Genomic DNA, 54,811 nt, shown 5'->3' with positions numbered 1-54,811 from the left:
CAAGTATAATATTTTTGTCTCATTTGTTTAACTGGGCTCTCTTAATTTACTTTTAGGACTTGTGTGAAAATCTGATGATGTTTTAGGTCATATTTATGCAGAAATATAGAAAATTCTAAAGGGTTCACAAACTCTCAAGCACCACTACATCATGCATCTCATCATGTGATGAGCTTTCAGTTGTCTGGTCAACAACACTACTTCTTTGGAAGTAAATAGTGGTCAAACCTTCAGAAGAGCCCCTCAACTAACTTTAAAGCTATACTGCCTTTCAGATTTTTCAAATGTAGGTCATAAAAATAATTTTCCCCAACACCCAATTATTTTTGTTTAGTGGACTGAAAGCTACTGAATTCCAATCACAGACTTCCAATTTTATTTTTTTTCTAATAGAACAATTAATGAATTTAGAGCCATGTGGCCCTAAATTCTCTGCTATTTTTTCCTGCTTCACCATGACCCAGTTCAAGATACTACGTCATGCATCACATCACGTGGTGAGCTTTGCTCGTTCGCGCAAGGCATTGTGGGATACAAATTTGAAACAGGAGAGAAAAATGGAGGACATGAGTGTGCGAATGAAACCTGAAAGACCAACTACAGTAATGGAAAGTGAGAAGAAAAGACGTTATGTTGCGAAGGAAAGGAAACGCAGGACCAAATTAATAACTATCGGTGGTCAGCGAGCACCTCGGTGTGATCAGCTGTTCGTTTAGCGACAGAATGATGGAACTGTCAGTGCACGGTCAAGTAAATCTGTAGATGGCAGTAATGCAACACTGGATGCCAGCTGCCGTAAAACCCAAAAGAAGAAGAAGAAGGTAAAGCATGCGCATGCACACATGCCCTCTGTCCAAAATCGCTCACTCGTTCACTACTCCCTACTCCCTATATAGGGAATTATTATATAGTAAACTCATTGGTAAAGTGAAAAAACGCTTTCGGACACTACTCCGTCGCACTGGTATTTACGTCATTACTGTCGCACAATTAAAACGTGCCGGATCAGTCGGCTGGTGGGTTTTCAAAATAATAAATACCTGCATGTATTTTTGTGATAAATACATATTATGCTGAGCGCATTTCCCACCTTAATAAATACAAAGTACCTGCATCTTTCAGTTTTTTTTTTAAATCAAGGCTGAATACTTTCTTCTTTGCCATTGCCTTTGATTAAATCAAATTTCAGACTTTTAATTTGATTTCTTTCAGCATGACTGCAGTGCATGATGGGATATATTGCTTGGTTAGTGACCATCAGTTGTACACTACTTTTTATGATGCATTGTAGTATACTTTGAGTGCTCTATATAGGGTGTAATAATCCTCACTATTGTTTCGGACAGCACTACAAAATGGCCTGCTCACTATATAGTGCCCTATATAGTGAGTAGGGAGCAATTTTGGACACAGGGATGGACTTTGTCTGTTTGACTACGTGAAGCGAGCGATTTCATGCACATTATTTGCTCAGGAATCCCCTCAAATTAAATAACTTCCCAGCCACAGAATGGCCTGATATTTTGTGAGATATTACAGAAATAAACATATATCACAATGACCAAATTTCAGAGGGAACTAAATTTCACCAATTTTATGAAATCGAAAGGCCGTCTAGCTTTAACTTTTTTTTTTTTTGCTAGGAGGACGAGGGGGAGAAGGGCAGCATGCATGTAGCCCAGAAACCACATAATCAGTAGAAAGAAAAATACAAGTTCATAATATAAAATTTTTATATTCCAACTTGCATTTTCTGATTTTTCCTTTATAAACTGAAAACTGCAAGTTACAGAGGATAAAGTGATTCAAATGAAGGAGATGGGCTTGGCTTGTTCATTCCAGCAGATACAGTACAACACTTCCATACACGCTAAAACTGCTGGTTTAAAAATAACCCAGTTTGGGTTAAATTGGAAAAACCCAGTTCAAGGTTCAATATGGACCAACCCACAGGGGTTGGGTTAGGATGCTGACCCAGCACACTGGGTTGATTTTTACCCCAACTTGTGGGTAAAAAAATTGGCAAAATGTTTCATATCAGTACAAAAGACATCTCAAGCAGTGCTTTCCCTCCGCAGTGTCACCGCTCCTTCTAAGCACTGTCTTTGTTCAACTGTGTTGAAGATAATATCAATATCCAGGATTGACAGATTTCAACAATATTTGCAGCCCACCCAGTGACATATTAAAAATCACAAAAATCAAGTCAAGTCAAGTCAATTTTATTGTCAAATATGCTATACATGCTCGACATACAGCACAGATGAAATTACAGTCCTCTCTAACCCACGGTGCAAACAGGCAATGCAATAAATAAAAAATAAAAAATAGAATAATTGAAATAAACAATACAAACAGTATAAACACTCTAGATAAGAACTGGACATAGACTAAACACTCATAAATAAAAAATAGAATAATTGAAATAAACAAACACAAACAGTATAAACACTCGATAAGAACTAGACATAGACTAAACACTCAGATAAAAATAGAATAATTGAAATAAGCAATACAAACAGTATAAATACTAGATAAGAACTAGACAGACTAACACTCAAATAAAAATAGAATAATTGAAATAAACAGCACAAACAGTATAAACACTCTAGATAAGAACTAGACATAGACTAAACACTCATATGTACACACACACACACACACACACACACACACACACACACACACACACACACACACATAAATTGAAGCAAATAAACAGTCAAGGGCACTTGAGGTATAGCAGGTAAACATGAGATAAGCAGAATAAACAACAAACTAATAGCTGTTAAGGTGAGGTAGTGCGGAATAGTGCAAATGAGCAAGGTAAAGTGAAATGTGCAGTCCCTGAGTTCAGTGTGTTAATGGACGTTGAGAGTATGTATGTGTGTGCGTGTGTGTGTGTGTGTGTGTGTTGGGGGGTGGGAACTGTGAGGGTGACATGTCAGATGCTGAAGGGGGGGGCGGGGCAGGGGGGTGTGCGGGCAGAATCTGTGGCAGGGGGCGGAGGGGGGGGGAGGGGCAGAACAGGGAGGGAGTTGAGCCTCCTGACCGCCTGGTGAAAGAAACTGTCCTTGAGCCTGCTGGTTTTGGCCCGGAGACTCCGCAGTCTCCTCCCCGATGGCAGCAGGCTGAAGAGGCTGTGAGATGGGTGGGGTCACCTGCAATCCTGATGGCTTTGTGGGTGAGGCGGGAGGTATATATATCCATTAGAGTAGGGAGAGAGACACCAATGATCCTCTCAGCTGCTCTCACGATGCGCTACAGAGTCTTGCAGCAGGACACGGTGCAGGCGCCATACCACACGGTGATGCAGCTGGTCAGGATGTTCTCTATGGTGCCTCTGTAGAATGTGTGCATGATGGGGGCCGGGACTCTTGCTCTCCTCAGTTTGCGGAGGAAGTACAGACGCTGTTGGGCTTTTTTGGCCAGTGATGCGGTGTTGTTGTTCCAGGTCAGGTCTTCAGAGATGTGCACACCCAGGAACTTGGTGCTGCTCACCCTCTCCATTGCAGCACCGTTGATAGATAGTGGAGCATGCTGGGTGTGCACTCTCCTGAAGTCCACAACAATCTCAAAAGACCTGAATGGAAACATTTATTAGATCCAATTCCATTGATCTGCTAAAAAAAAACAAGATCTTGTCAGCCATGGAGTATTTACAACTAGTTCAGTTTGGTAACTCTATCATTAACTGTCTTGCCTGTCTTTCCTCCTCCACTGTAAAGCAAGCAAGGGGCAGCATGATTCCTGCCCCAATTGGCCTCTATTAGCATTTACTGTAATTCCCCATTTCTGACCACTAGGATAATAACACAATGAAAGTTAAAATGTGGAAAATCTCAAGAAACAGCCAAATTAACAGAAACTCACCTTATATCCATCAAAAGCACTTTATTAAATCGTTGGCCCCTCAGAAAAGATCTCATCTCATTATCTCTAGCCGCTTTATCCTGTTCTACAGGGTCGCAGGCAAGCTGGAGCCTATCCCAGCTGACTATGGGCGAAAGGCGGGGTACACCCTGGACAAGTTGCCAGGTCACCACAGGGCTGACACATAGACACAGACAACCATTCACACCTATGGTCAATTTAGAGTCACCAGTTAACCTAACCTGCATGTCTTTGGACTGTGGGGGAAACCGGAGCACCCGGAGGAAACCCACACGGACACGGGGAGAACATGCAAACTCCGCACAGAAAGGCCCTCGCTGGCCACGGGGCTCGAACCCGGACCTTCTTACTGTGAGGCAACAGCGCTAACCACTACACCACTGTGCCGCCCCTCAGAAAAGATCATTAGTTTAAAATGTATGGAGTTTTGAATGAGGACTTTATGAAATTAATATTTGCTAAATGGCTGATATAAAATACCTATGAGCCCTTATAGACCCTACAAGCCATCACTGGCAACAGGTTATGTGGACACCTGTCCATTACACCCATATGTGGTTCTTCCCCAAACTGTGGCCACAAAGTTGAAAGTACACAATTCTCTAGAATTGTATGCTTCAGCATTGAAATTTCCCTTCACTGGACCAAAAAGGCCCAAATCCGTTCTAGCGTAACCATGCTCCTGTGCACAGTGTGAGCCCCATGAAGACATGGTTCATCAAGGTTGGAGTGGAAGAACTCGAGTGTCCTGCACAGAGCCGTGACCTCAACCCCACTGGACAACTATAGGTACGATAAAGTGTGCTGCATAACACAGCAACAACAAAATCAACAAAATAATCAAACAACAAAAATATATGCTCCCATACTTATCTAAGCATTGAGTGGCGTGTGTGCGCGCGTGTTTAGTTATCTTAACTTTTGTGAGCCTAGAGTAGTATGATCCGCTCAGATGCCTTTCCAGGCAACAAACAAACAATATTTTTACATGCTACAAATTGTATTAATGGAAAAAAGAGCACTGCTGGCATCTTCTGGCCACAGATAGCTAATACGTTTGAGCATGCAAAAAAAAAAAAAATGTGTGTGCGCACCAGTTCTACCCAATGTGCCCAATTCTACCAGGGAAAGGAAGAGGCCAGCAGAGAAGAGTTTCACAATGAGCAAGACTGTTCCTAAAAAGCCAAAGTTAGAACCAGAAATGCAGTCCAGGAGTGTGAAGCCATTGAGTCAAACCCTGATAATCATAATATTCAAGGTGATCACACACATATTGTAAAATATTATTGATATCCCTTGGCTGACCTGTTCGATGTCTGGTTGTTAGTACATCAGTGATTTCTTTCTTTTTCAGTACATCCCCAAATGTTGTATTGGCTCTGCCCAATGCTTTTGCAATGGCTCTGAAAAAAATGTTCCCTTCTTTTATCACACAGACAGCTCTCAAATGTCTTCATATTGCCTTTTCCTTTTTAACAACAAATGTAGGGTTCACAGGTGAACCCCGTGGCTCAAACCAAGAGTAGACATCCAGAGCTATTAATTAATTGATTGTTTACTCTAACAGGGCATACCTGGGCAACAAGAACCACCCATCAGGCACATGTTCCATTATTTTTTTTATCACTTGGTTTCAAACAAAAGGTGCTGGGTTCTAAGATGTTTAACATATCAATATGTAAGAATCAGGGGAAAAAAGCTGAAATTCTGACCTATCATATCTTCTTTTGACTACAAACCCAAATGTCTTCAGTGTATGGCAAAAAAACAACTGAATTGGCTTTGCTGTTCTAATACTTTCAGCATTGCAGCTGGAACTATTGTAAGAGCTGCTGCTATAGAAAATTAATCACTACTTTCTGAGCAGCATTGTAATATAAACAGACTTCAGAGCTTAAGTAACTGAAGAATTCAGTAAAACATTCCACAAAATTTTATTGATCTGTTGTACGGAAATGTTGAAAGGGGCTGGCTTGCTCTTCCAAAAATCCAATTCATTGTATTTTTGTTTGGGTGGTATAGTGGTTAGCACTGTTGCCTCGCAGCAAGAAGGTTCTGGGTTCAAGCCCAGTGGCCAACAAGGGCCTTTCTGTGTGGAGTTTGCATGTTCTCCCCGTGTCTGCATGGGTTTCCCCCACAGTCCAAAGACATGCAGGTTAGGCTAATTGGTGGCTCTAAATTGACTGTAGATGTGAATGATTGTTTGTCTCTATGTATCAGCCCTGCAATGACCTGGTAAATTGTCCAGGGTGTACCCTGCCTCTCACCCATAGTCAGCTGGGATAGGCTCCAGCTTGCCTGCAACCCTGTACAGGATAAGCAGTTACTTGATGGATGTATTTTTATTTTGAAAGCACGTGACCACTACCTGCTCGCTCTCCTTGCAGCAAAATGTCTGCAAATTCACTGTTAGTGATCCATTCAATACCTATCTCAAAATTTTTCTCTTTCAATGTGTCACACATAGAATCTTTGGACAAAATATGCCTTTATCTTTTCTTTCTTTTATCGGTGCCTGCATGATGGCCAAGGCTGATTCGGTTTCATTACCACTGAATGCAAACAGCATTTATTTACAATCATTTTAAATTGAGCAATACTTAGTGGCATGTGAATATGTAAATAAAGCTGATATTTGTAAGGAACAAAGGAGAATTTGTTTCTGTATCAGAAAGACATATGGTAAAACACATGATAGTCTGACTGGTCATGATATCCAGTTACATCTTATTATTATGGGACATCTATGGCTGTGCAATACCTGGTAAAATAAAACAAATTAAAAACTAAACTATAATTAGTCAATGCCTCAAATAAAACTAACCCTACTTATGCACTTGTAAAACTAACTAAAATTGAACTGAAATTAAAAAACAAACTGAAAGATGAAAACACTAATGAGCATTTCCAAACTATACTGTAATAACTCTGGTTGGGATGCTGTGCAAAATGTAAATAAAAATAGAATGTGTTGATGTGCAAATCCTGGAAACCCTGTCTTTCATTGAAAACAGTACAAAGACAACATATCAAATTTTGAAATTTAGAAATTTTATTGTTTGAAAAATATATGCTCACTTGGAATTTGATGCTAGGAACACGTTTCAAAAAAGCTGGGTCAGGGGCATGTTTACCACTGTGTTGCACCAACTCTACTTTTAAAAATACTCTGTAAACATTTGGAAACTGAGGAGACCAATTGCTGTAGTTTTGAAAGTGAAATGTTGCCCCATTCTTGCCTGATATACAATTTCAGTTGCTCAACAGTTCGGGGTCTCCTTTGTCATATTTTGTGCTTCATAATGTGCCAAATGTTTTAAATGGGAGACAGGTCTGGACTGCAGGCAGGCCAGTTTAGCACCCAGACTCTTTTACTACAGAGCCATGCAGTTTTAATATGTGCAGAAAAGTGGTTTGGCATTGTCTTGCTGAAAGAAGGAAGGCCTTCCCTGAAAAAGATTTTGTCTGGATGGCAGCATATTACTCTGAAACGTGTTTATATCATTCAGCATTAATGATGCCTTTCCAAATGTACAAGCTACCCATGTCATGTGCACTAACATGTCCATGATTTCTGAAAAGAATGTCTACTTTTGATTCGTCAGACCTTGGGACAGTTTTCCACTTCGTCTCAATCCATTATAAAAGAGCTCAGGCCCAGGCAGTGTTTCTGGGCATAGGTGTAGAATTGGGTATGGATGGTATGGACATGTCCCTACCAATATCAAACGACGGCTGATATGTCCCTACCAATATTTCTGATTGAAGAAAAAAAACACGCTCCATGCGCGGTACACAGATGGTTACTGGTTTCCACTGGCTGAAACAAAATGCACAATTCGCTCTGGGGGCGTGGACGCAAAAACAGCTCCCTTTTTTCGGCTACCATGTCAATTAGCAAGTGTGGTTGCAGTGCAGTGACCGGCTGCTAGCTAGCAAACTGTCCTTGAGGAATGTAACGTTAGATTAGCTCGTAAAATTAATCAGTTAACGACAGTTCGTATTCAGTGTGTAAAAACGACAGTATACGAATATGACTGTCTTCTAAGTTTGTGTGGCATGGAAGTAACAATCCGACTTGATACCGACAACAACTGGTGTTCATTAAGGTCACAAAGACATTATTAAATCATATCAAATTGTGCTAATGTTGGCTAATATTGCACCTAGTCTTGTTTGTGAAGTGCCTGCAAACTTTAGCAGCCTGCTAACCCTTAATCTGAAGCGCTTCAGTTAAGACCTGCAGAGCCCTGACCAAGTTTATGTAACATGACACATGTAAACAACAACCCGATGGTGATGTGGACATTAAAAGGTGTCTGGGCCACGAACAATCAAATTTTCAAAACATTTTCACGTAATAAGCATAACAGCCTCTGCCTTCTTGAGCAGAAATTTTTGGTTACTCTCGCCTCTCTTTTGAAAACGTCACTAACCAAGTACATACATACGCTGAACTGATTGGTTTTCAAGGGGGTTCATTTGAAAGCGGTAAGCTAAAAATTTTTCTCTGTCGAACCCTGTCCCTCCCTCCTCTCCCTCCCCTCTCCGCTCTGGGTTCAAGAAGACAACAGAAGGGCAATAATATAACAACAACCAATCAGAATTCAAATACATTATGTTGCCAAGTAAAATTGTAACCTTTCAATGTGTCAAAAAAGTTCTAGAGACCTCGTCCTGTTTTACCGTTAGATCAATCACATATCAGCTTAAACTAGCATTCTAAAACTAGTTAAAGATCACACAGAAGATAGCCTACTCCCCTGCCAGCCTAATGTAACGCAGTGTTTAAGGCTCCATATGTGTTTTACTTCCATTTATGAGGGAAAGGAACATTACACCCAATGACAGTCAATGCGTTATTCGCTTGTAAAACTCATTTGCAAATTGGTAGAATGAGTTAATCATCACATGCAAGATTTGCAATTAATCAAATTAATTGCATATTATTATTATTATTATTATTATTATTATTATTATTATTCATGAATTACTACAGTTCTGAACTTCAAATTTTAAAAGTCTGGACTTTGGAGAGATGATGGATACTCTTTTGGTGGAACACAATGGAGCAAAATATTGTGACCCTCTAATGTTGACCTGAAGTTGGTGCCACTGGGGGTTGGCATTGGGCTTATGTCCCCACCAATGTTAATACCAAACCTACACCCTTATTTCTGGATATTGTTTATATGTGGTTTTATCTTGCATTTGTGGATGGAGTAATTAATTGTTTTCACAGACGATGGTTTTCTGAAGTGTTCCTGAGCCCATACAGTGATTTCCACTACAGACACGTGTCTGCTTTTAATGCAGTGTCGCCTGAGGGCTTGAAGATCACAGGCATTCAATGTCAGTTTTCAGCCTTGTCTCTTGCATACAGAGATTCCTCCAGATTCTCGGAACCTTTTAATGATATTACATACCATAAAGCACAGTTTCTCAACCACTGGGCTGCAGCCCATTAGTGGGCCGTGAAGCACCATCTAGTGGGCTGCAAATTTTTTTTCAAGTTGATGCTAATTTTTAGTAGGGTACAATTGCTGGGTTGCATCCAATGTCACATCCACCTCATTAGATATGCAAGACATGAAGTGGTGGTCAGCTGAGCTCACTGTTCATAAAGTGTTACTATCGCTGGGGCACCTTGTTAGTTGCTAAAATACCCTACGCTTGCGTTGTTTTGGGCTGTTTGAATCAAACAAACCATGGAACTGAAGTTTTTTCCAGGTTCCCTGTTAAGTGATAAAAATGGGTGAAAGAGCAAAGGATTTTACCAAAAGACTATTAGAAAGGTGGCTCTTGAACCTCAAAGGGAGCGGAGTCGAAAAACATTCGAGTTTGCAGTGATCACGTCGTGAAAGGTTTGTAAATTCTTCTGATTTATTCCGATTGAATTCGCAAATCACTTTTCTCGCCATTTTCCGTTATTTTGTGATGTTTTGAAGTTCAGGAGATGCTTAGGTCATCAGATGTGTTTTTGTTTACTGTTTGATTGTGGTTGCCCTATTGAAACTAACGCGTATATAATATGTGCAATACCCAGGTCTTTAAAGGTGTTTCTGTGGATCTTTGTGAATTATTTACCTGGAAGAGAAGAGCAGGGAGGATTGAGAATTGAGTGGATGTGGTTTGTTTACACCCGATACTAAAACTTGTAGTGTCTGAGCAATCATTGCAAAAATTTGTACAAAAAGCCCAGAAATACCTATTTGCCCAGGCATAACCAATACAAGATTTATATTGTACTGTCTTGATCCCCAGATCTTTAACCCATCCACATATAAAAAGTTGTACGCCTCCATATGTTTCCAGGTTTTCATCTGTTTGTCCGTGTAGAACGATGTCTGCAGCACCAGGTAGTTTAAGATGTCGGGGAACTCAACGGATGGATAATTTTCCAACTCATGGGAAAAGTCCTTTTTTGTTAACATGTAAGGATCTATCACATTGAATGGTTTCTGTATCCAGTTCTTTTGAGTGTACTGTTAGTTTTAATAACTTGCTTCTTTGCTGTACACAAACATGGCAATAAGTTCTTGCATTAAATGACCAGACTCCACTTTTGAATCAGTAATCCCTTTTGACTGAGAACGCCCTGCATGCATGGTTTTATGTTGGCTTCTGGCACATCCATACAGTTTTAAATACAATACCTACAATTAAAAACAGTTTGCTTGTATTTATTTAATTACTGGGCTCCCATCTGTAACAGGGAGTGATGTTGCATTCCATTAATATACATTACAACAAATTATTAGATTCTAATAGAATAGATGAGCCAAAATAATTGGGGATCTTTTTAACGGACCCCGACTCATTACAAGTATGAATAGGTGGGCCTAAAAGTAGGAAAGGTTGAGAATCCCTGCCATAGATGATGTGATCCCCAAATTCTTTACAATTTTACACTGAGGAACTTTATTCTTAAATTGTTGCACTGTTTGCCCACACAGTCTTTCACAGAGCGGTGAACCCCTCCCCATCTTTACTTGAGACTCAGCCTCTCTGGGATACTCTTTGTATGCCCAGTCATGTTACTGACCTGTTGCCAATTAACCAAATTAGTTTTTTTTATGATGATGATGGCTTATAGTTCATGAAAATCAGAAATCCAGTATCTCAAATTATTATATTATTTCATTTCGAGTTTGAGTAAAACAATATAAATACCGTGTATCTTTCAGTGTAGTTCAGTACACACAACCACAATCATGGGGAAGACTGCTGACAGTTGTCTGGAAGGTGATCATCACAGAAGGTCATTGCTGAAAAGCCTGGCTGGAAAAGGTGCACAAGCAACAGTATTAACCGCAGTCTTGAGAGAATTGTCAAGAAAAGTCATCTCAAGAACTTGGGAGAGCTTTACAAGGACTGAGGCTGGTGTCAGTGCATCAAGAGCCACCACGCACAGATGTCTTCAGGAAAGGGGATAGAACTGTTGCATTCCTAATAACAAGCCAAAACCAGAGAGAACGTCAGAAGCGTCTTACCCTGGGCTAAGGAGAGAAAGAACTGGACTGTTGGTCAGTGGTCCAAAGTCTTCTTTACAGATGAAAGTAAATTTTGCATTTCACTTGAAACATTTTGCATTTCATTTGAAACTTCACACTGGACTTCAAATACCTTGGATTCTGTGCCTCTCCACTCTTCCTCCAGACCTTGATTTCCAAATGAAATGCAAAATTTACTTTCATCATTTAATGTGTAATGAATATAGAATATATGAAAGTTTACCTTTTTTAATTAAATTATGAAAAAAACATGAACTTTTTCACGATATTTTAATTTTTTGAGATGCACTAATATATAATGAAATCCATATTGGGTACTCTCCAATCATGACATTGTCAAAAACAAACAAATCTCCAGATTCTTGCAAGAATATAAAAAATAGATCTCTGTATTCTTATGGTTTTGGCACAGTCCAAATTCAGCACAATTCACTTTACATCTCAATCACAGTGCCATATTTATCTTGCATCTATATAATTTCTGTATATTATAGAGTCATGTAGCATACATCGACTTACATACTCACATCTCATTGCACTAATGCACAACACAATGGCTATTCCTGCTACTACAAGGTGTACACCCATGCACCTGCTGTTTTATGCAATTCTCTAATCAGCCAATCCCTTGACAGCAGCACAATGCATCAAATCATGCAGATACAAATCAAGAGCTGCAGTTAATGTTTACTTCAAACATCAGAATGGGAAACATTGTGATCTCAAAGTGTGACTTTCACTGTGGCATGGGTGTTGGTGCAACTGGTTTGAGTATTTCAGAAACTGCTGATCTCCTGGCATTTTCACACACAATAGTCTCTAGAGTTTACACAGAATGTTGAGAAAAACAAACAAACAAACAAACAAAAAAAAAAAAAACCACTGAGTGAGCGACAGTTCTGCAGGTGGAAATGTCTTGTTGAGAAGAGACGTCAGAGGAAAATGGCCAGATTGGTTTAAGCCGCCAGGAAGGATATAGCAACTCTTTACAACCATGGTGAGCAGAAAAGTATCTCAGCATGCAACAGCAGAAGACCACACTGGGTTCCACTCCTGCCAGCCAAGAACAGGAATCTTAGAATCAAGAACAAGTTCCTATTAAAGTGGCCAGTGAATATACAGTGGTGCTTGAAAGTTTGTGAACCCTTTAGAATTTTCTATATTTCTGCATAAATATGACCTAAAACATCATCAGATTTTCACACAAGTCCTAAAAGTAGATAAAGAGAACCCAGTTAAACAAATGAGACAAAAATATTATACTTGGTCATTTATTTATTGAGGAAAATTATCCAATATTACATATCTGTGAGTGGCAAAAGTATGTGAACCTTTACTTTCAGTATCTGGTGTGACCCCCTTGTGCAGCAATAACTGCAATTTAATGTTTCCGGTAACTGTTGATCAGTCCTGTACACTGGCTTGGAGGAATTTTAGCCCATTCCTCCATGCAGAACAGCTTCAACTCTGGGATGCTGGTGGGTTTCCTCACATGAACTGCTCACTTCAGGTCCTTCCACAACATTTCGATTGGATTAAGGTCAGGACTTTGACTTGGCCATTCCAAAACATTAACTTTATTCTTCTTTAACCATTCTTTGGTAGAACAACTTGTGTGACCCACCTTCTCTTGAGATTCAGTTCATGGACAGATGTCCTGGCATTTTCTTTTAGAATTCGCTGGTATAATTCGGAATTCATTGTTCCATCAATGATGGCAAGCCATCCTGGCCCAGATGCAGCAAAACAGGCCCAAACCATGATACTACCACCACCATGTTTCACAGATGGGATAAGGTTCTTATGCTGGAATGCAGTGTTTTCCTTTCTCCAAACACAATGTTTCTCATTTAAACCAAAAAGTTCTATTTTGGTCTCATCCATCCACAAAACATTTTTCCAATAGCCTTCTGGCTTGTCCACGTGATCTTTAGCAAACTGCAGACGAGCAGCAATGTTCTTTTTGGAGAGCAGTGGCTTCCTCCTTGCAACCCTGCCATGCACACCATTGTTGTTCAGTGTTCTCCTGATGGTGGACTCATGAACATTAGCCAATGTGAGAGAGGCCTTCAGTTACTTAGAAGTTACCTTGGGGAACTTTGTGACCTCGCCAACGATTACACACCTTGCTCTTGGAGTGATCTTTGTTGGTCGACCACTCCTGGGGAGGGTATAACAACGGTCTTGAATTTCCTCCATTTGTACACAATCTGTCTGACTGTGGATTGGTGGAGTCCAAACTCTTTAGAGATGGTTTTGTAACCTTTTCCAGCCTGATGAGCATCAACAACGCTTTTTCCGAGGTCTTCAGAGATCTCCTTTGTTCGTGCCATGATACACTTGCACAAACATGTGTTGTGAAGATCAGACTTTGATAGATCCCTGTTCTTTGAATAAAACAGGGTGCCCACTCACACCTGATCGTCATCCCATTGATTGAAAACACCTGACTCTAATTTCACCTCCAAATTAACTGTTAATCCTAGAGGTTCACATACTTTTGCCACCCACAGATATGTAATATTGGATCATTTTCCTCAATAAATAAATGACCAAGTATAATATTTTTCTCTCATTTGTTTAACTGGGTTCTCTTTATCTACTTTTAAGACTTGTGTGAAAACCTGATGATGTTTTAGGTCATATTTATGCAGAAATATAGAAAATTCTAAAGGGTTTGCGAACTTTCAAGCACCACTGTATATTACTGTATGTACTGTTATTTTATTGTTAGAAATAAGATTTGTTTGAGATTTTTTTTGTTGTTTAGACTTACCTGTTGTCTATTTATATACTGTATTTCTTTGTGTTTATATACAGTCATTGGTGTTGAGTGATGAAGCGTTTCACTACACAATGTCTCCTGCTATGTACTGTATAACTCTATATTACAAATAAAATTAGATTTTGATAAAACATACTGTACAGATGGAGCATAAGTGTAGGACATGAACTTAAACTGCTTTCTGAAGACTTTTAGCTATTATTCATGGAAAGGTTCAGGGCAGCATGTGAGGCAGAACCTGTGACAAGAATTCCAATTTTTATGAAGTGATTCAGACACTTTTATATGAAACCAACCACCCTAAACCACCCCACACAGCGATTAACAAGGTGCTAATCATGTCCTCGGTGTCAAAACATTTGAAGTAAGATCTCGTGTCAGAGATATAAGAGGAGTTAGCTAAACCGGAAATAGGCATTGCGTCTATTTATTAACCTGTAACCAGGCTAACGTGCTAAAGTCAGAGAGATGCTATGTCTATAGGAAGCTATACAGACATATTGTGGTGAGCTGTGTTGTTTTTTGGGGCTGGAACACTTGAACAGGTTGTGGGACATCGATTTGTAATCTGTTTCACGTCGTTACATTTCACTGAAGCGGCACTGTTTGTTGTTTTATGAAGCAAAGGCGGGGATCCGTTTAAACAGAGCTGCTTTTCATATGCAATAGCTAGGTGCTAATTAGCACGTGTTTTGTTGATTGGGACTCCTCAGTGTCCTTTGATTAAGGGCTGTGGCATCCGCGAGAATGAGAAGCTCCTCCATGTGGACCAAAGGGCTTTGGGGATAATTGACAAGGGAAGGGGAGAAGACTGACACATCTCACACGGGATTCAGGCTCTCTGATTGGCTGAAGTGTGTGTGTGTGCGCGGGAGAGAGTGTGTGTATTGTACAGCACAGACGAGGAAGAGAGCAGGATGCTGAGTGAATGTGCTTTTATACACACACGCACTATATATATATATATATATATATATATATATATATATATATATATATATATATATATATATATATATATATATATATATATGAGTGATTCCACGCTTATGGGTACTGAAATGGGGACATGAACTTATTTTTAAAAATTCACCTAAAACCATTTCTTTTTTTTACCATCAGGTCACAAAACATGTAATCTTTAATGAATGATATGTTAAAAGATAACTTTAATTTTCCGAGATGTAATAAAAACATATTTATATGCCAAAGTCAGAACGTAACAGAAGTGTTGTGGACATATATATTCTCAATTTTAACAATGTAGAATTACTTTTTGAAACATAGGAAGGTGATGTTTTAGCAAATATAATTAATAAACATGTGTAGTAGAATAAACATATACATTCTTTCAATAAGATTAACATGGTATATAGCTAGATTGTAATTAATTTGTAACAGACGCGAGATGGACAATCGTAACAGAAGTAATGTAACAGACATCATTTTGGAACTCATAGGCTTGACTTTGGCATATAAATATGTTTTTATTACATCTCAGAAAATTAAAGTTATCTTTTAACACATCATTCATTAAAGATTACATGTTTTGTGACCTGATGGTAAAAAAAGAAATGGTTTTAGGTGAATAAGTTCATGTCCCCATTTCAGTACCCATAAGCGTGGAATCACTCATATATATATATATATATATATATATATATATATATATATATATATATATATATAAACTAATCAGAAATACGCTCTATACATTGCTAATGTGGTAAATGACTATTCTAGCTGCAAATGTCTGGTTTTTGGTGCAATATCTCCATAGGTATATAGAGGCCCATTCCCAGCAACTCTCACTCCAGTGTTCTAATGGTACAATGTGTTTGCTCATTGCCTCAGAAGGCTAATGGATGATTAGAAAACCCTTGTACAATCATGTTAGCACAGCTGAAAACAGTTTAGCTCTTTAGAGAAGCTATAAAACTGACCTTCCTTTGAGCAGATTGAGTTTCTGGAGCATCACATTTGTGGGGTCGATTAAATGCTCAAAATGGCCAGAAAAATGCCTTGACTATATTTTCTATTCATTTTACAACTTATGGTGGTAAATAAAAGTGTGACTTTTCATGGAAAACACAAAATTGTCTGGGTGACCCCAACCTTTTGAACGGTAGTGTGTGTGTGTATATATATATATATTGTGTGTGTGTATACACACACACATACATACATACATACATACAAACAACCCTGATTCCAAAAAAGTTGGGACAAAGGACAAATTGTAAATAAAAACGGAATGCAATGATGTGGAAGTTTCAAAATTCCATATTTTATTCAGAATAGAACATAGATGACATATCAAATGTTTAAACTGAGAAAATGTATCATTTAACGAGAAAAATTAGGTGATTTTAAATTTCATGACAACAACACATCTCAAAAAAGTTGGGACAAGGCCATGTTTACCACTGTGAGACATCCCCTTTTCTCTTTACAACAGTCTGTAAACGTCTGGGGACTGAGGAGACAAGTTGCTCAAGTTTAGGGATAGGAATGTTAACCCATTCTTGTCTAATGTAGGATTCTAGTTGCTCAATTGTCTTAGGTCTTTTTCGTCGTATCTTCCGTTTTATGATGCGCCAAATGTTTTCTATGGGTGAAAGATCTGGACTGCAGGCTGGCCAATTCAGTACCCGGACCCTTCTTCTACGCAGTCATGATGTTGTAATTGATGCAGTATGTGGTTTGGCATTGTCATGTTGAAAAATGCAAGGTCTTCCCTGAAAGAGACGTCGTCTGGATGGGAGCATATGTTGCTCTAGAACCTGGATATACCTTTCAGCATTGATGGTGTCTTTCCAGATGTGTAAGCTTCCCATGCCACACGCACTAATGCAACCCCATACCATCAGAGATGCAGGCTTCTGAACTGAGCGCTGATAACAACTTGGGTCGTCCATGGACATCGTTAGGTCCATTTTAGGGGGGCTTAAGCCCCCCTAAAATGTTCCCAAGCCCCCCTATAATTTTCAGTGTTATATATTGAAAATAGTGCAGACTTGCACATAACACAAACCAGCAAGAAAACGAGTCAAACAACAATATGTCTACAAGTTCTAGCTATGACACAAATAAAATTCTCGTTATGTTTCCCAGCATAGCCAGGTAAGCAGGCATGCGCGGTTCAGGCGGGAGCTGTATGTTATTAGGCCTACTTGCTGTAACGTTACGTTCCTGAGGCCAGCAGAGTTGTTAAGAGAAGAAGAGGACTTAATTCGCAGTGAATGATACAGTGAACAAGAGATTGTAAATTGATGTCAGTCATTGTTAATTGCTTAACGTTACCTACATTTATCTAAGGGGAAGAAAATGTGATGTTGTAGGCTACTTGTCCCTTTTAACATTATGGCAGCTAAATTGAACTTTATGGAAAATGTTAGCCAATATTAGCGTGAACAGTTAAACTTGACAGCTTTCTATATTCTGTCCCATCTGTGTATTGGTATGTTCTTCAACTATTGCGAGTGAAAACTAAATGCCATTAGTAGCAATAGTTATGGCGAGAGAAGATTTAATGTGTCCTTTCAATTCATTGGCTAGATGGATATACAACGATTTTTTTAAGAGAGTGAGTGAGGAACAGGAGAGTGACAAGGGAGCTGATGCTGAAGAGGTCTGCGTGATCGAGGTCAGTGTCAACAGAGAAAACAGGGCCGAGTTCAACCAATGCACCGTTTTGAGACGGTTTAGCTACGGTTTGATCTAGGCCACTAATTGAACGAGGTAGCCTATTTGGCCGCAATGTAGTAGCCCACAACGCTTTCCTCGAGTTAAAGATGACAACGCGTTGCATAAGAATAGAAACTGTAGGAAAACGTTTCAAAACATTGTGACCGCATTGGCCTTTGTAATAGGCTTCTGAGTTTGTTTTCTTTCGTTTGGTGGGTGTCAGAAGTCACCATATCAGCACTGATGTGCAGGCTATCAAAAACCCACTGAATTAAAAAGAAAAAAAAAAACATGCACAGTAGGTTATCCACCTCCAGTTGAATGATATAAGAGTGAAAATAATCACCATATTTATATGCCTTAATCAAGCTTGGATAAAAGCAAATGGCAAGTGATGGCCCACTCAGCTGCTCCTGTCTGATCAACGCCTTTAGTGCACCTCTGCTTCTGTTGAATTAACCGTCTTGCATGGCATAAACTAGCCCCTTGTTTCATATTCAGTTCTGGCCAACTTGACTTGTATTCCCTGTCTAGGCTTAGCCTATAGTCCAAACTAGTCTCATTGGATGTTAAAGATGGGCCAGCTTACATACAGTAGGCCTACACAACAAAATATTTAATGAATTAATGATTATTTTATAATAATTTAATTTAATGAGAACAGTCATAGGCTACTGTAGGCCTCCTGTACATTGCCATGTCAGATAACAGGTTCTGATAAATGTTCTTCAAATAATGAATAATTGATGAAGCCTATGTAGGAGCAATAAAGAAAATTTCGACGCGTGCGCACATTACTGAACACACTCCTGGGGCTAAGCCCCCCCATCTCTCAATCCTAGTGACGTCCATGGGGTCGTCCTTCTCCTCTTTAGTCCGAATGACACGGCGTCCCTGATTTCCATAAAGAACTTCAAATTTTGATTCGTCTGACCACAGAACAGTTTTCCACTTTGCCACAGTCCATTTTAAATGAGCCTTGGCCCAGAGAAGACGTCTGCGCTTCTGGATCATGTTTAGATACGGCTTCTTCTTTGAACTATAGAGTTTTAGCTGGCAACGGCGGATGGCACGGTGAATTGCGTTCACAGATAATGTTCTCTGGAAATATTCCTGAGCCCATTTTGTGATTTCCAATACAGAAGCATGCCTGTATGTGATGCAGTGCCGTCTAAGGGCCCGAAGATCACGGGCACCCAGTATGGTTTTCCGGCCTTGACCCTTACGCGCAGAGATTCCTCCAGATTCTCTGAATCTTTTGATGATATTATGCACTGTAGATGATGATATGTTCAAACTCTTTGCAATTTTACACTGTCGAACTCCTTTCTGATATTGCTCCACTATTTGTCGGCGTAGAATTAGGGGGATTGGTGATCCTCTTCCCATCTTTACTTCTGAGAGCCGCTGCCACTCCAAGATGCTCTTTTTATACCCAGTCATGTTAATGACCTATTGGCAATTGACCTAATGAGTTGCAATTTGGTCCTCCAGCTGTTCCTTTTTTGTACCTTTAACTTTTCCAGCCTCTTATTGCCCCGTCCCAACTTTTTTGAGATGTGTTGCTGTCATGAAATTTCAAATGAGCCAATATTTGGCATGAAATTTCAAAATGTCTCACTTTCGACATTTGATATGTTGTCTATGTTCTATTGTGAATACAATATCAGTTTTTGAGATTTGTAAATTATTGCATTCCGTTTTTATTTACAATTTGTACTTTGTTCAAACTTTTTTGGAATCGGGGTTGTACATACATACATACATACATACATACACGCACACAATATGTATGTATGTATGTATGTATGTATATAAATTTAATATTGTTCAAAAGTCTTAGGCGCCCTATTTTGTAGTACAAACTGTTTATTTTATGACTTCTACATTATCAACTACTTAATAAACCATTTTAGATTTTCAAACATTAGTTTTCCAGCACAAAGTGATGTTACGGAAACATGTCAGTGTCACCCTATGGAGTACAACCCTTTTTTGTGAAATATGGGATATTTCCTTCCAGAAAAAAATAAAAAATAAATAAACAAACAAAATGTAATGAAGGCTGGTGCTGCAAAAAAAAAAGCAAATGTGACAAAGTGTCCAGAAGAACTGTGGCTGGTTCTGCAAGATTCTCAGTAAAACCTGCAGCTCATTTCCTTATAAAACTGCACTCATTGTACCTGAGACTACATTGTTGTTTTTTTTAAAACACACTCAGAGCTGTCACACCAAATACTGACTTTGTTTTTGAAGGGATCTTTGCTCTACAGCATTTCTTTGCACAGTACTGTATATAGCGTATACATTTCATACAAAGATGCTTAGTCCTTTAATATTGCAGGCCACTTCATTTTTAGCATGTATTTGACCTATAGTGATCCAGATTCAACTTTTTCTTCAAACCTTGAGGTTTGCATACATGCATGTACCGTATGTATGCACCAAAACTTAAAGTGTCCTATATTTAAATATAAATAAAGCACACAAACGGCAATGTTTGGTCATGTCAATAAGCTTGTGTCTGTATGTGTGTTCCATTAATTTCTTCTCAAACCGCAAGAAAAGTCATCTGCCCTTCCTTTCCTGCAAACTACCTCAGTCTGTCTGACATCTCAGAGCAAACAGAGGGGCCAATACACAAACTCAGACAGTGGCCCCTCACTGCCTCTAGGCCCTTTTCTTATGTTTGTGTGACCAAACAAGGCATGGCAAATTTGGCAATGGAATCAGATGATCACCAACCTGTGAAGAGCTCCCCAATCCACATTCACATGGCCTCCCTGGATTAGCAGTCTGTTTGGCTAATAATTTTAATCTGGGTATGTAGAAACAGGCTGGTAGTCTTGGAATAAACATCTGATTACCCCAACTTTCTTCAAGACTTATCAGATGATAATGATGATGATGATGGTTCATGATCATTAGAACTGGCTGTTAGACAAATAAGTTGAGATGCCAGACTAGGAATGTTTGACAGTGTCCATTGGAATGTACACATGAATAAGAAGAACAAGGGTGATACAGTGACACTCGTGCAACCCGGACAAGACAGCAAATCCAAAGTTCACTACGTTTGGATAAATATGTAATCAATAATCAGAGATACGGAATGGCATTTAATTGGTTTCGATGTCATGCGCTGGCTTGAGTCCTTTCTTTGACGAAGGAAAACTTTTTTTATGAGTAAATTATTGGGATATCACATCAGACGAGTGAATAGGTCTGTTCCAAAATCCCTAAGGCTTAATTTTTGACAGCATGTGGCTCAATTTATGGCTTTTCTACACAGAGGCTGATAAAGGGTTAACTAAGAGATCGTATTAGATTTAGATTTTCAGATTTGAATTCCAGGACGTTCAGTGACTGAATTTAAGTATTTTATATACATGTTTGCTTTTATGTCCCCCCCCCCCGATGTCACTCACACACACTCCTTTTTCACCTTGGTCAGCGCGTGAGCAGTTGGGGGTCGTGGGTGCATATAAAGTTCGCATCCCACTGTCAAAGCGCCAGTGTTTCATTTCCACTCTGGGTTAGAAGGACTAAGAACTTGAGGAGTTCTTCGGACCTGATCATGGCTTCTGTTCTCGCCTCCTGCTTCCTCTGTGCGCTCATTCTTCCACTGGCGCAAGCCTTTACGCACGACGACATGAAGGACGCCCTGTTAAAGAAACTAGGGCTCAGTGAGGTTCCTCAGATTCATAAACGGGACCTGGAGAACCTAGTGGTGCCGGTGCACATTAAGAACAAGTACCTGTCCATGCTGAAGCTTCACCGCGAAAGGAGGCGCCGCTCTGTTCCCAGTTTGGCTGGGATTTTACGCGGCATCCCAGGGAACGCAGGTGAGCCTATTATTATTATTATTGCACCTGTTACGGAAGCCGCGAGAGGCCCTTCATATAATCTTTTTTTATTCAACTTGTTATCCCGAGATAACGACATAATTAATTCAGGATCTCGAGGAAACAACACAACTAATCCGAGATCTCGAGCAAACAAAACCGTTATTCCGAGATAACGACATAATTAATTCAGGATCTCGAGGAAACAACACAACTAATTAGAGATCTCGAGAAAATAAAACCGTGATCTTGAGAAAACAAAGCAATTATTTCATGATCTCAGCTGGATCACCTGTATCTCCGTCGGTAGAGACGAAGCCGGGCCAGTCTTCTGCGGAGGTGCCGCGGACTAATTTTGAAATGATCCCTTATTAAAAGACTTAATGCAATCTCTCCCTGTGTCAACCCCTGATCAAAATATTGCCTTATTAGGTGATCGATTATTCCAGACATTCTAATGACCAAAGTTGCGTCTATACAGAATGAGAAATAGCCCCAAAGTCAGCATATCACAAGTCTCTTGGCGCACCTGAATGAACCATTTCTCAGCTGTTTACTCACCTCATCTCATTATCTCTAGCCGCTTTATCCTTCTACAGGGTCGCAGGCAAGCTGGAGCCTATCCCAGCTGACTACGGGCGAAAGGCGGGGTACACCCTGGACAAGTCGCCAGGTCATCACAGGGCTGACACATAGACACAGACAACCATTCACACCTACGGTCAATTTAGAGTCACCAGTTAACCTAACCTGCATGTCTTTGGGGGAAACCGGAGCACCCGGAGGAAACCCACGCGGACACGGGGAGAACATGCAAACTCCACACAGAAAGGCCATCGCCGGCCCCGGGGCTCGAACCCGGACCTTCTTGCTGTGAGGCGACAGCGCTAACCACTACACCACCGTGCCGCCCCAGCTGTTTACTCGAGATCATGAAATAATTGCTTTGTTTTCTCGAGATCTCGAATTAGTTGTGCTGTTTTCTCGAGATCCTGAATTAATTATGTCGTTATCTCGGGATAACAAGGTGAATAAAAAAAGGATGATATGAAGGGCCTCTTTCGGCTTCCGTAACCTGTAGAAAAATATGCGCGCTTTGTTTTTCCTCCCTTATATGCATCATGAAGAGGTTTAGATACTCAGGTTAATATTTGCTCTTTGTGTTAGACATCTCTGGAGAGTTTGTGTATTCTGACACGACACGGCAGCGCGTAATGTTCGAGATGAACTCGAGGATTCCGGATAACAGCGAGGTGACGATGGCCGAGCTGAAGCTGTACAAGAAAGCGCCTCAGACGCGCTCCGTGCCCGAGAGGAAGGGGCAGAAACCGGTCAACAACGCGCGGGTCAGCATTTACTGGGTGGAAATGCTCAGGAACGGCTCCAACCGCACTTCCCTCGTCGACTCCAGGTAAGGGAAGGCTGTATATATTTCCAGTGGTGCTTGAAAGTCTGTGAACCCTTTCGAATCTTCTATTTTTCTGTATAAATTCGACCGAGAGCCGGTATCTCACTGGGCTGCGACTAGTTGGAGACAGAGGCGCATCTTGTCACCAGTCAAGGCAGGCAGCTGCTTGGGGCCCCTGATCCACTAGGTGGCGAAAGAGAGTCGAGATTTGACACTTGCGTTTTGAAAAGTCATTGCGCGTATTAACCTGCAAATAGAAAATTGTGCCTGTCGTACATAAACCAGCTATTCTTCTAATTACGACGTCAAGAAGAAAATGAAGAGGAGCTATCCACCCGGGAATGTAAAAAGAAAAAAGAGGAAGAGGAGAGAAGAAAGCAAGACAGTGGTAAGTCAGTCGAAATAATAATGAATGATGTAATGCTATATAATGGTGCTAGTCTAGTTTCACTCGCGTTAGCATGGCCATACTTTTCTTTTGTTGATTTTGTACTACATGGCAATTACCTTGCACTGTCTGTTAAAATGAACAGGAACTTACAGTAACTTAAGAAATATAGAAAACGCTGCTCGCAAATTGTTTTTATGAAACATTTATGAAAATGCTGACATCTATTTGTAACTTTTTGTAACCACTTTTTGTAGCGTGTGAAATAAAAAAACATTACTGTTCACAATTTGTTGTTGATTTATTGAACTGCATGTGTTCGTAACTTCACAATTTGTAACTTGTGAAATAAAAAAACTATATTGCTTAGAATTTGTTGATGTTTTATTAAAATAAAGAGTTTGTCCTAGTGAATTTCTGTTGTGTGGGGTGGGATGGGGGTGGGTGGGATTTCAGCTTGGGGCCCCACCGGACCCTAGAATCGCCTCTGGTTGGAGACACAACAATTGCGATAAAATATGCGAATTAGTGACAATTTTCACTTGGAATCACACTGAATTGATAAACGCATATTTTACAGCAACTGTTGTGTCTCCAATTAGTCGCAGCCCAGTGAGATACTGGCTCGCACTTCCTGTCTCACGGAAACTGACTTGAGAAGGGTTTGCGACGGCTTTGCGACACCAGCGACGCATTTGCGGCTATTTTGAGAGAAATTGTGTTGCACTAATTTTTTGAACATGTTCAAAATTTCAGTGACGAAGGAGCGACACTTTGCGACTCATGCGAGGAAACTGAGAAGCCCTGCGAATGTTTCAAGACACTTTTGAAACTCTGTCGCGAATGACGGTCGCAAGCTGTCGCAGCCCAGTGAGATACTACCCATACTGGCTCGTACTTCCTCATCTCATTATCTGTAGCCGCTTTATCCTGTTCTACAGGGTCGCAGGGAAGCTGGAGCCTATCCCAGCTGACTACGGGCGAAAGGCGGGGTACACCCTGGACAAGTCGCCAGGTCATCACAGGGCTGACACATAGACACAGACAACCATTCACACTCACATTCACACCTACGGTCAATTTAGAGCCACCAGTTAACCTAACCTGCATGTCTTTGGACTGTGGGGGAAACCGGAGCACCCGGAGGAAACCCACGCAGACACGGAGAGAACATGCAAACTCCACACAGAAACTTGCCGGCCGCTGGGCTTGAAATGACGCGAATGACGGTCGCAAGCTGTCGCAGCCTAGTGAGATACTCCCCATACTGGCTCATACTTACTGTCTCACGGAAACTGACTTGAGAATGGTTCGCGACGGCTTTGCGACACCAGCGACGCATTTGTGGCTATTTTGGGAGAAATTGCGTTGCATTAATTTTTTGAACGTAGAACAGGATAAAGCGGCTAGAGATGATGAGATGAGATATGTTCAAAATTTCAGCGATGAAGGAGTGACACTGCAACTCATGCGAGGAAACTGAGAAGCCCCGCGAATGTTTCAAGACACTTTTGAAACTCTCTCGCGAATAACGTTCACAATTTGTCGCAAGCTGTCGCAGCCCAGTGAGATACTACCCTAAAACATCGTCAGATTTTCACACAAGTCCTAAAGGGAACCCAGTTAAACAAATGAAGCAAAAATAATATACTTGGTCGTTTATTTATTTATTGAGGAAAATGATCCAATATTACATATCCGTGAGTGGCAAAAGTATGTGAACCTCTGGGATTAGAAGTTTATTTGAAGGTGAAATTAGAGTCAGGTGTTTTCAAATCAATGGGATGACAATCAGGTGTGAGTGGACACCCTGTTTTATTTAAAGAACAGGGATCTATCAAAGTCTGATCTTCACAACACATGTTTGTGGAAGTGTATCATGGCACGAACAAAGGAGATTTCTGAGGACCTCAGATTAAAAAAAAAGCATCATTGATGCTCATCAGGCTGGAAAAGATTACAAAACCATCTCTAAAGAGTTTGGATTCCACCAATTCACAGTCAGACAGATTGTGTACAAATGGGCGAAATTCAAGACCATTGTTACCCTCCCCAGGAGTGGTCGACCAACAAAGATCACTCCAAGAGCAAGGCGTGTAATAGTCAGCGAGGTCACAAAGGACCCCAGGGTAACTTCTAAGCAACTGAAGGCCTCTCTCACATTAGCCAATGTTCATGAGTCCACCATCAGGAGAACACTGAATAACAATGGTGTGCATGGCAGGGTTGCAAGGAGGAAGCCACTGCTCTCCAAAAAGAACGTTGCTGCTCGTCTGCAGTTTGCTAAAGATCACGTGGACAAGCCAGAAGGCTATTGGAACAATGTTTTGTGGACGGATGAGACCAAAATAGAGCTTTTTCTTTTAAATGAGAAGCGTTATGCTTGGAGAAAGGAAAACACTGCATTCCAGCATAAGAACCTTATCCCATCTGTGAAGCATGGTGGTGGTAGTATCATGGTTTGGGCCTGTTTTGCTGCATCTGGGCCAGGACGGCTTGCCATCATTGATGGAACAGTGAATTCTGAATTATACCAGCAAATTCTAAAAGAAAATGTCAGGACATCTGTCCATGAACTGAATCTCAAGAGAAGGTGGGTCATGCAGCAAGACAATGACCCTAAGCACACAAGTCATTCTACCAAAGAATGGTTAAAGAAGAATAAAGTTAATGTTTTGGAATGGCCAAGTCAAAGTCCTGACCTTAATCCAATCGAAATGTTGTGGAAGGACCTGAAGCGAGCAGTTCATGTGAGGAAACCCACCAACATCCCAGAGTTGAAGCTGTTCTGTACGGAGGAATGGGCTAAAATTCCTCCAAGCCGGTGTGCAGCACTGATCAACAGTTACCGGAAACGTTTAGTTGCAGTTATTGCTGCACAAGGGTTCACATACTTTTGCCACTCACAGATCTGTAATATTGGATCATTTTCCTCAATAAATAAATGACCGAGTATAATATTTTTGTCTCATTCGTTTAACTGGGTTCTCTTTAACTACTTTTAGGACTTGTGTGAAAATCTGATGATGTTTTAGGTCATATTTATGCAGAAATATAGAAAATTCTCAAGGGTTCACAAACTTTCAAGCACCACTGTATGATTCAGCGTATATAAGTGACACCAGTCTGCGCGCGCCATTATTACATTTGCATGCCGCTTTTGAAGTTTGAAATAAATTATATTTAATACGATTTTTAAAAAAAATAATCACTGGTGTATTTATACTAAAACACTGATCTGCATCAGGCTCAGTGAATCATTGATAAATAACCCCGAGATGTGTCGCTTTGAACTGAAACATTTCTGAAGACTCCACTGCGCATGTTTGGTGCCACGCGCGCTGACGCTCACTACGCGCGCCTCTGTTCTCTCCAGGTTGATTCCAATCCGTGAATCGGGCTGGAAGAGCTTTGACGTCACGCAGGCTGTACATTACTGGTCCAAGAGCGAGCGGAGCGCACACATGCACCTGGAGGTGTGGATCGAGGGTGAGAGACCTGGCAGTTACGCAGCGGAAATGGCCAAGAGCGTCCGGTTTACCAGTCAGGAACCGAGCGACGTCCTGGGGAAACCCGAACTCATCCTCTACACACTTAGCCTTGAAGAGTTTGGGTGAGTATGACAACTTGTGTCTGTTTCCAGAACGTGTGGGCCTCTGAACAGCAGTGCTAAACTGTAGAGGAGAGCGGGGAGACTTGAGACAGGGGAGACTTGGTACCGTTTGTATTCCCATCATCCATCCATCGGAGGCTGTTGCGGCCATTTCCTACTCAGATTCTGGCGGACTGTTTGACGAGTGACCGATCCATTGACGGTAAACAAGGATCGAGTGGACTTCAGTGGCGACTATGATATTGAATTTACACTTTGTTGAATTAATTCAATATCATAGTCGCCACTGAAGTCCACTCGATCCTTGTTTACCGTCAATGGATCGGTCACTCGTCAAACAGTCCGCCAGAATCCGAGTAGGAAATGGCCGCAACAGCCTCCGGGGGAATGGCTGAGCGTAGCTGTCAGTCAAACACAAGTTACCCAATGGGAATGCATTCCTGGACAGCCCACCCACACGTGAAGTTTGTGCCAAAACTGCAAGCAAAAAGTCAGGGAGCGCAAACGAGAAAGCTGGAATCGCAACCAAAATAAATTACGTCAAACAAAACTGAGAAAGACGCGGAACAAAAATAAAAGGTTTCTGAAGAGTAATGGACTGATATTTTGCACGATTACACGAATAATTTGTTTGCCAGTCTAAAAGAATTTACTTTTTTTTGTTTTTTGATTTGTCATTTTTGTCTGATATTTCAAAAGTATTGTATGAACATTTTGGCACAAAATTGATTCCGTATATTTCTAGCCACAATTTTATTATGTATTTGAATGCAACGATTATGTATTACATGATTACTTATCCAAACATTTAGCCAACAGCATATTGCTTAAAGAATTTACATAGCTATATAGGCCTACAGGTTTTATCTTTCCATGTTTATATGTACATATAATTTTTTATTGCAGATAATACTCTTTTGATCAAAGTCACTTCCTTGCTTTCTCTAGTTCACACGGTGACTGTGAGCCAAACAGAAGTAAGGATCTGTGCTGCAGGGAGGAATACTTCATTAATTTCCGCGCTCTGACCTGGACGCAGTACTGGGTGATCGAGCCTGCGGGGTATCAGGCATTTCGCTGTGCAGGGGGCTGCAGGCAGCCACAGAACGGGGTTTACACTTATGGCCAAAGGAAATGTGCAGTAGTGGAAAGCGCCCCACTGCCCATGATGTACCTGGTGAAAAAGGGAGATTACACCGAAATCGAAGTAGCCGAATTTCCGAACATGATCGTAGAGAAGTGCGGCTGCGCCATGGACAACGTTTCCCTTGTATGACTCCAAAATCCCCCCCCAAAACAAAACCCACAGTACTTCAAGTGTCTTAAGCCTAGGCTTTTTACTTTTCTCTTTTTTGAACGTCGTCCTCTGACCTGACTGAATTGCCTCAAGCACTTTGTATTATTACATTTGTATGTATTTGGTATAATGAAACGTTGTGTATTTTTATTAACATTATTATTATTTTTTGATTTGGCAATGGATATGATGCTGCATTAAACAGTGGAATTTATGAGAAGTTATAAATTATGGACTGTGTTTTCACTGTCGCTGTATATGAAGTAAACTGTTTCACTGCCACTGTGCGCACGCACATGGGGTTTTGGGTATTGCAGTGTTTGTGTTTGCATGGAGCACAGACTGTTGGCACACATGTCCATCACAGCTTCGTTTACTCTGCATACATGACCCACACCACAGCACTTTATTTGACCGGGGGGTGGGGGGTCAAATGTCTTTTAAAGCTTGTACAAGTTTGGGAAATGGATTAAACTCTGGCTATGACCCAGAACAATACATTTTTCTCTACGTGTGTTAAATCTGCACATATAAACTAAATAGCTGCTGAAAATAGGGCAAAAATAGAAATAGGAAGGTTGGCGATACTGGACCTAACCTAAATCAACTGTGGTCAATAAATGTTACCAAATGAAAGATGAAATACTGAGTGTTTTCCCTGCAAAACCACTTAATCATGCTTTAAATGACCTGGCAAATTGTATGTTAGTTCATATCAACTGGGTCATATAAGATGAACTGAGGTACACTATATGGCCAGAAGTTTGTAGTTCCTCCCCAGTGTTACCACAAAACCGGAAGCACACAATTATATAGAATGTCTTTGTATACCAGCACTAAAAAGCCTAAACCTGTTCCAGCATGGCAATGCTCCTGTGCACAAAGCAAACTCCATGAAGACAGTGTTCCAAAAACTTGAGTGTCCCGTTCAGAGCCTCAACATCAATCCCACCTTTAGGAATTTGGCTGAATTATCACAAATGCCCACAGCCCTGCAAAAAAGTCTAATGGAAAGGCTTCACCACAGAGGGAGACAAAATCTGGAATGAGATGTTCAGTAAAGTCATATGGGTGTGATTATTAGGTGTCCACTCATGTTAGGTCATATAGTGTATATTGGGACAGTTTACGTCAACTGTATGTTACTAAGCCAGTGTAGTGGAACTGCTTGATTACGAGAACTTAATTCATGAGAAATCATAAATGGGTGTGGTCAATATGAAATGAAGTTGAGTCAAAAAAAATCTTGGGATCAAAAAAAAATCTGCTAATTTATATACAGTGGTGCTTGAAAGTTTGTGAACCCTTTAGAATTTTCTATATTTCTGTATAAATATGACCTAAAACATCAAATTTTCACACAAGTCCTAAAAGTAGATAAAGAGAACCCAGTTAAACAAATGAGACAAAAATATTATACTTGGTCATTTATTTATTGAGGAAAATGATCCAATATTACATATCTGTGTGTGGCAAAAGTATGTGAACCTCTAGGATTAGCAGTTAATTTGAAGGTGAAATTAGAGGCAGGTGTTTTCAATCAATGGGATGACGATCAGGTGTGAGTGGGCACCCTGTTTTATTTAAAGAACAGGGATCTATCAAAGTCTGATCTTCACAACACATACTTGTGGAAGTGTATCATGAACAAAGGAGATTTCTGAGGACCTCAGAAAAAGCGTTGTGAAAAAGGTTACAAAACCATCTCTAAAGCGTTTGGACTCCACCAATCCACAGTCAGACAGATTGTGTACAAATGGAGGAAATTCAAGACCATTGTTACCCTCCCCAGGAGTGGTCGACCAACAAATCACATCACTCCAAGAGCAAGGTGTAATAGTTGGCGAGGTCACAAAGGACCCCAGGGTAACTTCTAAGGGACTGAAGGTCTCTTTCACATTAACATTAGCCAATGTTCATGAGTCCACCATCAGGAGAACACTGAACAGCAATGGTGTGCATGGCAGGGTTGCAAAGAGAAAGCCACTGCTCTCCAAAAAGAACATTGCTGCTCGTCTGCAGTTTGCTAAAGATCATATGGGCAAGCCAGAAGGCTATTGGAAAAATGTTTTGTGGACGGATGAGACCAAAATTGAACTTTTTGGTTTAAATGAGAAGCGTTATGTTTGGAGAAAGGAAAACACTGCATTCCAGCATAAGAACCTTATCCCATCTGTGAAACATGGTGGTGGTAGTATCATGGTTTGGGCCTGTTTTGCTGCATCTGGGCCAGGACGGCTTGCCATCATTGATGGAACAATGAATTCTGAATTATACCAGTGAACTCTAAAGGAAAATGTCAGGACATCTGTCCATGAACTGAATCTCAAGAGAAGGTGGGTCATGCAGCAAGACAACGACCCTAAGCACACAAGACATTCTACCAAAGAATGGTTAAAGAAAAATAAAGTGAATGTTTTGGAATGGCCAAGTCAAAGTCCTGACCTTAATCCAATTGAAATGTTGTGGAAGGACCTGAAGCGAGCAGTTCATGTGAGGAAACCCACCAACATCCCAGAGTTGAAGCTGTTCTGTACGGAGGAATGGGCTAAAATTCCTCCAAGCCGGTATGCAGGACTGATCAACAGTTACCGGAAACGTTTAGTTGCAGTTATTGCTGCACAAGGGGGTCACACCAGATACTGAAAGCAAAGGTTCACATACTCACAGATATGTAATATTGGATCATTTTCCTCAATAAATAAATGACCAAATATAATATTTTTGTCTCATTTGTTTAACTGGGTTCTCTTTATCTACTTTTAGGACTTGTGTGAAAATGTGATGTTTTTGGCCATATTTATGCAGAAATATGGAAAATTCTAAAGGGTTCACAAACTTTCAAGCACCACTGTACATATCAAATCAGGCACATGTTTATAATTTAACAATTTTTCAAAAATGTCATATTTGGGACAGTACTTAAAATACATTAAGTGGAGAGAGCAAAAGTTAAGGAGATAACGGATGCAAGAATGGCTGCATGAAACACCCCACAATTATGGTTAAATGTTCTGGCGTGACAGGACAGTCAGTGCGTTTACATGCACATCCAAATCGAGCTACTGTCGGTAATCGAGCTAAGGGTCCCAGAGAAATCCAATCCTACATGCACACAAGGAAATCGAGCTATTGTGTGAGGTACATTGTACACCCGAGCCACAGGTGGCGCTACACGCCCCATCGTGTTGGTACACTTCCGGTTGTCATCATGAAGAAGAGGAGTGATTTCCACTTTACATTCACACCACATGTCATTGCCACCTGTTGGCTACAAACTGTCCTGCGCAGACCACTGTTTTGTAAGACAACTTATTTTGCACAATTGTATATTTTTCTAAAGTCCATTTTTTGCTTACAATTTAACTTGTCTTAATAAACACACAAAAAGTTCAATTGTTTTTTTGTTTCCTTGTTCCTCCTGACCTCTTCTGCTGCTCACTACTACTACTGTTGTCATGCCGACCGAAGCGGTGTTTCCTGCTTGTGGTCTCGTCACTTCCGGAAGGGAAGTAAGTAGCTCGACTACGTAGCTCGATAGGGTTACATGCACCAAGTAGCTCGGCTACAATCGCATAATCTAGGTCGCGTAGCTCAATTACGAGAAATCCAGTTCGTTTCGATTTCAGCCGAGCTAAGGTGTATCCATGGCATTTAGAACTTCGATTTCAGTCGAGCTATGACAGAAATTCGATTTTCTCTATGTGCATGTAAACGCAGAGTGATTAATGACATTAACAGTTTTCCTTGAAGCTATAATTAACCTGGGTTGCCAAATTCCAGCAAAAATTTCCATCCCAACCACACAACAGACTGAAACTATTCTTAAAAAAAAAAAAGCCATTGGAAAACGACATTTTTCTTAGCCTGTGTGGGACATTGACAATCAACTCCTTTTCCTTCTCCCAGTCTTTAAAGTGTATCTTTGAATAGAAATGGCTCTGTACATCATACACAGTACATTCACAATATTCCAAAATTTATTACACTTAAATTGTTAGAAAATTGCCTTTGAGTGGCTGTAGAATTTTTTTAATCTCACCCCCCAAAACACAACCCTGTAATTAAGTGTCCTGTTCTCTGCTCCTCCCCCAGTGAAGTGATTCGTGTCCCAAAAGGCCACATCACTTTAGAAATTGATAGGTTTATTTTATAATCTTGTCAAGCCTCTACTGCAAGAAATTACATGAAAGTTTTTTTCTGAATGCTGTTACAGTTGTGCCACTTTGCCCAAACTGTTTGCACTCACTGATATCAGTAAATTGGCACATTCAGGAAGTAAACATGCATGGTCAAGCCTGTCATGGGGTCCTTGCCCCTTGCCAACCTCAAGACCCTTGCCAGCATTCACCAAAGCAAACATTGAGCCCTCCATGAGCAACACACAGAGCTTTAAGGGCCTCTGCATGCTCTTGCGACAAGGCTTTCGCAGATAGCTTTTCGCAGACAGTTGTAATTTATCGTTGAGCAGGGAGTAACAGGCGTGCGCGATGTTATTCATCGCCACAACGCAAGGGGGCGCGAAGTCGTGAAATCGCTAGGAGTAGTTGGTGGGTGTGGTTAGTGGAGTGTTTATCCTCCGGTTACTTATAATGACTAGAACTGGAGTCGTATAGATGTACGTACTTCCTCACTTCCTTGATCAACTGCTCTTCGTGCTGCTCCATCTTCGCTCGTGTTTTTAAACATGGCGGTCGTGAAAACAAAACAAACCGGGAAAGTAGGGAAGCGGAAGTGCGTGTACAGCGGATGTAGAGTGGACCAATCAGAGCCCTCTTGTCTGCGAGGCTTCTGCGGTGGTCACAATTTTTGGGAGGTGCGCGCAGAGTGTCTGCGAAGGTGAGGGGGCTACGCAGATGCCATCTGCGAGGACTGCGTTGTCAGCATAAATTGGCCTTAAGAAAGCTTTGAGGCTCAACTCCAGGCATAGACAGACAATTGACAAGATCAAGACAGAGGTTGTGCTTGAGAGTTGACTCATGCCACCGGTACAGTCACAGTGGCTGTGATGTGGGTCACAGGTTCTGCAATCATGAAAATGGCGGTCCACAGTGATCCAGAAACGTTTGTGGAGTTCTGAGTGTTTAGCAGCCGCATGGGACTGTGGAGAAGCACAATGGCCATTCCCATGTTACTGCCGCCCCAACTATTAGGTGAAGGCCAGGAGTGGAAGGACTAGACCCTGATGTGGTCTTCTCCTGAAGCCCAGCCACCTCAAGCTTTGACATTATGGGCATTCTGAGATGCTTATCTGCACACCACAGTTGTAAACTGATGATTCGAGTTACTATAAGCTGAGCTGACAGGAAGCAAAGCTCAGAGCAGTCTGGTCATTCTGCTCTGATCTCAACAAGGTGTTTCAGCCTACAGCCAGGAATCCCCCCCACCATTCCCTCGTGTAAATGCCAGAGACTTGAGTGCAGAAAGAAAGAAAGAAAGAAAGAAAGAAAGAAAGAAAGAAAGAAAGAAAGAAAGAAAAAAAAAATCAACCAACCATTTCTGAAACTCAACCAGCCCATGGGGCACCAACAACCATGCCATGGTTAAAGTCCCAGATCACTTATCCCCCCCCATTGTTACATGAACATTAACCGAAGATCTTGACCTTTACCTACATGATTTTTGGGAGTTTGCTGTTGCCATATGAATAGCTGATTGGATAACTACATAAAACGACCAGGTGTACAGGTGTTCCTATTTAAGTGGATGGTGAATGTACATGACTAGCCTTCTAAATTTTCCAGCACACAATAAAATTGGCTCTCATTTTAGCCAATAACCTCAAATGACCACTATGAATAAGCCGGCTTTTTTAATTTTCAAATTTGGGTCTACTCTAACAGTGACTAAAAAAAAAACCCCAAAAGGACTATTCCTCGCACAGGCTTACCGGTCTAGTAAGAACGGTAAGCAAGCACGTCTTGATGTACAACTAATCCCCATCAGTTGTTTGAAAGGGTGCATCTCTTTCCACAGTCACATTAACTTCAAACGATACACAAGGAACAAGAGAGCATATAGTTATAGGAAAAGAGTCTGGCTGTGAGCAACACCGTTCATACACTTGTGTAGCTTATGTACAACTGGGGGATTAAAAAGCCATGGCAAAATGAAAATGCTGACCTTACGTTCAAAAGAAAGTCCAGAACACTGGTCTTCTAACCTTATGCAAACACCACAGTGAAAACGCAGGCATGGTTAAGTTACTCTGGTGCAGAAAACGATATACAGATCAGTCTGGGAATGTTCGCATTGTGTACTCTGTACATCAATGTTTTGCTGCGACAGTTTCCCTAAAATACACAATTTCTGAGAAACATTTAGAAGAAAGCCTACGAGTGGTGAAGTAAGGCACACCAGCACCAATGGAAACCGTTTCATACGTTTATTACAGTCTTAAACGCCATGGATACCCTTGCGATATCAAACTAGAACAGGTTAGCTTTAAGATAAATAGCACAATACAAAAATGTTAAGTAAATCAAAGGACACTTGATGCATCAAGCCACAATGCCCAAAACCCACTCGTAACTCCAGCACTTAACAAACATGGTTATAACCTTGCAGACTTAACTCATTACTACAGTATTTATATTTGATAAGGAAAAGACCTAATTTATGGTGGTGGTGGCAGCGTGTGAAAGATCAATTAGTATGCTCCATGGTAAAACAAACGTGAATATGGTGCAAGTTTACCACCATTTACCACCAGATACCTAGAATTGCACCACTTCAAGGCATACAGTGGTGCTTGAAAGTTTGTGAACCCTTTAGAATTTTTTATATTTTTGCATAAATATGACCTAAATCATCAGATTTTCACACAAGTCCTAAAAGTAGATAAAGAGAACCCAGTTAAACAAATGAGAAAAATATTACACTTGGTCATTTATTTATTGAGGAAAATGATCCAATATTGCATATCTGTGAGTGGCAAAAGTATGTGAACCTTTGCTTTCAGTATCTGGTGTGACCCCCTTGTGCAGCAATAACTGCAACTAAACATTTCCAGTAACTGTTGATCAGTCCTGCATACCGGCTTGGAGGAATTTTAGCCCATTCCTCCGTACAGAACAGCTTCAACTCCGGGATGTTGGTGGGTTTCCTCACATGAACTGGTCACTTCAGGTCCTGCCACAACATTGATTGGATTAAGGTCAGGACTTTGACTTGGCCATTCCAAAATATTAACTTGATTCTTCTTTAACCATTCTTTGGTAGAACGACTTGTGTGCTTAGGGTCGTTGTTTTGCTGTATGACCCACCATCTCGAGATTCAGTTCATGGACAGATGTCCTGACATTTTCCTTTAGAATTCGCTGGTATAATTCAGAATTCATTGTTCCATCAATGATGGCAAGCCGTTCTGGCCCAGATGCAGCAAAACAGGCCCAAACCATGATACTCCCACCACCATGTTTCACAGATGGGATAAGGTTCTTATGCTGGAATGCAGTGTTTTCCTTTCTCCAAACATAACGCTTCTCATTTAAACCAAAAAGTTCGATTTTGGTCTCATCCATCCACAAAGCATTTTTCCAATAGCCTTCTGGCTTGTCCACATGATCTTTAGCAAATTGAAGACGAGCAGCAATGTTCTTTTTGGAGAGCAGTGGCTTTCTCCTTGCAACCCTGCCATGCACACCATTGTTGTTCAGTGTTCTCCTGATGGTGGACTCGTGAACATTAACATTAGCCAATGTGAGAGAGGCCTTCAGTTGCTTAGAAGTTACCCTGGGGTCCTTTATGACTTCGCCAACTATTACACACCTTGCTCTTGGAGTGATTTGTTTTGTTGGTCGACCACTCCTGGGGAGGGTAACAACGGTCTTGAATTTCATTTGTACACAATCTGACTGTGGATTGGTGGAGTCCAAAAACTCTTTAGAGATGGTTTTGTAACCTTTTCCAGCCTGATGAGCATCAACAACCCTTTTTCTGAGGTCCTCAGAAATCTTTGTTCGTGCCATGATACACTTCCACAAACGTGTTGTGAAGATCAGACTTTGAGAGACCCCTGTTCTTTAAATAAAACAGGGTGCCCACTCACACCTGATTGTCATCCCATTGATTGAAAACATCTGACTAATTTCACCTTCAATTAACTGCTAATCCTAGTGGTTCACATACTTTTGCCACTCACAGATATGTAATATTGGATCATTTTCCTCAATAAATGAGGAAGTGTAATATTTTTGCCTCGTTTAATTGGGTTCTCTTTACTTGTAGGACTTGTGTAAAAATCTGATGTTTTAAGTCACATTTCTACAGAAATGTAGAAAATTCTAAAAAAAAAAAAAAAAAGGTTCACATACTGTCAAACCCCACTGTAAATACAAAACAGGGATTATAAGTAACACCAAGTACATCTTGGTACTGATGCAATTATTTGCCTTTGTTTGGTTGTTTATGGTGCATTTCTGAAACTAGTTGCAGGAAAAATAATCCATCAGTGGCTACGTACTGGTCAATTCTGCAGGTTCTACTCATTCCTGGACACTCAACAAAATAAAATGGTGTAATGGATCTGCACCTAAACCTAATTATCTGTTTTCTTGGTGCATCAATTAGAACACAATGACATAACTGATGCTTCTATAAAAAACAGGTAAAATTTTGCTTGACCAGTAAGAAAATAACATCATACAAGTAAAGCGCAATATGCTTCTTGAAGGCGCAGTTTGTGTAATGTACTAAACAGTAACCTTGCAGTAAAGTAGTACTAGCATTAACCCTTTGGTGACTGACCCCTTGAAAATGGTTCCTCCAGGAACGATGACGTTTCAGTTGTCAAGACAACGGAAAAACTAAAATACAAAAACAGAAAGATACGTCACAATGCTCTTGTGCACAAAACAAAACGCTCTTGTATTTGTATTTTAGTTTTTCTGTTGTCTTGACAACTGAAACGTCATGGTTCCTGGAGGAACCATTTTCAAGGGGTCAGTCACCAAAGGGTTAAAAGGAAAACGCATTATAACAGGGCTTAAACAGACCCAATCATTTTGGTAGGAGTTTAATGAAAAGCCAGGAGCTCCAGCATGAGTCGGATCAGTGCCTCTGTCCAAGATAAACTTGGTTATATCTGAGAATTAAGAAAATTGAACTTACTCATGTTTCATATTCTAAAGCCAAGAATAACTAGAAGTGTAATGAATTCCAGAGGCTAGCTCATTTGATGTAGAATCTGTCAATTAAAAAAAAAAAAAAAAAAAAAAAAAAACCCAATCCAAGTTGTACAAAAGCAAATAACCCATTTATTGTAAACCTATGGAGTTTAACATATTGAACTGAAAACAGAAAATGACAGGAAAAGCAATGTTAGAAGTAAAATGACTGATGATCAATGAATAGGATTTTTTTTTCCTGTGATATCACTACAACTGCCTTTAATAGCCTTTAAAATCAGATCTACAAGATCTGATTCTCAAATGCCATGATCCTTTCACAAAAACACTTTGCAAAATAATTTACATTTAGTAAAAATGACAATAAAATCCACAAGTCTGAAATTCAAAAGCATCCCATGCAGAATAATGTGGTTCTCGGTATATTATCAAAACATGAGGTCTAAAGAAGAGGGGATGGAAATTTTTTTTTTTTACAAACAGGTATGGAAAAAGGGAGCCCCTGACATCTATCGAGGATCTGATGTTGGGATGTGGAATGCATGTCCACGTGTAAATTATCTTAAAACACGTTTTAGTTGTTTTTTTTGTTTTTTTTTTAAAAAGACAGTAAAAGTAGATTGTTGGGGCTTTGTGGACACAAGAGGGAGTCCTCCACATGCCACCAGTCTTTAATACAAAAGCCCACTTAGTAATATCCTGGGTGGTACTGTTGACTCCATGGCTTCTGGTTCCAGAACTAAGGGGTTAAGAAAAGGGTCTAGTTAAATCAACTGCAAGAAAGGAGCTCAAGATGTCAGTCTGTACTTACTTAAAATATGCTCTGTTATGCTGCTCGGTCATTTTGAATCAACTTAACATTAATTCTTCACCAAGGCTCTCGTTTAGCAAAACTGTCCTCGCAAGAAGCTCTTAAATACTTACCCCCTGCTGCCAGCTCTGATTGAAAGCTTGGGCTTTATTCATGCCAAAGTTTCCATTCCTGTGGCCAAATCCACCACGATTCTGCTGATTTCCTCCACGCCCACGATATTTCTATTAATAAAAAAAATAAAAAAATCCCTTTCAAATGGGCATGCGTAATGATACTGTGGTGACAGTGGTCTACTCTCCCCCCCCACACACACAACCTAAAAGTAGCAATCTCTGCATATTCACCAGACTTACCTGGTTGAAATTGCCCCTGTTGGGTCCACCACTGTGTCCACCGCCACGGTTCATGTTTCCTCTGTGCATTGGCTTGCCACGGTTCATAGCTCCACCTCTGTTTGAGATGCTGCCCATGCCACCTCTGGCAGGAGCTCCTCTAGGCACCATGTTTCTGTTGGGGGGTCCTCCGGGTCCCCGGCCAAAGCTGCCACGGCTCGGGAAGCCGCCTCTGTAGGCAGGTGGTGGCAAAGCCCCTCGGGGCGGCCGACCGAAGCCTCCACGGGGACCAGGCACTAACAGAACACAGTTCAACTTAAATCAGTATCTTGGAAGTCTGTGGTATTCAGACATTCCTGCAGACTGTAGGTGTAAGGAGATGGTATAGGTTGCAGAACCAAGTTCTGGGGGTAGAGTTGGACCTGAGCTTAAGCCTAACAAACCCTCAAGATGATTTAGAAACAGAACAGACTTTTAGTTCACTTCCAGGTAGGAGGTGGTCAGACTCAGTCTTTGTCCCCTGGAAATTTGGTTCTGCACTGATTGACACCAACATCCAACAGCTCTGCTTCATAACTAGAATCCTAAACAAGTGTCTCATTTAAAGCCAGATAACATAATGTGTTACATTTAGAGGATTTTTTTGCAGGTCATTAACTGAATGAATAAATGCAGATTAATAACCACCCTCTGGAGACTCAGGTGATTTTTGGATATTATGCCATAGATTTAGTTTACAGTATTCTACCACCTTAAACATGTTACTTCAAGTGTTGGCTAACTTTTCAAGAGAAGCTCAGCTTTCAGAATTGAAATTTGTTAAGCAAATAGCCTTTGACTACACAAGTTGTCACAGAAGTGGTGTAATTTTAAATAAATAAATAATCCAGCAAATGGCAGTATAAAGGTCAGTGTCAAATGTTTCAATGCTCCGAATCTTTTTCATGTCAAACAAGTCACTGTCTCAAATGCTTGGCTCATGACAGTAAACATTTCTAAACCTGTTTTGTTAAGAGGGTCATGTGACAATTAGTCTGATTAATTTGGTTAAGGGACTGCATCAATAATTTACATACAACCAATTGAAGAGGATTATGATTATGTAAAAGCATAGCAGAGATGCAAAAAGAAGCACTGTTACAGCCTAAAGTTAGAGGCACATAGCAAGTAAGTCATTTTACATGATATTCAAGGGATTTCCACTGCTGCATTGTATACAGACAATCTAGATGTATGGACACGCAACTCCTACTCTTGCCTGCTGTATTTCCCCTCACAAAGTTTATTAAAAAAAAAAAAAGCATGCAAGCACTAGGACCACACGGAAAGGGCGCCTGCTCAAAAACAGGAGTGTGCAGGCACTAGGACCATGCAGAAACATCCACAGCTCCGTTTTCCATCCACTTTGCTCTCCTCTAGTCTGCTCAAAAACTGAGTAAAACAATAGTTAGCAAATGTCAGAACCCCCAAGCAGCGCACCCCAAAAAAAAAAAATTTATTTAAAGTGTGACTGTCTTCACTCTGTCAACATTGTAACAATCAGGGATGAGAGTGGGTGGTCACCAAAAAAAAAAAGGCAGAAAACAAGATGGCGCCCGAGGCCAGGGGTCTGGGAGGGATACCCCCCCAGGAAAATTTTGAAAAATAAGGCCTTACAAACCACTTTTCCTGCAATCTGAGCTGTAGTAGATAAAAAAAAAAAAATCTGTTGTCTTTTTTATATATTTACATGAAAATATGTTTCAAATCAATAGGAGTATTGTTTGAATTCAAAATAAAATCACATTCTACATTCAAGGGTATGGTTATAATTTATGATCAACAAAAATGACAAACTAAATTCACATTAAACGCAAGTTTTATTAATTATCAAAATGTTCATATATTAAATAAAATTTCTTCAGGAGAAAAGGTCAGTCACCCTATGTCCTCATTAGTTGCATATGATTTCAAAGTCTTTTGAAATATTTAAGTTTTCAAAACTGTCAGCATTAATTCATTTACACTGACCATCATATACATGTTCAATGTATTAAATCAAACGAATGCTAAGTTTATGGGATAATGTCTATGTACACTTTATACAATTATTTATAGTTCACAGTCACTTCTCATTTTCATTTAATCATTTCGACGACTTCAGCCTTTTGGCCAAAGACAAGAGCTTGTCAGTCCTCTGTTTTTTATACCAGCATCGATTTCACGTACCTTCGCTTCGTCTTGCTTGTCAATTGTATTTGGCATCGAGTAAAAAAGCCGATAGGAAAGAGAAACGTATTTTTGAAGCGCAGCGACGATGAACGTGCAAGTTTCGATACAATAGAACAGATGCGGGTACTTTTGTAAGAACTGTTATGATTGGCTTTTGTTCTCTCCCGCACTCTTGTAAGAACTGTTATGACTGGCTATCATGCTCTCGCCAGTGATGTTTTGGCCAATTACATTATAGAGAACACGTATTCTACCGCGAGACTTGGCGAAACTAAAGATGGCGAAAATATAAACATGTAACATTGTCGTACGCTTGAGTATCACGAAGGAACATACCCCAACCCCCCTCAATGGGGGGAAAAAAAAAAAAAACAACTGATTTGGCATAATATCGATTTTTGCTCAGAAAAAGCGGAAATCCGCCAAAAAGTGGAAAACTCTCATCCCTGCATAATGTTAGCCAACATTATGTTACAAATATTCAGTGAGATCATGTTCAAATACATCACTAACATGCTAGCTAGCCATAGAAAATGAATTTTTACATGTTATTTCAAATGAGCAGTCAGTCAACTACTGGACTTCACTCAACACATAAATCAAAAAAGTAGTGATAGGCAGTGGAGAGGGGCATGAAAGGTTACAGAAAAGTTATAATTAGGAAGTCAGATAAGTCAATTAGAACTAAAAATGGTTAATTTTAATCTCTAAATTACTAACTTTGTGAAGGTATTTTTATTTGGAAATAAATTTCTTGTCTGTAACTCAGCAGGGACAGCTGCCTCAGTTGATGGGCAGGGAGCACGGACGGCATGTAGAAAGTGCTGAGAGCGAATTACAAGTTACAGAATCAAGCAATAAGAGGCTGTGATACAGATGGGTGAGAAATTAAAACCACAATTAAGTGCCTTATTAGTGAGGCCACCAGGAGTCTCCAGAATATCTTCAGTGCTCCTTGCCAAGTCTGTGGAACTGTATTGGAGAGATGAACTTTCCAAGGATATTCCAGGGTATATACACCAATCTTTGAGTCAATTTACTACCATTTAATACCTTTTTTTACTACCTTCAGATTTTTTTACAACCACCACGACATCGAATTGCACCAAGTATCAATCAGAAAGATTTTGTGACATGCACATAGATTTTGTCATCCAACACTTACTTACATCATTACCATTATCCAGGAGACTCGGTTGCATATTTCGCAACAGGGCATTAGTTACAGTAACAATGTGAGGTGGGGTGGTTTGCTTCATTTAAGTGATGGAATGATACTGGATTTAAACTTACAACCTTCTTGAAGACTGACTTCCAACCATTCGGTGACAGCTACAAATACTACAAAAGAAGAGATTTGACGTACGGACTGCGGAATGACGTACGTCATTATAGAAACCCGAGAAAACCAGGCACTGTTCTTGTTTACATTTCAAATCCATCCGTTTCGGGCGCGTAAGAAAAATATCCCCGTAAACTCCGCTTTTCCGTTTAAAGAGCCGAAAACTCTAAGTCTAACAAATTGGCCAAGTGAATAAAGCGTGTGTAACTGAAAAGGCTTTCCGTTATGATGTCTGTCTCCACCTGCGTGCGTTTGCGCTGACCGCAGTTAACCGGGTGCAGCTGAAGTGTCAATCACCAAATTAACAAGGGGCAGCGCAAACGCACGCAGGTGGAGACAGACATCATAACGGAAAGCCTTTTCTGTTACACGTGCGTAGACAAAAAAAAAAAAAAAAAAATACCGTTTAGAAACATGGCGGACGGAGTAGAAAATGCCACCAAACTTCTTTATTTGAAAAATAAAACCCTTCGTTTTACCTTTATAAAAGTGTGTAACTGATATATACCATGTGTGGAAATTATTGTTGTGTTTGGTGGTTAATTATTTTTTCATACTTATAACGTTTTGTTTTCTTAAGAACAATGGTCTCTTTTTCCAGTGTGAATTATTAATATGACCTCAACCGCATACGGACCCAGATAGCAAAAGGGCGTCGATTCGACGTTGGAATCATCGTCATGTTCTCGGGCGTTAGCTTCGTTGATGGCTTGCGAGTAAAATATTTCCAATTGATTCCAATGGATTTTCGTGAATGTCACGACGTTGGTATAGCACTAGTGCTAGCTGTCGAGGTGATAGACTGTTGCTGCCCACGACCGCGCATTCCCCTGACGTGTTTCTCCGACTTCATGTGCGACCTGAGCGCATTAGCCCCCATCCAATTAATATTAATGATTTTGAGGCATACTTTACAGTATGCCTGCCTGTCGTTCCCGACGACAGGCCTTATCCAAGCTTGAAAGCTTGGATCCCGGAGCCAGGATCGGGAAAACTTACATTTCCCCATTTCTAAACTTTTTGCCACCCGCTAGAATTCGATGAAGAGATACTGGTTCACTTAGCACTGCTTTCCGTCTCCACTTGGACTTAGCTATGCGCACGCAGACGATTTCAGATTTCTATCGACCAATGAATACAATGCATTGATATGACGTCAATATCAAGTTCATATCACATTCATTTTTGAAGTAGCGGCGCAAGCAAGAAAGGATTTTTTTTATTTTGCCTATTTCATCAAAATGAAACCAGTCATTGTCCAAAAGAAAAAAATACCTATTCTTTAAAAATAATACCTTTTGACCAAATTTATCACTTTTTAAGGCCATTAAATTTTGCGTTTTTGATTTATCACTTTTTAATACTTTTTAAAACCCCGCGGACACCCTGATATTCCCTCATTTATATACAACCTTTATTTAATCAGGTAATTTAACTGAGATCAAGATTTCTTTTGCAAGAGAGACCCGAGTACAGCAGGCAGACCTCAGGTCTGCGTATCTGAAAAGCTTGAGCCCTTTTGAGGACCTGTGCCTGTACTCTGCCCCCCGGAAATTAAAGTTCTGCCTAAACAGAACACTACCTGCTCTCCTGCATCCCCTCAGCACAAGATCCACCTTGATCCAATTTGGGTCTAGCTAAGTGTTAATTAACACTACCTGCTCTCTTGCAAACCCCACACAAGTTCTATTGTAAAAATTATTCCAATTATTGTTCTAAGTGTGAAGACTTCAATGATTCCTTTAACCGTTTGTTCAGGTCCAAATGCTCTATAATAGAAGCTGCAGGGAGGGGTCCTGCAGATGACCAGCCGGTAAATTTTTTTTTTTTTTGGGGGGGGGGGGGGGGGGGGGGGGGGGAGACGAACACCAGCATGGGTTATGTCTTGCCCCAAAGTTACACTATCTTCTAGATAAATCCAGTCATCTTGACTGATCGCAGGTTTGTCCTTAACCCCCCCAGGCTACAACTACATTCAGTGAAGTGCACTAAATGCCCAGTGACAAGGCTGGGCATACTCTAGTATCTATATTTACAATATGGCTACAAAAGTTATACATCAAACTAAGTAGTACATGTTCAGTGCAAAAGTGAAGTCCTTACTTCCTCTGAAGTTGCCACGGTTCTGGAAAGCTCCTCTGCCCCCTCGTGGACCTGGACCACCTCCCCTGTTGAACTGGCCTTTGCCCCCTCGGTTGCGAGCACCACCTTTCTTGGGTGTGCCTTGGTTAGGCTTCTTCTCCGGAGGCAGCGCACTCTTGCTCTCCTCTTTATATTGGTCCAAGAGCTTGGAAGCCTCCTCCTTCTGCAGCTCCACATAGGTGACCTCTGTGAAGCAGTCACCCACTTCTGGCAAAGTGTATATGCCTGTACAGGAGAAGCATCAAATCCAGTTTCAGCTGTTAACTAGTGCTGGACACCTTCATTTTTAAATATGCCCAGATTGTTCAGAGAATGAGGGTGTTTTAGTTTGCAATCTTTGTCTCAGGAACTTTAAGTGTCAAAGTAAAATATCCTTCTCTGTATGCGGACAGGTGACTACTGGAGGTCATATAGCCACGTTAGTCAGTTCACAGACAATTATGTTGCTGTACTGTTTGAACAGAGTTATAATGAAAAGGTCAACTTGTTTGACTCAACATAATTGTTAACAATGTCACTGAAGACTTAAGGTCACAAAGTGTCAGCCTGTATAGCTGTAGATAGGAACAGCATCAGCAGAAATACATGTTTGATACCTTCATATTTATAACACCAATGAAAATCAGCACATTAGGTCACTGCCAACTGTAGAATGATAGTCTGCCAGCGTTAGACATTACATGTGTTTTACTGGGAATTATCCAAGGGCAAGTCAAAAAGTTCTAAGACAGATGTTATAATTTCAAAAGGGATTCAAAAGAACTCAAAAAAGGAATACAAACAAGGAAGTCTGATGGAAACATCACTTGCACAAGTGTTTAGACTTAAATGGAGGATATGTAGAGATAGCTTTGTTATTTTCAAAAGATTTTTTTCCATTTGTCTTACAATTTTTTGACTTACCCTCGTACATACAGGACACTTCATGTATTCTGTTCCCTTCTACCTGGTTCCATTCATTCAGTTTGATAACATGCATTTTTTTTCATGGTCCGGTTTCCATCAAATTCTGCGCTCTGATTGGCTGGTGAACGGGTCCGTATCCCATGGTACGGACCCCGGTTATAGATCTCTGGCGACTTGCTCGTTCACAACAAACATGGTACCATTTTTTGTCAACGTTTATTTTCGCATTTCAGTACAATAGCATTAATTTTACAGCATGGATGGCGATAAGTGTTCACAGCGAAAGCGAGTTTCACTACCCTGATGAAGACAAAATAAAAGAAAACATTTCAGGAGAAAACAAAACCTGTAACTGTTGCCAACGCCGAGCAAAAACATAGCTGAATCCTGAATGACTCAATTTTGTATAAATGGGGGACTACATAGGCAGCAAAACGTAGTTTGTTCCCCCCCCCCGCCATGGAAGTGCACTTGTATACTGAGGAGGAAGCCATTTGCATTACAGCTGTGAATGAGGATTCAAAATGCCGGCTTGCCTTGGCTTCATTTTCCCTTTTGGGCGCTCTCGTTTTCTGTTAGAATTTAGTAAAGAAAAAAAAAAATATTATTTACCAGCTTAAGGTCGGTCCATATGGTGAAATACTGTGACCTCAGCCGTACTTTCAAGACCTTGGTCACAGTATTTCACGATACAGACCTCCCAGCTGGTAAATAACATTAGCATATTGCTTATCCTACATGTATTATGTCACTACAACAAATATCTAAGTCACTTGTGAGGAAATCAATTTGTTTTGATAAACTAGGGTACTTCGTGAACGTGTCATTCATATATAATTAAAAAAAAATTAGCTTGAAAATATGAAGTTTCTTAATGCTCAAAAACTCATTTTTCATATAAAAAAACATCATGGATCTGATTGACATTTCCAAATATCTCACTCTGATGAGGTCACTCCCAGTCATAGGCTTAGCTAGAGAGCCGTGCAGCCATGTCGTACACGGCCAATTCTCAGAAAACACGGCCATAAATCCCCAAACACAGCCTATAAATTTTATACTAACCCATGCTAACCAAAAGTGTCAAATTTTGTTTTGTGAAGTGAAGGCCTCTGCATGCTCTTGCAACAAGGCTTTCACAGATAGCTTTTTGCAGGCAGTTGTAATTTATCGTTGAGCAGGGAGTAATAGGCGTGCGCGATGTTATTCACCGCCACAACGCAAGGGGGCGCGAAGTCGCTAGGAGTAGTTGGTGGGTGTGGTTAGTGGAGTGTTTATCCTCCGGTTACTTATAATGACTAGAACTGGAGTCGTATAGATGCCCGTACTTCCTCACTTCCTTGATCAACCGCTCTTCGTGCTGCTCCATCTTCGCCCGTGTTTTTAAAAATGGCGGTCGTGAAAACAAACCAAACCGGGAAAGTAGGGAAGCGGAAGCGCGTGTACAGCGGATGTAGCGTGGACCGATCAGAGCCCTCTTGTCTGCGAGGCTGTCTGCGGTGGTCACAATTTTTGGGAGGTGCGCGCAGAGCGTCTGGGGGGGGGCTTTGCAGACACCATCTGCAACGACTGGGTTGTCAGCATAAATTGGCCTCAACTTTGTGCATTTTTGTTGACTATTCAGTCAGCAGCTTCCTGGGGCATGCCCAGCACGCATGCTTTCCACATATGAAGTTAAATCGAGAAAATCAAGTTTACCACCAAAAATGTAGAGCTCTTATTGATCAGACTTCAAAATGAGGCTTGAATGGAAGCAAAATACTATGAGTTTTGAGAGCTTTGCCAGCAAAGCTCAGCAGGTTTAGAATGAGTAGATCATATTTGGATAAATATCTTCATGAGCATGATACGCGAGTTTATCATACAAGCATGACAAACTTTATACTTTACAATTTGTGCCCACTGCCAAATAGTTTATAAATGCCCCAAATTAGATGAAACAAAACTTGTCACCTTCCTCAGTCACATTGCATGCCAAGAACCCACTTCCACATTCATAAAAGACTGTTCGCATGATCACTTTCACTCTAGGTTTCCATTGGTTTCTCTTTCGCCAAGGTTTACGTCTTAAACAGTACTTTCATAAGCTACCATTATTGAATTTGTATTATTTACATTTCGACTAACTAGTAACTACAGGGAAATTCCCTTTCATTTGTAACTTAATTTCACTTATTTTTAACTCCTGTTTATTGCTCTTAACAGAATCAAAATTATTCCTAAGATTTTATGATGCAACATTTGCATTATGTATTTTGTAAAATCAAAATTTGTTAAAAGGTATATTATTTTCAGTTGTATATTTCATAATCTTCAGAGTAGGCTGAATCTCATTTATCTTCTTTGCTGTATATAGTAAAGATGTATTCTGTATAATACAAATTGCTACAGTCAAGTCCTATTTTGTTTGTCTTAAGTGCACTAGAAATAATTTAAGGTTTGTTTTTATTGTAGGAAGTTGCAGAATATTTTATTGATAGTGATTTGTAAAGTTCTGGTTAATGAAGAAATTAAATTTAAATAAAATGTTAGTTAATAAGATGTGTTAAATGCCTAATAAAATAATAATTCACACTTAAAATTAATGCTCTTTTCTCTCTTTTTAAGGCTCAATTACAGCTCCAGAAGTTGTCAGACTGCACCAAAAAAAGAAGAAATTTTCAAAATTTGCCCCCCAGATCGCAACCAAGTTACACTCCCTACTTTCAGAAAAACGTTCCCAATCTTCCCAATCCTAGCTAAGCCCCTGCTCCCAGTGTTTTCCTGCCAACTAGACACGTGTCGTCAAAAATGGCGAACCAGTTCATCTCATCATCTCTAGCTGCTTTCTTTTGATTAACTTGCGCATTTTTTTGTGGCCGTCTCTATATAAAGAACATATCTTCATGCCACAGTGTAATCAAGTTTACCTTCATGTTGAAAAACACATTCACCACTTGAAGATAAACATATATCTTCGCACAACCATGAAATATCCTCCATATCCTCTAGCACTGGAAAACAGCTGTATGCAGCAGTTACTGTACTGAAAATTTACAGTACTTGTATATTTGTTCATTTTGAGAAACAAAACTACCACACATTGAAATTTCATGGAAAGTGAAGACATGATTTAAAAAAAAAAAAAAAAAAAGGGGGGGGGGGGGGGGGGTTTCAAAATTTCAACTGCAGCCCCTAGAATATGATATACAGCTAAAGGAGTGCTTACCCTTCATCTTTAGCACAGCATGCTCAGGGACATCCTTGCCGTCAGTTTCAGCTTTTTTCTGAGTCCGCTCCTTGTAGGCTTCATCTGTGGGTAAGACCACAACAGCTTTGCGCTGGAAGCCAGCAAACAAGCACATCTTCCTCCTCTGGGCAGCAGCAGAAACATTTGTCTTGTGGGAAGAAAGGCATGGAGCAGGTGAGCAAACTCAATCCTAAACATGTGTTACATCCTATCCATATGGACGCAAAATTGCCAAGGAGCTCTTACCTGATCCAAAATGTAGTTCCTCTTCTTGCGAGCAGCGATTTCGATGAACTTGCCAAGGAAGAGGGGTGCACTCTGGGAGATGGCAGTGAGTTTTGCTGTGTCTTTGTTCTGTCGCTTCAAACTGTTAATCTATAGACAGAGAGCGATGTTTATCTCATGCTTTACAGTTGGTCGAAAAAGATTAAACAAGTTGTAGACATGGACTTGGCAACAGATGAGAATGCTTACCATCATCTTTTCCACAATGGTGTTAGTTCCCAGTATTGTGTATTTTCCGGGATTCTCTTCAACATGCTTCATCACCCATGTAGTCTTCCCTGATCCAGGGAGACCAACCATGACAATGACCTAGATCAAATTGAGGGGGGAGGGGGAAAAAAAAAAAACCCGAAAGGTTTATTTAATACATCTCTCTTGCAGACGCTCACTGACTGTGCTGTGAAAATTGTGCATGCAGACGCTCATCCAAGTTTATAAACTTGTCATTGCTTAACCCTTGAATATTTTCTATCATGAATACTACTCTATAATATATACATACACTTCAATTTATTAATTACAAATGTCAGCATAGATTTGTCCTTTAAAAAAAAAAAAACAACTTTGGCGTGTTACCTCACAGTCTTTCTTGGTCTCGGGCCCTTTCGGTCCACGCGCACGTTCATCCACAGGAATTTGCTGCAGGAAGGTGAAGTCTCCTGGCTGAGGAAAATATGGTGTCTCCTTCTGCCCAAAGTTGAATTCCACAGCACAGTTGTGACAGAGAACATGGGGGAAGAGGGAACGACCAGCCAGAGCCTCCTTACTGACTTTAAATGCCACACCAAGATCCTTCCCGTTCTTGGAATATGAAATTTCAACTTCATCCCCATCAAAATTCTGTGCCGAAAAGGCAAACAAAACAGCAGCATAGACAAGAGGACTGAGTGCATACTTCTATACTACTGAAATAAATCAAATTTTGAAATACAGGGTTGAAATCTTACAATAAAGCAGCCAACGACATCATTTTCATCAAAAGCCTCGCCGTAGTCTTCAGTCACACAATTTGTCGTCTTCTTCCCCTTAATCCCAAAGGAATAAGAATGCTCCTCCTCACCTAGTGAGAATCAAAAACATGTTTCACCTGCCAGATAAATTGCACATTAATGTAGAGTAACACACTGGGGAACACGTAGAAAGGATCTTTCCCCTCCCCACGGCACACTAATCTAAACTAACAATAGCTCAAAATCTATCAAGTTGGAAGGTTTAAACGTCTACCGGAAAACATGGTGCCTGCAGCTTTATGACTGACGAGATAAAAACGACGTCCCATGTCACTCTTTTCCTTTCCACCCATTTTCTCATCCTAAAGGAACCTCACTAACCCGTTGTCTGACTTCGAAGCAGAGCAACGAAACATCTTTCCCATGCATCTTCAATTCCCTTGTGCGTGCTGCTAAATAAAGCTGCACATGTCTTCGCTCACAAAACAAGTGAAGGATTAAATCAAGAAAATGAAACATGCATCAGGATGAATGTTACAGAAGAACGGAATAAGTAACTCAGCTGCTGTTCACCACAGAGCACGTGCACACATGCAGTTTATAAAATTTTACTTCAATTTTAGCGTACTTAGTTACAGTCCTGACTAGTTTTGCTTAATTCCTCACCTTGTTACAGGGAGTTGTTTTTAAGAAGAGACCAAGTTATAAAGATTGCAGCTTCAATTTAACTATAAGCAACTTTTTTTTGCCACCATAATGAAGTACTGTGTCCATGATGTTCCACATGTCTGGCTTCAGTTTTATGGTCAGTGCACTTACCGAGCAGCAAGCTGCCATTAGCCAAGGACCAGCCAATCTGCACATCATGGACATCCATGTTCTTACTCTTCACATGCTTCACAGGGATCTTCTCAATAATCTGCAGATTTCCCCAATTACAAGTCATTCAGATGCTCTATTCAAAAATAGAATGTATACAGTGCACAAAAGGACACAATTCGCACCTTCATTTCAAGGCAGGCTTTGCCTTTGTTCACACCATAAGAAGCTCGACCACCAGCCCACAGGTAGGCGAAGCTCTCCATTGTGAGTGAAGTTGCGCTGTAGCGGTCTCGTGACACTTTGAAGTGCAGGTCACAGTTGTCTACATAAACAAATGAGAGTCACAGACATGTACACAACTCTACACACAGGCGTCAGGTGCACCATCACAATATGACTGATCCTCAAATCCTCACACACAAGCATAACTCACATGGGTCCAGACACACCAGAGTATCATCAAACTCCTCATCCTCTTCCTCCAGAGGTGGCAGGGGAGATTTGGCCCTGAAACAGATGAGGCAGAACCATTAAACTCAAAATATAACCAGCCTTGACTGGAGTACAATGGCACAACAAGCCCGATTACAGGACTACCTTCTGCTGGACCAGTGAGATTTAAATAAAAATATGGACATTAATGCAGGACATAATGCAGGGTTGCTTCATTTTGCCTAGGATGTTACTTTAAGGGCTAGTCACACAGCATGTGTTCTTTATATATATATATAAAAAAAAAAAAAAAAAACACACATTAGGCTTTCTTCAGAAACTAAAACAGACAACAGGTGTCACTGATTAGAGAAGACACTATTTTCAATGTAGTTAAATGATTAAAAAGACCTCCAATGTATTCATACCCCCAAGCTGTGTCTCATGCAAGTCATGAGACGACAAATACTTGCACAAAACTGGACTCCTACAGAAGAGAAGGTAGGTCTGAAACTAATCAGTTTGAAGAAAAACATTGTAAAGGAAGGAAAAAAAAATCTAATATGCCATATAAATCAAAATCATACTCACCTGTTTAACAAGAAAGGAAAAAATAAATGCATACTGCCTTACCTTCCTTCACACACTACTGCACACTCAAAGTGGGGGAAAAAAAAACCAAGAAATACAAAGACAAGGAACGCAATACCAATTCTGACATCCAGAAGAGAGGAAAACACTTGAATACATAATCCTGCAAGAGAACATTAAGTCAGAAAACAGCTAAATGTGTAGTGTAATGCAATGCATGCAAGCCACGAAGAATGCACGCTGAACACTGCCACAACAACCCCATCCTGCTCGTTATCTCCTGCATGTGGTTCATTACCAGAACACCTCAAATCGCCACAAGGCATGCGTTCGGCTACATGATACGCTGAAATCTGGACATTACGCCCATCATCCCATAGCCCCTTGAATCAAAGGGGTGCTTTCACAAACCATATATGCGTACAACAATATCCCTGCCAAACAGAATGAGGAACAATGACATGGTTTTAAAACTTAAATCCAAATAAATATATAAGTTCTGCAGTCTTCAGATATTTTACACAAAAGCACTGCAAGGTAAGGTTCCCCCCCAAAGAATAACCCTCAAATGATTTATGTTTTACTAAAGAGGGTTGTTTTTTTTTTAATTATAGGTAAGGCATTGGCTCTTAAAAGCCAATACATATTAAAAGTGGCACTTCAGGGATAGTGAAGGCCATTACTCCCATCCTTACCGGCTGTATTTGCTTTCTTCAATAAATTCAAAGTAGCCCCTTCCATGTTCCTCTCGGCGTCTCTTAACACCCTTCTTATTCTTCTGATCAGCACTGAGGTCTTTGTCCGCATCTCCTTTGAAAATAAAACAAACAGTGATGAAATGCTCAGGCGTGTTGGACCCTGGTTAAGGGTGGCCCACACATCCATGAGCTCTCAGAGGCCTCCTTCCCACACGCTTATTCAAGTACTCAATTAACCACCTCTGATGAGGGGAAAAAAAAGGGGGAAGAAAAAAAAAAGTGGATTCATGCTCTAGTTATAGCAAGGTGAGAAGTCCAGTCTGGTGGAATGAACCAGATGAGAAGCTTAGCATTACATTTCAGATATGAGCAATGAGGCTTGTGTGTGTGGTTTTTTTTAAATATTTTACACTTAGTCCATTGTTTGTGCCCCCCCACCACACAAAAAGAGAGAATATACATGTATGTGTGGATAAGTACACCTAGAAAGGGTTTAATTTCATGACCAGTTACTTACATGCTGATCATTTTCCCAGCTCAATCTGAAGAGCCACAGGAAAGACCCATTACCTGACGTGACCTCGCAAAGGAAGCGGTTAGCTTGTTAGCTAATTTGGCTAGTGAACTTACTCGGATTATAAACTTACTTATATAGACCAAAACAAGCGCTAACCACTTATATAGATATATATATATACACACACCGGCTTACAGCTAAACTCGAAGCTAGTCTTGGACCAGAACCAAAATACATAATATCTATATCTCCGATTTGGCTAATGAGGCTAGACCCAAAGAGGAGATAAAAAAAAAAAAAAAAAAAACAACCACAACATACAGATAGCTCACCAGCAGCAGCACCTCCGCCTTGTAATTATGAAAATAAGCTCCATAATAACCGAAGAAACTCTTAATTTCTTTTTTTAAAACCGACCAAGAAAGTGCATTAATTCTCTGGTTAGAATAAGAGCCCAATGGACGCCATTGCGTTTGCTCTCTCAATCACTCTGCCCATTGTCTCAGGAGCCCGGCTAATAACTAGCCTAGCAAAAACCCGACCGTATTACCTTTACTCGGCTAACAGGATAAAGAGTGCGCTAGGAATCCAGGCAGGACCGAGACAATACGCACAAAGAAGCCACCCAATAAAATAAAACACGACACCAATGAGCTAAAATTAAACAAACCCGCCGGGAAGCCGTCCTTCATATGGTATGCTAAGCTAAGTGAAGCCATTTTTCCACCAAGCGACAAGCTGCTAAACCAGTCCTAGCGTTAACGCTAGCGGTCGCGTGATATTCGTTAGCGCTTTTTAAACCCATTTCACCGGCACTCACCCTCAGTCGGCTGCGACTCTGGCTCACCGTCGTCTTCGTCGAGTTTCTCGTCGTCGTCATCCTCGAACGCTTTGTCTATCTCAATCCCGGCGTCTCCATCTTCCTCCTCTTCGTCGGCCATTTCGTCGTCCTGCCCAAGGTCCTCCTCACAGTCGCCTTGTGCGCTCTCCGGTGCACCGTCACCTCCTCCATTTGCATCCTCGGCCTCCATGTTCTCGCCTGCAGGCTCTTCATCCTCCTCCAGTTCGTCGCCCATATATTCTTGTTCGAGCTCAGCGTCATGCCCCTCGGCGCCATTTTCCTCCTCTTCATCTTCCGCATCGAGCGCGGCATCTCCGGCTTGGGCCTCGGCATCGAGCGCGGCCTGTAGCCGTTCCATAAGCTCGGCCTTCAAGCCCTTATCCGAAAGCTGACGCTTTTTAAGCTCATCTTTCAGCTCGTTCACCTTCAGCTTCTTCACGTTAATTGCACTCATATTTGCCGTTGCTTTAAAAGTAGAAATTATTGGACTGGTTCGAACATAAAATGTTTCTGTCGCGCCTCAGGACAACAATGAACCGCCGATTTCAATATCTACAGCGCCGAACCGCGTTGAATCTCGACCGCGCTGATGGTCGTAAAATCCGCTCCCGCTTTGGCAGCGCTGGGCGGAGCCACTCTCTTACACGCCCATTTTGACGTCACCTCCCGCCCGAGGATGGGGGGGTAATTTGATTTATTCATACGTGAATTTTAGTCGCAGTAGAAAGAATAGATTTGCACAAGAATACGAAAATAAAAAGGAGATAAGGAAATAAATAATGATAAAAATAAAATAATGAGGAAAATAAATGCTTTTGTTTTGTTTGGTTGAGTGGCCGAGCTAGCTTTGGGCGGGACTTCCTGTCCAGGCTGAGTCGTCACGTCCTGCACACATGTCTCTTGAATTGTAGTGTGAATGTAGGCTCCTAGATCGAATCGAATATCCAAACTTTCATCTCATCATCTCTAGCCGCTTTATCCTGTTCTACAGGGTCGCAGGGAAGCTGGAGCCTATCCCAGCTGACTACGGGTGAAAGGCGGGGTACACCCTGGACAAGTCGCCAGGCCATCACAGGGCTGACACATAGACACAGACAACCATTCACACTCACATTCACACCTACGGTCAATTTAGAGTCA

The 54,811-nt window shown here is 40.7% G+C and overlaps 2 protein-coding genes across 2 annotated transcripts; one reads left to right on the top strand and one right to left on the bottom strand.

Annotated features, from left to right (window-relative positions):
- Positions 1-21,457: 21,457 nt before the first annotated feature.
- lft1 (lefty1) lies at positions 21,458-28,410 on the top strand. The gene is made up of 4 exons (XM_060916060.1): positions 21,458-21,725; positions 22,893-23,136; positions 26,898-27,134; positions 28,083-28,410. The coding sequence occupies exons 1-4, from the start codon at positions 21,458-21,460 to the stop codon at positions 28,408-28,410; spliced, it is 1,077 nt and encodes a 358-aa protein (XP_060772043.1).
- A 9,255-nt stretch (positions 28,411-37,665) lies between these two features.
- Positions 37,666-54,307, bottom strand: hnrnpub (heterogeneous nuclear ribonucleoprotein Ub). The gene is made up of 14 exons (XM_060917455.1): positions 53,651-54,307; positions 52,311-52,425; positions 51,026-51,099; positions 50,775-50,914; positions 50,590-50,689; positions 49,768-49,880; positions 49,397-49,660; positions 49,010-49,129; positions 48,782-48,910; positions 48,515-48,683; positions 44,362-44,625; positions 38,727-39,001; positions 38,484-38,594; positions 37,666-38,298 (listed from the first exon to the last, which is right to left on the bottom strand). Exons 1-14 carry the CDS (start codon positions 54,123-54,125, stop codon positions 38,248-38,250), a joined length of 2,400 nt encoding a protein of 799 aa, XP_060773438.1. The 5' UTR covers positions 54,126-54,307; the 3' UTR covers positions 37,666-38,247.
- Between the last annotated feature and the right edge of the window lie 504 nt (positions 54,308-54,811).

The sequence above is a fragment of the Neoarius graeffei genome, chromosome 3 (assembly GCF_027579695.1).
Source record: "Neoarius graeffei isolate fNeoGra1 chromosome 3, fNeoGra1.pri, whole genome shotgun sequence".
NCBI classification, from domain to species: domain Eukaryota; kingdom Metazoa; phylum Chordata; class Actinopteri; order Siluriformes; family Ariidae; genus Neoarius; species Neoarius graeffei.
The sequence above is the reverse complement of the archived record's forward strand: the minus strand, read 5'-3'. Positions and strand labels throughout refer to the sequence as shown.

What these genes read in the sequence shown, in the direction of transcription:
- hnrnpub (XM_060917455.1), bottom strand. Translation starts at nt 54,125, where the DNA reads ATGAGTGCAATTAACGTGAAGAAGCTGAAGGTGAACGAGCTGAAAGAT. An exon ending in GGAACTACATTTTGGATCAG is followed by an intron (nt 48,684 to 48,781) that starts GTAAGAGCTCCT and finishes TCTTCCCACAAG; the next exon opens with ACAAATGTTTCTGCTGCTGC. An exon ending in CCGTGGCAACTTCAGAGGAA is followed by an intron (nt 39,002 to 44,361) that starts GTAAGGACTTCA and finishes GTGTTCTGTTAG; the next exon opens with TGCCTGGTCCCCGTGGAGGC.
- lft1 (XM_060916060.1), top strand. Translation starts at nt 21,458, where the DNA reads ATGGCTTCTGTTCTCGCCTCCTGCTTCCTCTGTGCGCTCATTCTTCCA. An exon ending in CGGCATCCCAGGGAACGCAG is followed by an intron (nt 21,726 to 22,892) that starts GTGAGCCTATTA and finishes TCTTTGTGTTAG; the next exon opens with ACATCTCTGGAGAGTTTGTG. An exon ending in ACTTCCCTCGTCGACTCCAG is followed by an intron (nt 23,137 to 26,897) that starts GTAAGGGAAGGC and finishes TGTTCTCTCCAG; the next exon opens with GTTGATTCCAATCCGTGAAT.